Below are 72089 nucleotides of genomic sequence, written 5' to 3' on the forward strand. Positions count from 1 at the left end.
GAGTGGAAACACACACATACACACACACACACACACACAGTGATGGCTATGCTATCTTCAGCTTCATATTATCAGTTGCAAGTACTACCTTTTCACTACCTAAATTGTAAAGAAAAGTGTATAGTATTTTCTGTGCCATCATTTTCCTAGTTGATGATAAGCTATATCATTCTATTTTCTCCTCACTTTAAAATTCCAGTCCTGTGTTTTCCAACTAAACTACAAATTCTTATGCTAGTTTATGTGGATTATATATTGAAACATATTTCCAAAAGTAGATGTATCAGGTGCCATACAGTTTCCTTGCTGGAACAACCCAATTATGCAAGTGTAGCTCATGACAGATATAATACACATTTTACTATTAGATTTCTTTCTCTAAATTCACCGGCAACTAGACTTTGAAACATATTAGAAGAGTCTATTTGGGGAGCCAAGTTTACTTGTATTCCGTTCATTGAAGAATGTATATTCTTTATGTGAGACGATTCTTCCTTTCTATTTACTGTGTAGGTGATAACCTATAAGACCAGCCACACTAATATTATTGGTCAGTGGGGTGACAAGAGTGGAGGTGGATTTTCCTTGCATCAGTATCTGATAAAGTCCTAATGATAAACTTGATGGTTTGGTCTTTTCACAGTTCTAAGAAGGAACTAGGATTCAAAGAGGTTAATTTGCCCAAGTACATACCACTAGGAAGGTGGAGTGCTATTTCAAAGTTAAGATAAGCCCTGAGAACTGACCATTGGATTTGATAACAGGGTGGTGACAAGTGATTTGTTAGAACCATTTTTTAAAAGATTTTATTTATTTCTTCAGAGAGACATAGGGAGAAAGAGGCAGAGACACAGGCAGAGGGAGAAACAGGCTCAATGCAGGGAGCCCAATGTGGGACTTGATCCAGGACTCTGGGATCACAACCTGAGCCAAAGGCAGATGCTCAACCACTGAACCACCCAGGAATCCCATAGCAAGATCATTCTGACTCTGAATCCCATGCATGTTGTTTCCACAAACCATGTTAGTAGGTCACTGATGCTTGAAAGGATGAGCCAAACTCTACAGAGAGGAGGAAACTCTTCACAGTTCAAGCCCACATCAAACTGGGGTTTTCTGGCTAAAGATTCCTGGCCCCGAGTGTCAGTGAGGAAGGGCCACTTCTGGTGAAAAATATAGCATCTATGTGGCATATTCAAAGATCTACACAACAATTCATTCTCTTGGTGAAATACACATATTTAGTTTATCTAAAGTAGGGTTCCTGAACCTCTGCACTGTTGACCTTTCAGACTGGATGATTATTTGTTGTGGTGCTTCATCTTGTCCTGTACATGGGAGGATGTTTCATAAGATCCATGGCCTTGATCCACTATATGCTAGGAGCACTACCACAAGAGTGCCAAAAGTTGATGGATATTCATTTTTTTTGATATTCATTTATGATAGGAATGCAACTTGGTTTTTGGTCTTTGACAGCATGTAGGTGTTTAGTAACTTTAATAAGAGCTGTTTTAATGGAGTGGAAAAGACAGAATCTAGTTTGCTTTGGGCTACTCAGAAGCCCAGAGAATCTAAAGCATGAAGGGAGTGAAGCAATTCAACCTTTGAGCTCACAATAACATATTACTATGGGAAACTCAAGCTGTTCCTGGTATTTTGGATGTGAGATATAAATGGACCCCAACAACGGGCATGACATATTAGGGTCCAGAGGTAATTCATCCACCACACTGTTAATAGGACCCATGTAAGAACATTTTGTTCATGTTTGTTTAGATCACTTTCAAAAGGACTTGTAGCCACTTGTTAAAAATGATCAAAGGTGCAAAATATAACTCCTATGGAGGAAGGCTAAGTTTTGAAGGTATTTTTAGCCTAGAAATGGAAAACCTGTACTGTGACTTAATTACCATTTTCAAAAATATGAATGTTTGTATGAACAAGGTGTGTGTCAGATGTTTCCATGCTCACATAAGAGCAATGGGCTTAAATAAGAAAGATGTTCTGGATGGGCGTCTGGGTGGCTCAGTCAGTTAAGCATCCAACTCTTGATTTCGGCTCAGGTCATTATCTCAGGGTCATGAGATTGAGCCCCACATGGGGCTCTGTGCTGGGCATGGAGCCTGCCTAAGATTCTCTCTCTCCCTTTGCCTCTCCTTGCCCATGCTCACGTATTCTCTCTCTCTCTCTCTCTCAAAAAAAAAAAAAAAAAAAAAAGATGTTCTGGAAATGGCTATAAAAGGAGATTTTGAGATGCATATTTTTCAGAAGATAGTGCCCATTATGTAATGTAGGAACTATTCTATTAAAAGAGAAATTTACCAAGTAAAATGCATTTCCTTGATTTATTAATATTAACTTTCAGAATTCTGATTTACATGCATTAACTTCCAAGAATCAGGTGCAGTGCTTTGATTTATATATCATGCATATAAAAGTTCTTATTAATGAATCCTAAATTTTAAAGTTGTGATTTAGTATGTTAGTTTATAAATCTTAACTTTAAACTTCCAATTTAGTGCTGTGATTTATGGGTGCCAAGTTTCATGATATTTATGAATCATAATGTTAAAGTTCTGATTTAATATGATAGTTACAGTAAGAAGCATTAGTACAATAAAATGTGCAATTCTTGAGACCAATATAAAACTGATCAATATTCCATATGCCCAACACTGTACATAGGCTCAGTTACAGAGCCATCCTTGGGTGGTGTATTTTGAGAAAATGCTAAGATAAGGCTAGGAGAGACTACAACAGAGTTTTAATACACCATTTTGAAGAACCATCCTCCCATTTCATTAGCAGTTTCAAGGTGTTATAGCTCTTAAAATTTATTAAGTAGACAACAAAAGATATTCTCAATTCTTATAGCTGATTAATGTTAATATGGTCAAGTTATCTAGTACACATACCTACATCTTTGGATAATGTGGCTTATTACAGCCCTGAAGATGATTCTCTGATCTCATTCATCTTGCAAACAAAGCATTAGGTCACACAATTTACATGAACATCACTGGACAGTGTCATAATCTTCCCCTCCCAATGCTTCCTCATCTTCCCCATCCTCACACCTTCCCAGTTCATTATGTAGCTGTTAACTATATATGGTTAATGAGTACTTTGCAATGTGACTGGCTGGTCAGAATTGAGATATACTCTAAGTAGAAAATATGTATCAGATTTTGGAGAGAGAAAATGCAAAATATCTCAACAACTTTTATGAGTTAGATGAGTTACAACATTTTAGATAAATCAGATTGAATAAAATAAAATAAACTTCAACTGTATTTACTTCATTAACATGGCTACTAAAACATTTAAAATATAGTGTGAGCCTATGTGGCTCACATAGTAGTTCTGTCGAACAGCATGGCTCTAGTCCTTTCTCTTTCTCAGAACAGAAGCACCTAAGAGGTACAATTCCTCCCAAATAGTTGACTCATGTTGTCATGAACATCATATTTGAAAGGAGAAGGAGGATCATCAACAAAGAGGATAATTTGCTGGTGTCCTTTAACCTGACCAATTTGATCCTCATTAAGCGAAATCTATAACTAGAGACAAACATTTTTGTTACTTTAGTGTGTTTTGTTTTTCCTTTCTGGATGACTTATAGTTTCACTGAACAATCTTTCTAGATTATTATGTATTGACTGCTTACTTTGACTTGAATGCTTTGTGAAATGCTTTCTCTATATATCCCTTCATCAAATCCTCATCATAGCTCTATCATGTGGGTACTATGTAGACATTGCTTCTATTAACATGAGTTCTGAGGCACAGATAAGTAATATGACAGAGATCACACATTGGCAGAGTTAAGAGTCAAACTTAGAATCCGTTTTCTGTACCCCATACATTAAACAGCCATTTTATACAGACATTTGGATTCTGCAGCTGTGAGCCATGCCCTAACTTGTTTGCTAAAAAGGGATATGTAGAGTGGAAATGTCAGGATCTCAGCCCAAACCCCTTTCTTTATACTTTACAGTCTTGCCTTTCTCTGACTAAAAATACGTTAGGAAAATCATCCTAGGCAGTCTGAGCAAGGGGTAGGTTTGTCAGGCAAGCTATCTGGCCATGCCAAGCTTTAAAATTGTGGGGTACTAAATAAATTTAGTTGAACACAAAGGCCATAGTCTGAAGATAGGACAGAGCTTTTCTGTTCCTGTTTGCCTAACACAAGTGGCCATTTGTGGCCATGTGGGGCTTCTGCCTTAATTAGAAGAATCCACTCAGGTGATGGTAGCTTATCTAATCCTGTTGCACATGTTTCTGAAAGGAGAACAGGAGGTTGGCAACTTCATACTTTTAATTTGGTGGCAATCCATGTATCTTTAAAAACCATAGTTACTCTGCTTTGCTTTAATACAAATCCAAGAGCAAACTCTAACTTTGCTTTGCATGTTTTGTTCTCAAGAGACAATATATAAAGTTCTGAGAAATTGACTGAAATATTTAATAAGAACATAGTTGGAACTGGAAGATAGATGGAGTTTTGAATTTAAATCTGAGCCAGGAAGTATCTTTCAAGCTTGCCAACATAAAAAGTGGCACCCTAGCATGGAGTGGCTGTACTGACATCAAACGAAAACCTTGAAAAACCTCCACAAAACACAACAAAAAACCCTCCTCCCAAACCCAACCAAAACAATAAATGAAAACTTCAGTTACTGAAAACTAAATGCTGTATGATGACAAAAAGTTAGATTAAACAAGAAGATGTTGTTAAAGTAAAAAAAAAAAACAAAACTTAAAATTCCAACAAAATAGAAATCATGCACAGTGTTGTTTCTTTTCCACAGATGTAAAAATTATAATGAAGCAAAAGATGTAGTAGTCTGAATTAAAAAAACAAAAGATAAATTGTCAGAAAACTAGGGCTCTACAGATATTCTAGTATCTTATGAGTTAAATTCCTTGAGGCAATTATCAAATAAAAATTTAGTTGTCTTGTGCAATGTAATAGCTATTCTTCTTGTGCTAAGCTAGTTCAAAAGCACTATATAACAATAAGTGTTTTTTTTAAGACATTGTCAAGGATCATTCCAGGACCAATAATTTCACCATCAATGAAAGCTTTAATTAAAGCAGGAAAAAAAATAAAAAAGGCAATAAACAGCATACTGAACTTCAGCTCTGTATGCATGTCCTATCAACTGACACTTCGGAGCAAGATGCCTGCGATGAGAAGAAACATGAGAAAGTGCTGAGTATGTGCCATTTTTATTTACAATTCAGGTTTAAAGATATATTTGGGTTATTCCCCATGATTTATTAGATACTATTGATATATTGAGTGGTGATAAGAGATCAAAATACCAAAAGGGGACTAGCTTTTAGTGATTTTCACATATGCTGATCGTTTCGATTTTTAACATTTGTGTAATCTCACCAAAGCTAATGAAGCTTCTCAAACCTTCTCATTTTAATTTGTTGAAAAGTATCCTTTCAAATCTGCCAGTGGTCTGTGGTTCTCAGTCCTTGCCTAAAAACTTGGCAGCATATTCAGTTTCTGGAGAATCTTGGGCAGAAAATGTGTAACATATGACAGTATTTTTGAGAAAATCTTCATTCCTCTCCTTCATCTCATCATAAGAGGAGTATACTTCCCCACTCCATTGATGATGTGCATACAATGTCACTTACTTGGACTAATGGACTGTGGGGGAGAGTGGCAATGTGCCAGTTTTAAATTGGAGCAGTCTCGAAAGGAAACTTTAAGAGGTACCATGAGTTTCTGTAAGCCCTGTAAATTCCCACCTCTCCACAACAATACTCCATTATAAATAGGAGATGTTCCTTCACCCTGGGTCCCAGAATGAGAAGTGACTTGAACTTCTACCAGAGACTGGGTCATTGCAGCTGACCTCTGGATCCACGGTCAGGAAATGCTTTTAGTGAACTGCTGAGATTTTGGAGTTGAATATTATATAGCAATATAATAGAAGCTTCTACAGAATATAAGGAAAGTAAGGGGTGTCAGTCTAAGGACAATCCTGTAATTCTTACAGTTGAACCAGTAACTGCATAATATGGTTAGAGTTAGAACTTGGACATCACATAAGTGATATTTCTTCATAAGCTGAGAAAAGTAAAAGTAGTTCTGTGTAGTAAAAGTTAGGACAGGGACTTTGTTATGTCCTGTTCTTGTGGTTTTGTTCAAGTATTTGAAACCTAGATCTCTTGATAAACCTATCATTTATCTAGTTTTGAAGCTCATAAAACCAAATCACAGAGGAAACAAAATTGTTAGAGAGCTCTGTGGTAACTTTCCCAATGTAATGGTGGATGTAGTAGATGGAATCTGGAATAGCTTTCTGGATGTGAAAATAACTCCATGCTGGAGACACAACAGTGCCTGTGATTCTTACACAACTGTATCTGCTCTTGACTCACAGGTTTCATGTTCTTCACAGAGCAACGTGTGCATTGGGTCATGTTAAAATGCATTTGGACAAGTAACTCGCATGATATTACATGCCCTTGAATTTTAACCGAGGGTATTTGTCAAGTTTTAAGGAAGCTGTTATAATTTAGATTCAATTTCACAGGCCTAGAAGTTGCATTCTGGGGAGTTCTCTTGGTTCAGCAACAATCTTGATTAAAAACCCGAGTTAAGGACACTTGTCTGTGCTTGAGTTTCCTTGTATGAAATTACTTATTTGAGAGTATATTAACCCGCATGACAAGGATTATCTTCTAAGTTTTGGTTAAGGGGTTTGAACATATGAAGTAATGTAAAAAATTTATTCTGATATCCTAATATTACAAAGTAAATGGTGTTTTCTTCTAAAAATCCAATGACGGGATCCCTGGGTGGCGCAGCGGTTTGGCGCCTGCCTTTGGCCCAGGGCGCGATCCTGGAGACCTGGGATCGAATCCCACGTCGGGCTCCCGGTGCATGGAGCCTGCTTCTCCTTCTGCCTGTGTCTCTGCCTCTCTCTCTCTCTCTCTCTCTCTCTCTCTCTCTCTGTGACTATCATGAATAAATAAATAAAATATTTAAAAAAAAAAAGAATTGTAAAAATCCAATGATAAATTATTTGAAATGAATTTTGATTGGCTCTGCAGAAATAATTGATTACTTTTATAAGTAGATGTGTCAACCCCCAAAGAGAACCTAGGCAAAATGTTTGATATTCTTGGAAATGCTTGCAATTTAGTGACATGTGCTAGAGTTTATACATTTCCTTGAACCAAACCGCACTGTTTGGTATCTTTGTCACTGTATAATTTGAAATTACACAGTCCAGTTTTGCCACCAAATATTCTTAGCATCAATGATACAGAGTGAATTGAATTCTGACTCTCTCGGTTGAAAGTGACTCTGGCTAGCAATACCAGTAAGAAATATTTCATCAGCACGATGCAGGAAGAGCTTAGAGCAAAACCAAGGAGGCCAGAAGACCTCTACAGAAATAGAGTTCAAGGAACTAATCAATACGAGCAGCTCAATTAGCATAACTCAACTAACTCTTAGCTGCTTTCTTTCTTGAAACTACCAGTATCTGATTGGCCTTGTTTTGGTCCTGATTCCACCCCGAGTTCATTCAGATATAACTAAAGATCTGAGGTCACGAAATACAGGTGAGCTTCCCAGTACCAGACCGTTTTTAGAGAATGGGGAGTCATTGGAAGCTGGATCTGGCAACTACCCCACGAGATACCTATTTCAAATTCTTCAACGCAAGCTCTATTCTGATAGGAGGCTGTTTCTTGTTTGAAAGTGAATAAAAAATATAATTGGTCAGTAATGTCAGAAACTCATTTTAAATATAACTAATCATTTGGATTAGTAAAATATTATTTTTAATATGAAAAGGGGCATAACTGTTTTCTCCCTCCTTTGTTCCTTTCCTTTCTGACCCTCCTCATAATCTTGTCATTGTCCTTTTCTTTTTAAAATTTAAACAAAGGACCTAGTGACTGATATAGTAGATATCTAGACACACAATAGTTTTCTAAGCTCTTTTGTGCTTGCCCCTTGATAACATCGACACAATTTCAGCTCTTAATAATGAGCCAGTATTTGCACACAGGTCATTTTCCTTAGTCCCACTGTTTTATTTAGCCTGAAACCTGCTCTTTCCCAAATAGTCACATTGCTGTAATCTCAGTGTGCATTGTTTATTACAAATACCTCTATTGCTATACTGTTTTAAAATTTAGAAAGCTTTGGAGAGAGGATTTACTTGGCATGTATCTTCTTTTTAAGCTGTCATAGAAAGTTTGGACTAACGCCCTATGCTCTCAATAAATATATTTCTAGTAAGCTGATTCATCCAAATCCATTCCATTGACCTTAGTGGTCCATCCATGATGGTTGGGGCAATATATGCTGCTTGCTGTTCATGATGATGGTTTAGCATTTCTCTGTCTGAACAGCATTAAAAATAAGAGCCAATACAACTTTTATTCCTTCTTACAGCTTTGGTCAAGGATACAGTTGCTTAGGAAGAATATGAAATGGGTTGCAGAAGGAAACAAATTAGTGTGGATCACTTTTTATTCTGTTGACATTGTTGTGGAGAGGTGATACATTGTATAGAACTATCCAAGTCCTTCTCACCTTCTTGGAAATTGGTAAAAATAATGATCGACCCCTAGCCTAATTCTTTTACATACAAGTTTTTATTGAATTATAACTGACATACAATATCATAATTTCAGATTACAAGTCATTGGGTGTTTTTATACTCTATTAATGTTCATTTTATAGGTCTAGTTACCATCTGTTGCTATACAAAATTATTACAATATTATTGACAAGTTCCCTGTGTTGTACATCACATCCCTTGACTTCCATATTTTATAACTGGAAATTTGTACTTCTGAGTCCCTTCCACCTATTTAGCCTGCTCCCTGCCCCCCCTTTCTCCTATCTGGCAACTACCAATTTGTTCTAACTCTGTTCCTGCTTCTGTATATTTGTTCGTTTGTTGTTTAGATTCCACATGTAAGTGAAATCGTATAGATTTGTCCTTCTCTCACTTATTTCACTTAGCATAAAATCCTCTAGATCTACCCATGGTCATAAATGGCGACATTTCATTCTTTTTTGTAACTGAGTAATATCAGCAACTGAGTAGGTATACACACCAAATCTTCTTTATCACCTGTTGATGGACACTTGTGATGTTTCCATGTCTTGACTGTTATAAATAATGTTGCAGTGACATATGGGTACATATATCTTTTTGAATTAGTGTTTTGAGGGGTTTTCTTTTGATAAATACCCAGAAGTGATAAATACTCATGTAATTCTAGTTTTCATTTTTTGAGGAACCTCCATATTGTTTTCTGTAGAAAACACACCAAACAGGGTAGAAGGGCTCCCATTTTTTAGCATCCTCTCCAATGCTTGTTATTTCTTGTCTTTTTGATTTTAGCTAGTCTGACATATGTGAAGTCATATCTCATTGTGGTTTTGATGTATATTTTCCTAATGATGAGTGATGTTACACATCTTTTCATGTACCTGTTGGCCATCTGTATGTCTTCTTTGAAAAAATATCTATTCAGGGGGAGCCCGGGTGGCTCAGCGGTTTAGCTCTGCCTTCAGCCCAGGGTGTGATCCTGGAGACCCGGGATCGAATCCCATGTCAGGCTCCCTGCATGGAGCCTGCTTCTCCCTCTGCCTGTGTCTCTGCCTCTGTGTGTGTGTGTGTGTGTGTCTCATTCATTCATTCATTCATGAATAAATAAATAAATAAATAAGTAAACAATATCTATTCAGGTCCTCTGCCCATTTTTTAATTGGGTTGTTTTTGTTGTTGTTGTTGTTGTATATACTGAATTATAGGAGTTCTTCATATATTTTGGATTTCAACCCCTTAAAGCATCTGTCCTTTGCAAGTAGCTTCTCCTATTCAGTAGGTTTCTATTTCATTTTATTGATTGCTTCTTTTTCTATGCAAAAGCTTTTTATTTTTTTAAATTTTTTTATAAATTTATTTTTTATTGGTGTTCAATTTTCCAACATATAGAATAACACCCAGTGCTCATCCCATCAAGTGCCCCCCTCAGTGCCCATCACCCAGTCATCCCCCCCCCACCTCCCCTTCTACCACCCCTAGTTCCTTTCCCAGAGTTAGGAGTCTCTCATGGTCTGTCTCCCTTTCTGATATTTCCCACTCATTTTTTTCTCCTTTCCCTTTTATTCCCTTTCACTATTTTTTATATTCCCCAGCAAAAGCTTTTTAGTTTGATATAGCCCTATTTGTTTATTTTTGCTTTCGTCATGCTTCCCTGAGGAGTTAGATCCAAAAAATGTACTGCTGGGAAAATGTCACACAGCATTACTGCCTATGTAGTGGTTTTACATTTTCAGGTCTTACATTTATGTTTTTAGTTCATTTGAGTTTTTTATATATAGTATAATAAATTGGTCCAGTTTCATTCTTTAACATGTGTTATGCAGTTCTCTCCACACTGTTTATTAAAAAGACTGCCTTATCCCCAGTGTGTGCATTTGCCTTGCCTCTTTTATGGTAGATAACTGACCATATAAGGGTGGATTTATTTCTGGGTTTTCTGTTCTATTCCATTGACCTATGTGTCTGTTTTTATGCCAGTGTCATACTGTTTGATTATTATGACTTTATTATAGTTGGAAGTCGGAAACCGTGATACTTCTAGCTTTGTTCTTTCTCAAGATTGCTTCGGGTATTTTGGGTCTTTTGTGGTTCTGTACATATTTTAGGATCAATTGTTGAAGTTCTGTGAAAAATACCACTGGTATTTTGATAGGGATTACATTGAATCTGTATGCTGCTTTGCATAGTATGGATATTTTAATTATATTAATTCTTCTAAACCATGAGCACTGTATATCTTTCTATTTATTTCTTTTGTCTTCAATTTCTTATATCAGTGTTTTATATTTTTCAGAGTATAGATTTTTTACCCCATGGTTAAATTTATCCTTAGATACTTTATTCAATACTTTATGCAATTGTAAATGGGATGGTTTTAATTTCTCTTTCTGCTGCATTGTTATTAGCGTATATAATTGCAACAGATTTGTCTATAGTAATTTTGTATCCTGCCAAATTACTGAATTTATTTATTACTTCTAATAGGTTTTTGATGAAGTCTTTAGGGTTTTCTGTGTATCATGTCATCTGCAAATAGTGACAGATACTTATCAATTTGGATGTCTTTTAGTTCTTACTCGATTACAATGGCTAGGACTTCTAATACTCTGTTGAGGAAACGTGGGGAGAATGGGTACCTTTGTGTTATTTCTGATCTCTCAGGTTTTCACCATTGAGTATGATGTTAGCTGTATGTTTATCATATATGGCCTTTATTATGATGAGGTATATTCTCTCTGTACCCCTTTTGTTGAAAGTTTTTAACATGGGTAGACGTTGAATTTGGTCACATGGTTTTTCTGTACCTATTGAGATGATCATATGATTTTTGTTCTATGTTTTGTTAACATGGTGTATCTTGTTGATTGATTTGTGGCTGTTAGCCATCCTTGCATCCCTGAAATGAATCACACTTGGTTGTAGAGTATGATCCTTTTAATGTATTGTTGAATTTGGTTTGCTTATATTTTGTTGAACATTTTCACGTCTATGTTTATCAAGGTTATTGGTTTAGTGTGTATCTGTGTGTGTGTAGTGTAGTGTTTTTGTCTGGTTATAGTATCAGGGTAATGCTGGTGTCATAGAATGACTTTGGAAGCATTTATTCCTCTTGTATTTTTCTTTGAACAGGAGAAAGACAGGTTTTAACTCTTCTTTAAATGTTTGGTAGAATTCACCTTTGAAACCATCTGGTCCTGGACTTTTGTTTGTGAGTTTTTGGTTACCAATTCTATTTCATTACTAGCAATCAGTCTATTCAGATTTTCTATTTATTCATGACTTAGTCTTGGGAGATTGTTATGTCTCTAGGACTTTATTCTAGATTGTCTAATTTGTTGGCATATACTTATAGTATTAACTTATGAACATTTATATTTTTGTGGTATTGGTTGGACTTTTTCCTCTTTGATGTCTGATTTTACTTATTGGGTCACTTCCTCTCTTTTTCTTGGTGAGCCTGGCTAAAGGTTTGTCTGTTTTATTTATCTTTTCAAAGAAACAGCGAATCAATTCTTAGTTTCATTGATCTTTTAAAATTTCTTTTTAGTCTCTATTTCATTTATTTCTGCTCTGATCTTTATATTTCATCCCTTCTACTAACATTGGACTTTGTTCTTTATTTTCTAGTTCTTTTAGATATAGGTTGTCTTGATAGTTTTCTTGTTTCTTCTGTGCTGCTATGAACTTTCCTCTTAGAACTACTTTTGCTTTGTCCCAAAAATGTTCTACCATTATGTTTCCATTTTCACTTGTCTCAGGTACTTTTGGATTTCCTCATTCATTTCGTCATTGACGACCAGTTGGTTGTCAAGTAGCATGTTCCTTAGTTTCCACATGCTTTTGTTTTTTCCAGTTTTCTTGTAATTGATTTCTAGTTTCATACCATTGTGGTCAGAAAAGACTTTTGATATGATTTTAGTTTTCTTGAACTTATTGAGACTTGTGGTCTAACATGTGATCTATCCTGGAGAATGTTCCGTTTGCATTTGAATAGAATGTGTATTCCACTGTTTTGGGATGGATTATTCTGTATCTATCTGTTAAGTCCATGTGGTCTAATGTGTCATTCATAGATAGTGGTCACCTCACTCAGAGAAGCACTGGTAATAACCCAGACAATGTCAGTGTCAGGCTTCTACAAGAAATGTAACTCTCACTCCACTTCATGCTCAACCATTCACTCAACCAGACATGGATACATAGGAGGAAGTTAAAGATACTGCCCCAGTGTGATAGTTACCTCTACATTTCTAAAGGTCATTACTGCTCTGGCTAAATATAGGTCTCCCAAGCTCAGAATTAATACAGCAAGAGGCAAAGTTTTGTTTGAAAGAGTTGGCAAGAAGGAGATCTTGATCCTAAGAAGGTTTAGGGAATTTCACCCAATGGTTTCTACATATGAAGTGATGAAAATTAACTGTACAACAAAGTAATAATCCATGTTAGATTACTTTTGAAATGATACTTTAGCAAAATGAAAACAAAATATGAACTTTATTCTTTCTCCTTTGTCTAATACTACAGCATTTGAATATACACACAAGATTTCTTGTAAAATCTATCTTTAATTTGAAGGATGAAGATGGATAAAAAGAAGAATGGAGCAAAGAGAAAAGAAAAAGTATAAATATTCTACAATGTTGATGATTCCAAGTAAATATTCTCCCATAAAAAAGCAAAAATGAACCATGTTATTTTAACTATGGAAAGGAATCAATCAGAAATCTAAAATTATTATTTTCAAAGTAATCGACAAAGCTGCAGTCACAGTGAGATTTTAACGTATCTCTTTTAGCCTTTAGAGATCAGTAGACATGCTGATCAAATTTAAAAATGCAACAGACAGTAAACAACAAACTCCATACTGCAAAAGTTCATATAATTAATTTAAAAGACTGACCTGAGACATTTTCTCAGAAGTCAGAGGAAAAAGTTAATGAAATCAAGGTGATGAGCAAAAAGATAAGAGAGCTGGAGGACAGATCCAGGAAATTCAATATATATAATAAGAATTTTATAAAGAGAACAAAGAGAACCAAAGATAAGCAAAAAAGTGGCAAAAAGTTCCACAAACATAAGAAAGAATTGAGGTTCAAGTGGAACAGGTCTGAGAATAGGAAAAAATAAAATAGCAGCAGTTTATTTAGTTCTTACTTAGGATAATGGAACTGTATTGTTTTAAGCCACTGAATTTGTGGTGATTTGTTAGAGCAGCAATGGGAAACTAATACAGAAATAGAAGGTAAAATGAAGAAAACCACAGTCATGGCAGAATATTTAAAACATAGCAATAAATTTTGAAAGAACAAGTAATATAGAAATGCAGGAAATAGCTTGATAAATAGTTTATGTAACAGGATATTAAGTTGAACTATTTAAGCTCTGTGCCAATTTTGCTCAGGGTAAGTCACAAAATGACCATACAGGGTTTAGAAAGAAGGAACTTAAAAATGATGAGTTATATTACTTATAATTTCTGATGCACATGTACAAAGCAAAAAATATATTGAGTACTCGAGAAGACTTTTTTTAAAAGAGGTTACTGTTCTGCTTTTTACCAATGTGCAAATGTGCATTATCAGAGGAACCAATATGGGCAACATAAGGGAAAGAGAATTTCTGGATTTACTTTACAGAGCCTTATGGACAAGCAAGAAAAGCTCAGCAGAAATATGGTGTGGGGCAATGGGAAGGATATTGAATCAGCAATTGTGAAGAAGCCCTCACCAACTTCAGGGGAATTGTTAGTGAGTAATTTTCTTATAACTACAAAAAAATACCTTCCAGATGGACTCAGACTTCAGTACTTGGCACAGCCATAGGAAGCCAGTGACACATGGATAGCAGTCAAGTAAAGCCTTTCTGGACCCCTGATTCCTTTTGCTCCCTCCTGCCTTGTTACTAGAGAAGCCAGATACAGCCTAGAAATCGGGAAGGATGACACAAATGCCAGAAGGAATTTGGTATAAAATAAAAGAAGTGAAAATAATGTTTTGATAACTGGGTGGTTATAGAGGAAGAAAAAACTCTGTGTCATACCACATGCCAATCTCCAGAGGAAAAAAAAGACTTAAATATACAAAAGAGAACAAGAAACTAAATTGACAAACACTTGGGAGAATTCTTGTCCAATCAGATTATCTTACTTTGGCAAAAACTTTAGAAGCCACATGTGAAAGACTGATAATTCAAGTATTTGTTATTTAAAAATCTGCCTAGCAAAAAATACCATAAGCAATGTCAAAAGACAGCAGACTATGAAAAAATATTTGCAATTCATATCACAAGTAAAAGAATAAATACTCTCCCTAATATAATACTCCCCCTCAATACAAACCACCTCCCAAAAGTGGTTAATGGACATAGATGATTTACAGAAGAGGAAATACAAATGAATCTTAAATGTATAGAGGCATTCTTTTTTTTTTTAATTTTTATTTATTTATGATAGTCAGAGAGAGAGAGAGAGAGAGAGGCAGAGACATAGGCAGAGGGAGAAGCAGGCTCCATGCACCGGGAGCCTGACGTGGGATTTGATCCTGGGTCTCCAGGATCGCGCCCTGGGCCAAAGGCAGGCGCCAAACCGCTGCGCCACCCAGGGATCCCGAGGCATTCTTTTTTACTGCTAAATGGAGATGCAAATTAGAACACCGAGATATGTTTCACCTATTGGTTTAAATATTTTTTTAATTGCCAATAAACACAGTGCTGGCAAGGCTATAGGGAAATATGTACTTATTTGGTTCTGGTTGGAATTCTAATTTCTACAACTACCTGGAGTGAATTTGGCAATATCAATCAGAATTATACCCTCTGGTCTAGCAATTTCACTTTCTGGAATTTATTACATAGGTATATTCACTATATGAAAAGACCTTATTTATCCATTGCTTATAAAAAATGCTAAAACCAAAAATAAAAACCATGAATATCCATCAATAAAATACCGGTTAAATTTATCTAGGAGGGAATGGGTGACGGGCACTGGGGGTTATTCTGTATGTTAGTAAATTGAACACCAATAAAAAATAAATTAAAAAAAATTTATCTAGGTAAACCGTAAGTAAAATAAAGCTGTAAAAGAATACAGAAGCTTTTTATAAATTGTTAGAGAAAGATGTCCAAGAAATATTAGGTAAAAGTGAACCAAAAAACAGTATATTGAAGTTATTCTATTTGAATAGAGAGAAGTTAATGTATCTTCATATTTGCTAGCAGTTGCTTTTAAATCTTTGGAAGGATACACAAGAATTATTAATAGTCACTACTCAGGGAGGAGGAAGTGGGTTGTTACCCAGATGGGAAGGAAGGAGATTTTTCACTGTACAACTTGTTCTATATATAAATTTTAATTTTTAACCCATGTAAAAAATATTAATTCCAAAAATGTTAAAAATAGAATAAAATATACATTACTAAGAATAGTAAAAATTTTATAAAGAGCAGAAGATGAAATGATACAGTTAAAATAAATTAGAAAACAGTACATTAATAGAACTTAGAACTTGAAAAGAACAACGAATTACATAAAACTCAGCCAGTGCTGACCTAGAATAAAGAACTAAAGATGAAGCATGTAAGATTATGAGTGAGAAAAAAACATAACTACATATACAGAGGAGTCTGTAAATATAAAAAGCCATTGTAGGGCAAACAGTCTCTATGCTTTTTCCTGCCAATAATTTTATCAGTTGTATTCCCACATTGAGTAAACATCCAAACATTTTCATACCATTGTAGCTCCCTTTACAAACATTATATTTATGACAGCATCTTTGCTAGAAACTTGTATTTATAGAAGATAACTGCCCTAGGAAATAGATTACAAGAGGAATGCCAAGAAACACAGGCTTTCTTCATACATTGCCTCCTTTAAAATGAGTTTTTTTTTTTTTCCTGAGCACACAGATTAACAGTGACATTATATTCTCCTTGTCTCCATAAAAGCCTTGAGTTTCATTTGGAAACTAGGTTTTTATGTTTTAATTACAGAGTGGAATAGTTGAGACATATATACTTTTAATTAATCCAAATGAACAAAGTGCAAAACAAAGTTTACTTATATAATGCTTGAAAACTATTAGTATATCTATTATCCTCCAGGTTTACCTAAAAACATTTCTAATTTATAAGTTATAACTGTAAAAACATAAATATCATTTCATTCAATTAAAAATGTAATAGGGAAAATAATATGGTTTTTTTATACTAAGGATGGACAAAGAAGAAATAAATATAATCTTATGATACTTTATGTGCAGAAGTACTTAAAATTGAACTTATACAAATTAAGATGTATATATTACAAAGGTGTGATTTCTGACAAATTATTTTTTAATGATGAATAAACATAGAATACATGAAAGAAATAATACAATTCTGTCAGTAATTAGTTGGAGCTTTGCTTTTTTAAAATTTTTTTTTAAATTTATGATAGTCACAGAGAGAGAGAGAGAGAGAGAGAGAGAGAGAGAGGCAGAGACATAGGCAGAGGGAGAAGCAGGCTCCATGCACCAGGAGCTGGACGTGGGATTCGATCCCGGGTCTCCAGGATCACGCCCTGGGTCAAAGGCAGGCACCAAACCGCTGCGCCACCCAGGGATCCCTGGAGCTTTGCTTTTTGGCATTATCTAATTTGTAATATGGAGTAAGATTGTAGATTCTTTTTGGTAAGCTGAAAGATAAAGATTTTCATACATTATGGTTTCAAGAAGTAATCAATGTAATTGGTCACCAATATTTTGCAGTTTTAAAAATCCAGAAAAACAGCAATAAACAAGTGGAATCACAATACCCATTTATATTACCACCCAAAAAAGTGAAATATTAAGATATAAATATTAACATAATATGCGCAAGATCTATATGAAGAAACTACAAAACTGATGAAAAAATCAAAGAACCAGAGAGTATGCTCTATGTTCATGGATAGGAAGGCTCATTATTTTCAAGACTCAGTACTTCCCAATTTGATCTATAGATTCCAATCAAAATGCTAATCCAATTGCAATCCCAGTCAAAACTCCAAAAAGTTATCTTATGCATACCAATCACCTGTTTCTAAAGTTTATGTGGAGAGGTGAAAGACTGAGAATAGTTACAACAATATTGAAAGAGAAGAATCAAGTGGGAGAACTGACACTATTTAACTTAATGTTTTACTATAAAGTTACTGTAATCATGACAGTGTGGTATTGGTAAGAGAATAGAAAAATATGTCAGTGGAACAGAATAGATAGCTCAGAAATAGATCCACATAAATATAGTCAACTGGGCTGAACCATGTTTTCCCAAAATTTATATCATGAAGGCCTAACACCCAATGTGACTAAATTTGAAAATAGGGTCTTTAGAATTATAATTAAGGTTAAAAGTGGTCATAAGGGTGGGATCCTGATCTGATGGAACAAGTGATCTTACAAGATGAGGAACAGATATGAGAGATCTCTCACTTCAAATGCACATGGAGAAGTAGTCATGTAAGCACATGACAAGATGCCAGCTGCCTACAAGCTAAGAGAAGAGGCCTCACAAGTGAAACCTATCTTGGTAGCTTGATTTGGACTGCCCAGTCATCAGAACTCTGAGAAATAAGTTTATGTTAAGTTATGGCAGCCCTACCAGACTAATACAACTGAGAACTTGCTAGAAATTCAGATTCTTGGGCTCCATCCCAAACCAGAAATTCTGGAGTTGAAACTAAGGAATCTGTGTTGTAACAAGACCTCTAGGGGATTCTGATGCAACCAGAAGGTTGAGAACTACTGACCTAACATTAGTATATTAGTGTGTATTGAGGAATGTATTTGATATTTTGACTAGAAATACATGTATTTCCCATATAGGTTTGAATTTTTCAAGGATTTGATATTATACATTCCTAAGCCAATTTTACAAGGCAAGAGGCTTACATTTTAACAACTATACCCTAGATACCTAGTTTTGAACACTCTTGAATTTTGCCATTAAATCCTCATTCAGATGTCTAAAACGATCTCCTTCAAACTGGGCTTCAGTTTTGTCACTGCTCATTTGTCCCTCCCGTTGTTATTCTTCATTTCTCTTCTATATTTTTATAGTGTAAAAATGGCTGCAAGAGATTAGGATAATTCATTTCCCAAATAAATAGCTTCTGGCTTTAGTCTTCACATCCAATATTTAAAAAGCTTGAAGACTTTTTAGTGAGTCCATGTAAGTATGAAGAAAAGGTTTCAATGGAAATCAAAATGAGTTAGTGAGAAAATCTGCACCCTATTGATAGTGGCACTTTTGTTCTGAGGGCTTGGTAATATGAGAAATTGAAGAATGCCATTAGAGTTACTGACTTGAAACATATCCAGCATTACTTTGTTAAAGTGTTCTGTACTGCAGAAAGAATATATTTTTAATAGACACTTTGCCATCTTCACTGCATAAATATGATTTTAAATGTTGGAAAAGACCACATGTAAACATGTACCATTATGTACACTTGAAAGAATTTGCCATTTGGCCTTCTTTAGCAATATCTTCTCTTAATTATAGAATACGAAAGTTGTATTTCAAAATTTGTCATTGTGTGAAAGGAACTCAAGTAAAATTCAGTCCTCCCAAACATTTAAAGATTTATAATTAAAGAGCTGTCTGCTGAACAATTGAGTTTATTCATGATGCAAGTCATTCACCTTCAAATGCCTTTTACCATGATATATTGGGGGGAAAGTAGGAATCAAGTATTTTTCTGCAATTCAGATTACAAAATATACTAAATAGTTGCACTAACTCACACTTTGAAAGCCTGTGAATATCTTGCTTAAAAGCCAAATTGTGACACGATGTTCATGAAATCCAAAAGATTTCCAAGAGCGAAAGTTTCCTTTTATGCTTTAAAATCCGCTTGAACCATTTTCTAGTGCAGTGTCACCTCAATTCCAATTAAGATGAATTCACTAGATTTCAGTGGATCATGACTCCTTGTTGGCAGCACCCATACCTTCTTTTTCTTTGTATCCCTCAATAGATAGCATGAGGCTTGAAAGATAGCCGTTTCTAAATATTATTGAATGTATTTGAGTTAACAGAGATACAAAGAAAGTTGAGTATAGAATCCCTATAAATTGATTGAGAAAAGCTTGTTTCCTAGACTTATATAAACTAGTGCATTTACTGAAGAACTACACATAATTAAACTGAAAGAATGAATTGTAGAGGGGTTTCGTTATCACAAATCATGACATGGTTCATTGAATTTTCAAAGCAGTCAATCATATATTATACTCACTACTGCTATCAATGATGGATCAAAATTTCAAAGCTACCTACTAGTGTGTGTGTGCCTGTGCATGCATGTGTGTATATGCATATACCTTAAGTAGGCCATTGTGTTTAATTTAGAACAGGTGACTCAGACTATTCATCACTAATAATTATTTTGTCTTATAAGTTGAAAGGTAGGAGTCAATTTGAATGATTCTGCTCATGATTTTCCTGTGGATTACGATGCATTTGAAGCTATTTTCTGTATTTGGCTTTTTTCTGACTGATAAATTTTTAAAAATGTGTTTGAGGGAACACTGCCTTTTCTGACTTTGGATATGAACTTTTTCTCTTGTCTGTAAAGCTTTTCATTTGAATCTTTTAAGTCTGCATTTATTTTTTTTTAATTTTTATTTATTTATGATAGTCACAGAGAGAGAGAGAGAGAGAGGCAGAGACACAGGCAGAGGGAGAAGCAGGCTCCATGCACCCGGAGCCTGATGTGGGATTCGATCCCGGGTCTCCAGGATCGCGCCCTGGGCCAAAGGCAGGCGCCAAACCGCTGCGCCACCCAGGGATCCCAAGTCTGCATTTATCTATTGTAAACTCATGTTGGCAATACCATATTTTTTCTCTCATGACTACTTTGAAGCTTTGGGTTGTTTTGTAATAATTTAAAAATGTAAACTTTCTTGTAAACAACTTTATTTTAAAATATTTTAAATGTTTAAATGTAAAAAATTATGACACATTATTAAGACTTGACAGTAATTTCTTCCTCCATGAAACTAATTGGGTAAAAGGAGTCCCAAGGCTGAGTGTGTAAATTCAGAGAGGTAGTAGGAATACAGAAACACCTTCAGATATTCTCTATTATTCAAGTGTATTTTTCCAAAGAGGTAAAGATTGTGCAAAATTACAATGGAAAATTGAGGGTGGGACAGAGAGAGATGCACTAGGGTTACAATACGTGGTTGGAAGACTGAGAGAAACATGACCATCAAATTAGTTGCAATCCACTAGTCTAATTTGGTGCTGGACTTAAAAAAAAATCTCCCTTATTTATCTTTGCCAACCATTAAGACTTTCAGTGCAAAGAGTCATAAAGCCACAGCCCCCTGCCTAAGCAACTTTTATAGTCAGTATTTTTCTCTCCCCCCGCCCCTTGTCTACCATTCTGTTACATCCCAAGATAAAATAATATTTGGATAAACAATCTCTTACTGGAAAAGTTTGCAAATTCTTTATCTGAAGTAAAGTAGCACAATTATACTGGGAAAGATGTTGTTATTAAGGAAGGTCTCCAGATAGATTAAGAGAAGAAATAAACCTACAATCTTCATCATATATTATTTACATGTTGGATTTATGGCCCCCAAAAGGTATGTGTTATGGGGTAGGAGAAGTCGAATCTGAGTTCAAACAAGCTTGAAGACACTAGATTAAAGCAGAGTAAAGAGATTCCATGACAACAGGGTTTTCCAGGGCTAAATTGCACAGAGAAGCATCAAGAAAAAAAAAAGAAGCATCAAGAGAGGGTTGGATGCTTCTAATAGGTCAAAGAACATTCTAGCAAGCGAGGAGTATATTTTTTGTGTGTGTGTGGGTTTTTTCTCTAGAGCATCTTTCCATATACAAATTAAAAAATCTGACACATCAGGAAAGTCTGGTAGAGTGGAAAAATGCAAAAATCACTTTCAAATGCATTACAGTATTGTGGCTTACAGAAAAGAACATAGGCTTTGAACTAAGATCTTAGTATTGAAACTACATTGTTTGAGATGATAATCTCATGTAACTTTGGAAAAATTTAACCTCTTTGAGCCTTATTTATGAAACAGCGTAATAAAATCACTGTCTATAATAATTGTACCCCATTTTCTTTTCCTTGTATGACTATCAGATTTTTATTTTTATTTAATTTATTTATTTTATAATACATTTATTTTTTATTGGTGTTCAATTTACCAACATACAGAATAACACCCAGTGCTCATCCCGTCAAGTGCCCCCCGCCAGTGCCCGTCACCCATTCACCCCCACCCCCCGCCCTCCTCCCCTTCCACCACCTCTAGTTCGTTTCCCAGAGTTAGGAGTCTTTATGTTCTGTCTCCCTTTCTGATATTTCCCACACATTTCTTCTCTCTTCCCTTATATTCCCTTTCACTATTATTTATATTCCCCAAATGAATGAGAACATATAATGTTTGTCCTTCTCCGATTGACTTGTCCCTTAAGCCTCCTGTTCTTTCCCATATTTACATGAGTTCTTCACTGTGTTTCCATCTGAAATATGATTTATCTTCCTGTTCACCTCTATTTTCTTCTGTTTATTCCGTGGCTAAACCCACCTATTAATTCCTTAACTTTAATTAAAGTATATTTCTGTTCTAAAATTGCTGTTTGATTCATTTTTATATATATTTTGGCTCTTTAGAAAAAATTCTCTACATTTTCCTTTGTTTTATTGGATATACTCATCCTAGTTACCTTAAAATCTGTGTTTGCTAAAACTAGTATGAATTTTATCTTTTCCATTTGTATGTACTTTTTTTCTTTGCATTTGGTCATTTTTGGCTTATTTCCTGAGAATGAGCTATAATTTTCTGTGAAATGCCTGCCACTAAATGAATTTAATTTGTTTCCAACATATAATTAGTTCAAAGCAGATCATTGTGATTTCGTCATACATGGATATGACTTGAGGCTGTGGACTTTTTATTGAGCTATAATTGACATATTGCATTGTAAATTTCAACTGATACGATGATTTGATATGTGTATACAGTGTGAAATCGTCACCCTGTCTAGTTACCAATCATTACCATACAAAGTTGAATTTTTTTTCTTAATATGAGAATTTTTAGGATTTACTCTCCTTGTGACTTTCAAGTATGCACTACAATATTTTTCAATATAGTCACCATGCTTCCCCGTAACTTACTTTATAATGAAAAGTTTGTACATCTTGACCCCCTTCACCCCTTTTACCTACCCACCAACTACCCTCCCCCCAGCAACCTTAATTCTCTTCTCTCTCTCTATATATATATGTGTTTTGTTTCTCCACTTGGTTTGTTTTTTAGATTCCACATACCAGTGGAATCATATGATATTTATTTTTCTCTGGGTTCCCTCAAGGTCCATTCGTGTTGTTGCAAGTGGAAAGATTTCATTTTTTTATAGATGAGTAGGATTCCATTGTACCTATACATATCTTCACCTTTAAAACACTTTCCAATTGATGTATAGTTGACATACAGTATTATATCAGTTTGAAGTGTACAACATAGTGACTCAACATATATATACACTGCAAAATGCTCACCATAAGTGTAGTTAACACCTGTCCCCAGGCAAAGTTACTACAATGTTATTGACTATTTTCCCTATGCTGGTTTTTTAATCCCTGTGACTCGTTTACCTAATAACTGAAAGTTTGTACCTCCTTTTTTTTAAAGTTTGTACCTCTTAATCCCCTTCTCCCATTTTGCCCATCCCCCCACCAGTTCTCTGTATGTATGAAACTATTTCTGTTTTGTATGTTTGTTTTGTTTTTCCCATTCTACATATGAAATTATTGGTATTTGTCTTTCTCTTATCTGGCTTATTTCATTTAGAATAGTATCCTCTTGGTCCATGCATGTTGTCATGACGGCAAGATTTCATTCTTTGTTATGGCTAATATTTCATTAGCTCTAATATTTCATTCTGCCTTCTTTATCCATTTATATATCAGTGGACACTTAGATTGCTTCCATATCTTAGCTATTTTAAATAACACTGCCATAAACATAGGTGCATCTATCTTTACAAATTAGTGTGTTCATTTTCTTTGGGTAAAAACTCAGCAATGGAATTACTGGATCATACACTATTTCTATTTTTAATAATTTGAGGAATATTCATATTGTTCTCCACATTGGCTGCACCAACTTTTAATTCATGTCAACAGGGTATCAGTGTTCCTTTTTCTTCACACAGACACTTGTATCTTGTCTTTTTGTTAATAGTCTTTCTGACGAGTGTGAGATAATATTTCATTGTGGTTTTGTTTTTTATTAAAAGATTTTATTTATTGAAGAGAGAGAGAGAGAGAGAGAGAGAGAGAGAGAATAAGGATGAGCAGGGGGAAGGGCAGAAGGAGAGAGAGAAGCAGACTCTTTGCTGAGCAGGGATCCTGATGAGGGATTTGATTCCTGAATCCTGGGATCATGACTTGAGCTGAACAGTCACTTCATTGACTGAGCCACCCAGGCGCCCCCTCACCGTGGTTTTGATTTCCCTGATGATTAGTGATGTTGAGCATCTTTTTACTTGTATGTTAGTCATCTACATATATTCTTTGGAAAAATGTTTATTCAGGTCCTCTGTCCATTTTTAAATCAGATTATTTGGGAGTTTTTTGGTGTTGAGTTGTATGTGTTCTTTATTTTGGCTATTAACTCACATCAGATACATCCTTAGCAAGTATCTTTTCCTATTCAGCAAGTTGCCTTTTCATTTTGTCGATGGATTCCTTGGCTGCGTAAAAGCTTTTCACTTCACTGTAGTCCCATTTGTTTATTTTTGCTTTTATTGTTCTTCCTTGAAAAGACAGACTCCCCCAAATATTGGTATAACAATATCAAACAGCTTACTGCCTATTTTCTTCTAGGAGCTTTATGGTTTCATGTCTTAAATTTAGGTCTTTCATCCATTTTAAGTTTATTTTTGTATATGATTTAAGAAAGTGGTCCAGCATTATTCTTCTGCATATAGCCGTCCAGTTTTTCCAACACTATTTATTGAAGAGACTTTTCCCCCATTGTATATTGTTTCTTCCTTTGTCATAGATTAATTGAATATTTAAACATGGCTTTATTTCTGGGCTTTCTTTTTTGGTTTCATTGATCTCTATGTTCATTTCTCTGCCAGTACATAGAGTTTATATTACTGTAGCTTTGCAGTATAATTTGAAATCTAGGATTGTGATACCTCCAGCTTTGTTCTTTTTTAAGATTACTTTGACTATTCATGAGTTCTTTGTGTTTCCATACACATATTATGATTATTTGTTAAAGTTTTGTGAAAAATGTTGTTTGTATTTTGATAGGGAGTGCATTGAATTTGTAGATTGCCTTGGGTTGTATGGACATTATAATGATTTTAATTCTTACAATCTATAAGAATAATATATCATTTTATTTGTGCCATCTTCATTTTCTTTTGTCAATATCTTAAAGTTTTCAAATTACAGGTCTTTCACCTCAGTTAAATTTATACATAGGTATTTTACTTTTATCAATGCAATCATATAATGGATTGTTTCCGTAATATATTTTTTGCTACTTCATTATTGTGTATAGAAATGCAATAGATTTCTGCATATCATTTTTGTGTCCTGCAACTTTATTGAATTGACTTATTCTAATTAGGTAATCTAATAGATTCTATATATAGTGTCATTTTGTCTGAAAATAGTGGCAGTTTTATTTTTTTCTTTCCAGTTGTATGCCTTTTATGTTTTGTTTGATTGTTGTGGCTAGGACTTCCAGTAGTATGTTGAATAAAAGTGGGAGGCAAGAGCCTCCTTCTCTTGTTCCTGATTTTAGAGGAAAAAATTTCAGCTTTTCACCATTTAGTATGAGGTTAGCTGTGTGACTGTCATATAAGGCCTTTATTATGTTGAGGTGTATTCACTCTCACTGTCACACTCTCTACCCCCTTTGTTGGATGCTGCATTTTGTCAAATGTTTTTTCAGCATCTGTTGAGATAAATATATATTTTTTATACTTCATTTGTTTAATGTGGTATATTGCATTGATTTGTGAATATCAAACCTTCCTTGCATCCTTAGAATAAATTCCACTTGGTTCCACTTTTAATGTAGTGTTGAATTTGGATTTCAATATTTTGTGGAATATTTTCACATCTATGTTAATCGGGGATATTGCCCTTTATTTTTCTTGTATTGTAGTGTCTTTGTCTGATTTTGGAATCAGGGTAATCCTGGCCTCATAGAATGGATTTGGAAATATCTATTCCTCTTCAATTGTTTGGAATAGTTGAGAAAGACAGGTATTAACTCTTCTTTAAATACTTGGTAGAATTCATCTGTGACTCCATTTAGTCCTTGACTTTTCTTTTTTTGAAGTTTTTTGATAACTGACTCAATTCCATGCCTAGTAATCAGTCTGGTCAAAATTTCTAGTTCCTCCTGATTCAGTCTTGGAAGATTGTAGTTTCTAGGAATTTGTACATTTGTTCTAAGTTGTCCAATTTGTTGGCATATAATTTTTCCTAGTAAGCTTTTATAATCCTTTGTATTTCTGTGGTGTCAGATGTAATTCCTCTCTTATTTCTCATTTTTGAGCCCTCTTTTTTTCTTGATGACTTTGTCAAAAGGTTTATCAAGTTTTCTTTTTTATCTTATCGAAGAACTATCTTTTAGTTTCTTTTTTTGTTTGTTTGTTTTTGGTCTCTATTTCATTTATTTCTACTCTGATCTTTATTTCCTTTCTTGTATGAACTCTGCTTTGTTCTCCTTTTTCTAGTTTATTTAGGTATGATATTAGATTGTTGGAGATTTTTCTTGTTTTTTTTTTTTTTTTGAGGTAGTCCTGTCAGTATAAACTTCCCTCTTAGAACAGCTTTTACTGTGTCCCAAAGATTTGCGAATAATAGTGTTTCCATTTTCATTTGTCTCTAGATATTTTTTCTTCTTTCCTTTTTTGTTGACTCATTGGTTGTTTAGTAGTATTTATTTAGACTGCGTGTATTTGTGTTTTTATTACCAGTTTTTTTTTAAATCTATTTATTCATGAGAGACACAGAGGGAGAGAGGCAGAGACATAGGCAGAGGGAGAAGCAGGCTCCCTGCAGGGAATCCAACGGGATTCGATCCCAGTACCCCGGGATCATGCCCTAAGCCGAAGGCAGATGCTCAACTACTGAGCCACCCAGGCATATCACCAGTTTTTTTTTTCTTGTAATTGATTTTTAGTTTCATACCTTTGTGGTTGGAAATGATGCTTGATACTATTTTAATCTTTAAATTTATTGAGACTTGTTTTGTGGCCTAGCATGTGATCTATCCGGGATAATGTTCCAGGATATGGAACTTTAAAATAATATGTTTTTCAAAGAATACTGCCTTTGGATGGAATGTTCTGTATATATCTATTAAGTCCATCTGACCTAATGTGTCATTCAAAACCATTGGTTCCTTGCTGACTTTCTGTGTGGATTATCTGTCATAGATAAAAGTGAGATGTTAAAATCCCCTACTACCATTGTATTACTGTCGATTTCTCCCTTTAGGCTGCTAATATTTGCCTTATATATTTAGGTACTCCTATATTGGGTTTATAGGTATTTACAATAATTAAATTCTCTTGTTGGCTTGATGCCTTATTGTTATATAATGCTCTTCTTTGTCTCTCTTATTGCAGTCTATGTAATAAAGACTATTAGAGCCTTTTATTTATTTTTAAAAGATTTTATTTATTATTTATTCATGAGAGACAGAGAGAGAAAGAGAGGCGCAGAGACACAGGTAGAGGGAGAAGCAGGCTCCATGCAGGGAGCCTGATGTGGGACTCGATCCTGGGACTCCAGGATCATGCCCTGGGCTGAAGGCAGGTGCTGAACTGCTTAGCCACCCAGGGATCCCCATACTACAGCTTTTTAAAATCTATTTTGTCTATTATAAGTATTGCTACCCTAGCTTTATCTTTTGCTTCTATTTGTATATAATCTCTTTTTTTTATCGTTTCACTTTTAGTCTTTGTCTTTAAGATTGAAGTGAGTTTCTTATAGGCAGCATATAGATTGGTCTTTTTTTTTTTAACCATTCACTCACCCTAGGGTTTTTGATTGGAGCATTTAGACAATTTACATTTAAAATAATTATTGATAGTCATGAACTTACTGTTGTTTTGTAGTTTTCTGTTCCTACTTTTCCTCTCTTTGCTTGTATGCTTAGATTTTTTCTCTTTATTTTTTTGTGTATATATTATAGTTTTTTGGTTTTGATTACCATTAGGTTCATATATAACAGCCCAAGTATATAGTCATGTATATTAAGTTGATGGTTGCTTAAGTTCATACACATTCTAAAAGACTTTCATTTATGTTCTCCCCATGTTTTATGTATGCTCTTATATTTTACATATTTTTCTTTTGTGAGTCCTTTTTAACTAATTTTTAAAATATTTTATTTATTTATTTGAGAGAGAGAGCACAGAGGGAGAGGGAGAAGCAAACTCCCCATTGAGCAAGAAGCCCAATGCTGGCTCTATCCCAGGACCCCAAGATCATGACCTGAGCCTAAGGCAGTTGCTTAAGCAATTGAGCCACCCAGGTGCCCCTTAAGAGTGGTATCTCAGTTCCCTATGGCTTGTGGGTCTCCTTATGTAAATCCCATTGTTTTTTCAAAGCCAGATGTTTTTGGGGCCCATCTTTCTGGTACAGGTCCAAGGGGTTGGGGGTCTGCTGTGGCACATGAACATGAACCCTTCATTTCTCAGGGAGAAGCTTCTGCTTTGTGAGATCCCTCCAAATTCAGGGTCACCATGCTGGGGGTCAGGTTTTGGGCTAGATTGCAGCTCTGTGTCTCCTACCTATCTTGATGTAGCCCTTTTATCCTTTCTTGTGGGGGAGCTGTTCAGCTAGTTTTTAGGCAAAATTTTTCTATATGTACTTGTAGACTTGATGCCTTCATGGGAGGAGGTAAGTTCAGGATCTTCCTATGCTGCCGTTTTGGACTGCCCTCATAAAGCTGTGTTTTTAGCTTTGGAAAATTTGATTTTTATTTTTTTTTTCTTTATTCAGAGGGCAGGGACCTTCGGAAGCCCTGGAATCTAATATTTGTCTCACTAGAACTCTGAGACTGTCCAAACAACTTCTTGGCAGTATAGCTTCCCAGCAGTTGCTTATTTTTCTTAGTTTCTTGGCCTCTCACTCCATTCATTTTTCTAAGAAAAATTGAATGCTGATCAACAGCTGTGCAGATAAGTGTCTTTGATATTCTCAGATTCTGGGTTCTTGACGCCTGAAGCATTGACTGTCTTTGTGGCTCTGAACTCTAATGCTTCCCTCTCTATCCTTGTGAGACTCCTGAAAATACTAGGCCGCTGTATTTGGTTAGGTTCCTACATCCAATGAAGATAAGCAAATGCCTCTAGAGGAAAAATGCTAGCTGATATATGTTCACTGTCATTTCATGTCCCTTCTTTCCTGGATCTTGGTTCTTTTTTACTCTGTGTGTCTTGATTGCTCTTTGATTCTTTGATAAAGTTGTTTCCCATGTTTTATTCTGCCTGTATAGTTTGTATTTGCAGGAAGGTTAGTTTGATAAAGGGTGGGGTTTTTTTCACAGCCAGTAGCAGAAATCTGTCATTAGAATGTTCTAAAGTCCTACGTATTCTACAATTAATTTATTTTCTCAAGTCCTTAGTGAGTACTAGATTTATCCTCCCAAAGATTGTGGTCTTGAAAAAGGATTTCTGGGTTGTCAACTGTTTTCTCAATTGTTCATTAGGCCTGCCTTTTAGATTAAAAAAATAATATTAGAAATCTAGTTGATCATATTCCAAATCAAAATGTACTTGTTATATTTTCCATTTTAAATTACATATGGAAAGTAAATATGACTTAGGTTATATTACAATTCTTGGGAGGGGATCCCTGGGTGGCTCAGCAGCTTAGTGCCTACCTTCGGCCTAGGGCATGATCCTGGAGTCCCAGGATCAAGTACCATATCGGGCTCCCTGCGTGGAGCCTGCTTCTCCCTCTGCCTGTGTCTCTGCCTCTCTCTATCTCTCTCTAACAAATAAATAAATAAAATCTTTTAAAAAATTCTTGGGAGTTTATCTGGTGTTCTGAAAGTGTATCATGGATTTGAAGAAGTAAATACAATTCTTATCCACTCTTTAAACTGGAATTGAATGCATAAAATTTCTTTGAAATACTAAAATAACAGGTAGTTGCAATCACTTCTGGGAAGAGAGACTGAGGCACTGAAGGCCAGATGTGGAAAGGTATCCCACTTCAGGTGAGCATTCAACAGTTTGTAGCAGCAGCTGACTGTGGTGCCTTAGCCACATCTGAAATATGTTTCCTTGGTTTCACAAAACAAGGGATCAATGAATAGGCAAGCAACAAGGGATCAATGAATAGGCAAGCAAGAACCAATGCATGTTCTCAAGAAACTGAGATTCTTTATCCCCCCCCCCGCCCCAGTTCTGCATCTCTTCATGTGCAGTTTTAGTCTTTGTTATTACAAAGATGGCTACTTTACCTCTAAGAATTCAGTTTACATTTTAGGCAGCAAGAAAATAAGTAAAGTTTAAGGTAAATTTGCCTGCTATCTGAGATTCTTCCCTTTTATCAGGAAAGCAATTTCGTGGAAACCTGCCTGTAAATTCTACTTTGGTTTTATTTGTGGTATTAATTCACAAGACCACATTGAACTACAAAGAGTCTGGGAAGTATGCATTCTTAAAGAATATATATATATACTGAATAAAGAATATATTCTTCAAGAATATATATATATATATATATATATATATATATATATATATACACACACACACACACACACACACACACTGAATAAAAGAGTTGGTCTTCATAAGAAAAGCCTAAGAGTGAATATAAACAACTAGCATTATCCATCTACTTATTTTTTACAATATGCACTTACATAATGTTTGATTTTTTTTAAAAGAAAAATGTCACATCATTTCAAGTAATGAAATCATACATTTCAAAAATAGGTATAAATAAAATGAAAAATTACTCTAGATACTCCATATGTATGTATATATCTGCATGTATTAAAGTTCTAGTTTTTTAAAGATTTGTTTATTCATGAGAGACACAGAGAGGCAGAGACATAGGCAGAGGGAGAAGCAGGCTTCCTGTAGGGAGCCTGATGTGGGACTTGATCCCAGGACCCTTGGATCATGACCTTAGCCAAAGGCAGGTGCTCAATCACTGAGCCACCCAGGTGCCCCTAAGGTTCTAGTTTTATGAAAGAAAATTAGCGTTGGGGGTTATACACAACTGATAAATTATTGAATGCTAAAAAAATTAAGTTCTATTCGATTTTTTACATATCTGCCTTATTTTTCAGCTTTAAAATGTTTCTATAGATATCAAATAATATTTATAACTATAAATTTTGAAAAAAACTAAGTCTAACTTATGCAGTCGGTGAAAAGCTAGGTGGGGCATATGGTTAAATCCAGAAGTATGGATAGAGTTCTAAAAAGTCCTAATTTCCGTACAGAATCACTCAAGTTTTACCATATAACAAGTTATTACAGTGATATATACCCAAATATTTAAGAAGTATTCAATATTTTGTAATACTGTTCCATTGGTCTTATACCAGTCCCCTTTTTCCCTCTTCAAATTTCTGCCCATTAAAAAAAAATTTTATACTGCCTACGTAGGCTGGCTGGATGATTTTAAGGACAAGAGAGAAAAGTTAATCAGGACAAGAATATGTATTTTATGTGTTATGGTAACTTCAAAAAATAGGGAAGAGAAAGAACATCTATGAGAACCTCATAGTTGACATCATACTTAATCATTAAATATGAAATTTCCTCTCCCTAAAATCAGATACAAGACAAGGATGTTTGCTCTTATCACTTCTATTTATTTAACATTACACTGTAGGTTCTAGCTTGTGTAATAAGGTAAGATGAAATTAAAAAGAATCCAGATAGGAAAGTAAGTACAGTTGTGTTGATTAATAAATAATGTAATTGTCAATGTAGAAAATATTTTCTATCTATAAAGTTCAAAAGAATCAACAAAAACACCTCTAGAAATAAGAAATAAGAATAGCGTGATAGCACAGTCTAAGATTAAATAATCAACTGGATTTCTATATACTAGCAAAAAAAAAACCAGTCAAAATAAAATTAAGAAAATGTTTCTATTCATAATGTCAAAATGAATAAAATATATAGAAATGAACTTTTAAAAAGTATATGCAAGCCTTGTACGCTGAAAACTATAAAACATTACTGAGAAAATTAAAGAATGTCTGAATAAATTGAGAGATTGATTATTCAGTTTCAAGTATAAGAATACTCACTGTTGTAAAGATGGCAATTCTCCACAAATTGATTTATAAATTCACTGGAATCCTTAGCTCTGTCCAGCAAGAATCATTGTGGAGATAGGACTTTTGGAGGATGGCAGCATAGGAGGATCCTAAGCTCACCTTGTCCCAGGGACACCCCGAAAACAGCTTCATCGCTACAACCAACCCAGAAAACAACCTGAAGATTGGCAAAACAGACTTTCCACCATTAAATTGTAGTGAGAAGGCCCCACAAAGAAGGGTAGGAGGGGTGGAAACACAATTAGAGACCACGCTCTCAGTAAGACAAACCACAAATAGGAGAAACACCACAAGCATGGATAAGGGAGAGCAGAACCCCTAGGTACCCCACACAAGGGAGGACAGGAGACAAGCCCTAGAAACACGAATCCCCATAACATTTGGTTTTGAAAACCAGTGCGGCTTAACTTCCTTGCTAGTTTTTACTATGAGGGGGCCTTAACTCTTGATACTTTAAATATCAACAAGTTTAACTCGGGAGATCCAAAGAGCAACAGGGAATAGCCCCTGCCCTTAAAGAGCCAGCATAAGAAACAACCCCACCAAGCCAAAGCATAGAAGCACCAATTTGAAAAGCACCTGGGGTATGCCTAAAATAGATTTATTTACTAATCTCAGAATGTGTGCTGGAGGGGCAAGTATATTTAGGAGACTTCTCAAAGAACAAAAGAGCTGGTAAGTAGCAATTTCTCTCCCCCACCCTCAGCCTAGATAGCCCCACACCTGTGGGAATCAGCAAGAACACTCTCTACCTACTTTACTAACACCATCAGCCCTTCCCCATTGTTCTTCTATGGATCTATTGAGTGAAACCCACTCCACTCAGCAGAAGTCCCTCCAAAGCAGCTCCTGCCATGACATAATCTCCAGGCAGCCCTGGTAGGGACTAGCTGCCACTACAAAGTGACTCCTGCTCTGGAGAGAAAGAAAGACGGCCACACACACAAGTTCAACTGCAGACCCAGCAGCCAAACCTTATAGCTGGGAATGCAGAGAGTGCCCTACTGATAAGTGCATTTGCTCCGCCAGAGAAGCACTGGAGGCAGACATCTGATCTGACTGCCAGCCCCACCCACCAACAAAAGCCTCTCAGGGGACAAGGCAAGGACAGCAACCTACAGTTTGGAGTGACCACAGCCACAGCAAATAAGCTAAAGGCTGGCATTTGGTCTGAATGCTGATACTGCCCAACTGCAAGTCCATGGTGGCCCCAGAATGTCCTCTTAACAGCACAGGGACTAAACCCAGTGCACAACAGCCAAAGTGGGCCATTACAGCTGACTAGACTGAAGGCAAATGCAGCTCAGTCATAGCACTAGGGTGCACGTAACCCCCATAGGAGGAAGTAAAACTTCCAAACTAATTCTATGAGGCCAGAATTACCCTGATCCCAAAACTGAATAAACATGCCATTTAAAAATGGAACTACAGACCGATACATCTGATGAACATGGATGCAAAAATCCTCAACAAAATAGTACCAAATTGAATGCAACAATCAGAAAAAAATCATTCAAGATCAAGTAGAATTTATTGGGTTGCAAGGGTGATTCAGTATTTGCAAATCAACATGGTACATCACATTAATAAAAAAAGGCATAAGAACCTCATGATCTTTCAATAGATGCAGAAAAAGCATTTGACAAAGTATGACATCCATTCATGATGAAAAAACCCCCAACAAAGTAGATAGAATATACCTCAACATAATATTGGCCATTTATGAAAATCCCACAGCTAGTATCATCCTAATTCGGGAAAAACTGAGAGCTTTTCCTCAATGGTCAGGAACAAAATAGGGATGTCCTTTCTTACCACTGTTATTCAACATAGTACTGGAAGTCCTAGCCTCAGCAATCATACAACAAAAAGAAATAAAAGGCGTGCACATTGGCATGGAAGAAGTCAAACTTTCACTGTTTTCAGATGACATGATACTCTATACCTAAAACCCAAAAGACTCCACAAAAAAAAAAAAAAAAAAAAAAAACTGATAAATTCGGTAAAGCCAGGATACAAAATCAACATACAGAACTCTGTTGAACTTCTATACACCTATAATGAAGCAGCAGAAATAGAAATTAAGAAAACAATTTCATTTACAATTGCACCAAAAATAATAAGATACCTAGGGATAAACTTAACCAAAGAGGTGAAAGACCTATAATCCAAACACTTATAAAACACTGATGAAAGAAATTGAAGAGGACGCAAAGCAATGGAAAGACACTCCATGGTTGGAAGAACAAATATTGTTAAAATGTCTATACTATCCAAAGTAATCTACACAATTAATGCAATCCATATCAAAATACCACCAGCATTTTTCACAGAGGTAGAATAATCAATCCTAAAATTTGTATGGAACCACAAAAGACCCTTAATGGTTAAAGTGATCTTGTAAAAGAAAAGCAAATCTGGAGGTATCACATTTCCAGACTTCAAGTTATATTAGGAGAGCTGTAGTAATTGAAACAGTATGGTAGTGCCACAAAAATAGACTCATAGATCAATAGAACAAAATAGAAACCCAGAAATGAACTCATAATTATATGATCAATTAATCTTCAATAAAGCAGGAAAGAATATCCACTGGGAAAAATACTGTTTCAACAGATGGTGTTGGGGAATCTAGACGGCAACATGCAAAGGAGTGAAAGTGCACCATTCTCTCACCATACACAATAATAACTCAATATTCATTAAAGACCTAAATGTATGACCCAAAGCCATAAAAGTCCTTGAGGAAACTATCAGCATTAATTTCTCTGCCATCAGCCATAACAACTTTTTTCTTCATAGGTCTCTTCAGGCAAGGGAAACAAAAGCAAAAATAAACTATTAGGACTACATCAAATAAAAAGCACAGTGAAGGAAAAAAATCAACAGAACTAAAATGCAATTTATAGAATAGGAGAAGGTATTTGCAAATTGCATGTCCAATAAAGGGTTAGTGTCCAAAATATATAAAGAACTTATACTACTCAAAAAAATCGCATTTAAAAACGAGCAGAACACATGAATAGACATTTTTCCAAAGAAGCCATACAGATTCACAACAGACACTTCAAAGATGCTCAATATCAGTGGTCATCAGGGAATGCAAAAACTACAGTGAGATATCTCCCCACACCTGTCTAATGGTGGCTAAGATCAACAACACAAGAAATAACAGGTTTTGGTGAGGATGTGGAGAAAGGAGAACCCTCTTGTGCTATTGGTGGAAATGCAAACTGGTATAGTCACTCTTAAAACCAGTATGGAGTTTCCTCAAAAATTAAAAATAAAGCCACTCTGCAATCCAGCCATAGCACTACTCAGTATTTATCCAAAGAATACAAAAATACAAATTCAGATGTATACATGCACCTTGATATTTATAGCACAGCATTATCTATAATTGCCAAATTATGGAAACAACCCAAATGATGAATAAAGAAGTGGTATATATACAGTGGAATAGTACTCACCCATTGAAAAGAATGAATTCTTGCCATTTGCAACTTTATGGATGGAGCTAGAGAGTATTATGCTAAGTGAAATATGTCAACCAGAGAAAGAGAAATACTGTATGATTTCACTTGTTTGGAATTTAAAATACAAAACAAATGAGCAAAAAGGAAAAACCACATGAGAGAGAGGCAAACCACAAAACAGATTTTTACCTAGAGAACAGATTTTTAACTAATAGAGAACAAAGTGATGGTTACAAGTGGGTTTTGAGATTGGTTAAATAGGTGATGGAGTTTAAGGAGTATACTTTTTGTGATAAGCACAGGGTCATGTAGGGAAGTGTTGAATCATTTTATTGTATACCTGAAACTAATAACATACTGTATGTTAACAAACTGAAATTTAAATAAAAACTTGAAGAAAATTAAAAGTAGAATCAAGAAAGAAAATAAAAATTATCTTTTAGAATTGAAGGAAAGAGTTTCCGAGATAAACATAAGTTGAAGAATTTATTATCACTAAACCAGTTCTTAAATGTTATAGGGACATAACATTTAAGTGAAAACAAAGTCCATAATTAGACATAAAAATATTATGAATAAAAAGATGTAGAAGATGACAGTATACATAAAACATGGAGAAGGGAGTAAAAAAAGTAGGTGTTTTTTAATGTGTTAGAATTTAAATGACCAACTTCATAGGGACTGCTAAATACTTAGGATATTATACATGAAAGTCCTGTTAACCCACATTACAAAAATGTGTAATAGATACACAAAAAATAGGGAAAGGAACTCAAGCATAAAACTACAGTAACTCACTAGACAAAAAGAGAGTAAGATAAGAGGAAAGGAACAAAGAACTATAAAACCCGAGAAAATAATTAGTGAAATGGCAATATGTACATATCAATATTTACTTTAAATGTGAATAGTCTAAATGATCCCTTCAAAATATGTAAAGTGGTAAAATCATTTTAAAAAAAGACCCATCTAGGGATCCCTGGGTGGCGCAGCGGTTTGGCGCCTGCTTTTGGCCCAGGGCGTGATCCGGGAGACACGTCGGGCCCCCGGTGCATGGAGCCTGCTTCTCCCTCTGCCTGTGTCTCTGCCTCTCTCTCTCTCTCTCTCTCTCTCTCTCTCTCGTGTGTGTGTGTGACTATCATAAATAAATTAAAAAAAAATTAAAAAAAGACCCATCTATATAATGCCTACGAAAGACTCACCTCCAGTCCAAAGACACATACAGAATGAAAGTGAAGGGTTGATAAAATATTTACCATATATATGGTAGCAAAAACAACAACAACAAAAGAAAAATCCAGGGTAGCAATACTGAGTCAGCAAAGACGGTTAAACAAAAGGCAAACAAGGGCATTAAGCAATGATAAAGGGATTAATCCAACAGGATGATATAACAATTATAAACATACACACACACACACACCCCAAACATGGGAGAACCTAAGTAGAATTAACCAATACAGAGGAAGAAATTGACAATAATACAGTAATAGTGGGGGAATTTAACACAGTACTTACATCAATGCATAGATCATTAAAACAGAAAATCAGCAAGGAAACAGTGGCTCTGAATGACACATTAGACCTGATGAACTAAAAAACCCAGAACATTCCATCCACAGTGAATTATACATTCCTTTCTTTTCTTTTTTTTTTAAGGATTTTATTTGTTAATGAGACACAGAGAGCGAGGCAGAGACATAGGCAAACAGAGAAGCAGGCTCCTCACAGGAAGCCGGATGTGGGACTCGATCCCCAGACAAGGATCACAACCTGAGCCAAAGGCAGATGCTCAACCACTTAGCCATCCAGGCATCCCTACATGGTCCTTTCAACTGGACATGGGATATTCTCCAGAATAGATTACATATTAGACCACAAAACTAGTCTCATTAAATTCATAAAGAATGAAATCATAGCATGCATCTTTTAGGACCACAATGTTATGAAATTAGAAATTAATCACAGGAGAAAATATAAAAAGAACACAAATACATAGAGACTAAATAACATGCCACTGAACAATGAATGGGTAAACAAATCAAAGAATACATGAAAAAATGCATGGAGGCAAATTAAATTGAAAACACAATGGTTCAAAATTTGGGAGATTTATTAAAAGCAGTTTCAAGGGATGCCTGGGTGGCACAGTGGTTGAGCGTCTTGCCTTCCGCTCAGAATGTGATCCTGGAGTTCCCGGGTTGCGTCCTGCATGGGGCTCCTGCATAGAGCCTGTTTCTTCTCCCTCTGCCTGTGTCTCTGCTTCTGTCTGTGTCTCTCATGAAATAAATAAAATCTTTTAAAAAAACGTAAAAGCGGTTTTAAGAGGAAAATATATAGAAACACAGGTCTACCTCAAGAAACAAACAAACAAAAAAAGCTCAATCTAACCTTACACTTAATGGAACTAGAAAAAGAGGAACAAAGTCCAAGGTGAGTAGAAGGAAGGAAACAATAAAGATCAGAAGAGAAAGAAGTGAAACAGAGACAAAAAAAAAAAAAAAAAAAAAAAAAAGGAAAAAAAAAAAGAAAAAACGAACCCAAGAGCTGTTTTTTGGAAAAGATAAATAAAATTGATAAACCTTTAGCCAGATTCCTCAAAAAAAATAAAAAAGAGGGAGAGAAAGGATAAAAATAATTAAAATAAGAAAGTACTTCCTCTCAGGTCATGATCCCAGGGTCCTGGGATGGAGCCCTGCATAAGGCTCCTTGCTCAGCCAGGAGTCTGCTTCTTCCTCTCCTTCTCCCTTTCTCCCCACTGCTCATGCTTGCTTGCTCTCTCAATTAAGTGAATAAAATCTTAAATAAAATCAGAAACAAAAGAGAAGTAACAGAAACACAAAGGATTTTAGGAGAGTACTATGAAAAAATAACAAAATGGACAATCTATAAGAAACAGATAAATTCCTAGAAACCTACAGTCTTCAAAAATTGAATCAGGAAAAATTAGAAAATCTGAGCAAACCATTTACTAATAATGAAACCAAATAGGTAATCAAAAAGCTATCAAAAATTTTTAAAGTCCATGACCAAATGGATTCATAGATGAATTCTACCAAACATTTTAAGAAGAATTTATGCTTATTCTCCTCAAACTATTTCAAAAAATAGAAGAAGAAGGAAGGCTTTTATGTACATTTTATGAGGCCAGCATTACCCTGACACTAAAACTAGACAACTACAAAAAAAAAAAAACACAAAAAGACAAAAAACAAACCCACAAGTCAGTATCCCAGATGAATATAGATAGAAAAATATTCAACAAAATATTAGTAAACCACATTTAACAATACATGAAGAGGATCATTAACCACAATCAAGAGGGATTTATTCTGGATATGCAGGGATGGTTCAATATTAACAAATCAATGAATGAAATACACTGCATCAACAAAACAAAGGATAAAAATAATATCCTCTTAATGCAGAAAAAGCATTTGACAAAATTCAGTATGTGTTTATTATAAAACTCCCAGCAAAGTAGGTTTAGAGGGACCATAGCTCAACATAATAAAACACAATAATACTCCCAGCTAACATCATATTCAACAGTGAAAAACTAAAGAGCTTTCCTCCTATCATTCAGAAACAAAACAGGAGTGTCCACTCTCACCACTTTTATTCAACACAGTACTAGAAGTTCTAGCCACAGCAATCAAACAAAACAAAGAAATCAGAGCCATCCATATTGGTAAAAAAGTTAAACTATCACTCTATGAAGATGACATGATACTATATGTAGGAAACCCTAAGGACTCCAACAAAAAAAAAAAAACTATTATAACTAATAAATGAGTTCATTAAAGGAACAGGATACAAAATTTATATCCAGAAACCAGTAGCATTTCTATACACTAATAATGAAGTAAAAGAAAGATTAAGAAATCAATTTACATTTGCACCAAAAATAACAAAATACCTAGGAATAAACTTAACCAAGGGAGTGAAAGACCTGTTCTCTGAAAATTAAAAAATATTGACCAAAAAAATGAATACACACAAATGGAAAGATATTCCATGCTCATGGATTTTAAGAATTAGTCTTGTTAAAAGGTTCATAGTACCCAAAGTGATCTACAGATTCAGTGCAATACCTATCAAAATACCAATAGAATTTTTCACAAAATTAACAAAACCCTAAAATTTGTATGGAATGATCCCAAACAGACAAAACAATCTCCAGAAAGAACGAAGCTGGAGGTATCGCAATTTCAGATTTCAAGATAGACTACAAAGATGTAGCAATCAAACCAATGTGGTATTGGCACAAAAATAGACATGTAGATCAATGGAGCAGAATAGAGAATCCAGAAATAAATCCACACTAATATGATTAACCTATGACAAAGGAGGTAAGAATACATAATGGGAAAAAGTCTCTTTAACAAATGGTGTTAGGAAAACTGGACAGGTACCTATAAAAGAATGAAACAGGACCACTTTCTTAACACCATACACAAAAATAAACTCCAAATAGATTGAAGACTTAAATGTGAGACCTGAAACCATTGAAATCCCTGAAGAGAACACAGGCAATAATTTCTTTGTCATTGGCCATAGCAATATTTTTCTAGGTATATTTCCTAAGGCAAGAGAAACCAAAACAAGAATAAACTATTGGGACTATATCAAAATAAAAAACTTTGGTACAAGGAAGGAAACCGTCAACAAAACAAAAAGACAACCTCCTGAGAGGAGATTTTTGCAAATGAGATGTCTGATTAGGAGTTAATATCCAAAATATATAAATAACTTAAATAATTAAATAAAAAAAGCAATCTGATTTAAAAATGGGCAGAGGACCTGAACATTTATGGAATGAATAAGTCACTGGAATAAAAAGCACAGTACAGGGAGTATAGTCAATAACATTGTAATAACATCGTATGGTGACAGATGGTAGCTACACTTGTGATGAGCACAGTATAACTTATAGAGAAGTTGAATCACTGTGGTTTACGCCCAAAATGAAGGTAACACTGTTTTCAACTATTCCTTAAAAATTAAAAAAAAAAGTGATGAAGGATTCACAAATGCAAGCCATTTTTAGTAAATGTTCTAAGAGAAGTAGGTCAGTGGCCTATCTTTAGGAGTTGGCTAGGATGAACAGTAAATTCTTTTGACAGCCCTGAGTTTTCTGAGATAGGAACTCCAAAGTTCTGATTGATAATGGGAAACAAGAGTTCAATTATTGATTTCTGAAGTAAAGAATGAGAATTTTGGGGGCTCTGTGTTTGGCTCATAGATAAACAGGGAAGGGTGTCTGTGAGTTTTTACTAAGACATAGGGGGAAGAATGTTTCTTTGCATTAAGCCATTTTCCAGGATACAAAAGATTGGGGAACTTTTCAAACGTGGCTGTTTTCCTATGATTATAGGGTTCACGTAAAAACATGGTACATAACCAAATAAGTTTTTCCCTCTTATTTTGAGAAAAAAATATATGATTCACATTCATCTACTCTCTTCCCCATCAGGGACTTGATGCTCCCAGTACTGGAATGTTATTCCTCTAAATAACCATACAAATGCTCTCCAATTCCTATATTTAAAAGTTGCTACTTTGGAAACATAATTTTTCCCATTATATATGAAATAGTGACATTTTCCCACCAATTAAATCCCTTGCTCATTAAAAAGGAACACTTCTGCATTGTTTGTAATAATAAAAATCAATACAACCACTGTAGAAAATATACAAAAGTACCCCCTCTTCCCTAATGTAAAATCGTAGGTCACCTGGTTGGCTCAGTTGGTAGAGCATGTGAGTCTTGATTTTGGGTTGTGTGTTTGAGTCCCGTGTTGGGTTTAGAAAATTACTTAAATAATAAAAAAAACAGAAAAAATTGAAATAGAATTACCATAGGATTCAGTAATTCCTCTACTGGGTATCTACCCCCCCTCCCCCCAAAAAATGAAAACACTAATTCAAAAAGATAGAGGCAGCCCTTTGTCTACTGCAGCACTATTTATAATAGCCAAGCTGTGGAAGCAGCCCACATGTCCACTGATAGATGAATGGATAAAGAAAATGTGGTAAACATACTGAATGGAATATTATGCAGCCATATAAAAGAGTGTGATCATGCCATTTGTGACAATATGGATGGACCTAGAAGGTACTATGCTAAGTGAAATAAGTCAGACAGAGAAAGACAGACACCATATGATTTCACTCATATGTGGAATCTAAAAAAACAAATAAACAATAGGCAAAAATAGACCTGTAATACAAAGAACAAACTGATAGTCGCAAAAGGGAAAGAGGGTAGAGGGACGGACAAAAGGGGTAAGGAGAGTGAGAGATAGAGGCTTCCAGTTATAGAATGAATAAGTCACTGGAATAAAAGGCACAGCATAAGGAATGTAGTCAATGATATTGTCACAGTATTGCATAGTGACAGATGGTAGCTACACTTGTGAGGACAGCGTAATGTATAAACTTGTTGAATCACTATGCTGTACATTTGAAAGTAATGTAACATTGTTTGTCAACTGTATCCAAAAAATAATTTTTAAAAATCCCTTTCTCCTTTACCCTTTTTTATCTAATACACAGTAGGCACTAAAATGAATGTTTGTTGCAAGACTACATCTTTGACGGGCACTGGGGGTTATTCTGTATGTTAGTAAATTGAACACCAATAAAAAATAAATTTAAAAAAAAAGAAACTCCCAAGAAAAAAAAAAGACTACATCTTTTGTACTTACCATCTGTTTCTTTATCTGTAACAAATCTTGTGTGAGTCAAATAATATTGGGATGATTATACATTTAAATTAGAGTAGTATTTCCTTACCCCATAAGTCCAATTAAAAGTAAAACTCTAAAAACTAAAAATGATATATAGTGAGGATCTATACTTAATGATGATTTAAAGCTTACAGCCAAAATCTAATTTTAACCATATAAAACTTTTATAAAATGACAGGAAAATCTGTGTTTGTAGGAGAGTATCCAGATAGCCAAGAATGTGATAGAGGATTCTATTTAATCTGTCTTTCTCTATTCAACATACTTACTTTTCCCTTCTGAAATTGATATTTTAAGATCATCTTTTTATAAACTTAGAAAAAAATCATAGTGAATGAAAATTTTTTTTCAAAGAGAAGAGAAAGTAAGCAACTTATTTGTTTTTCTTCAAAGAATGACAGACTGGTCACTCCTATTAAGCATAATGCATTTCTTTTTTTTAATGCATTTCTTTTTTTAAAGATTTATTGTTTGTTTTAGAGAGAGAGTGAGTGGGTAGAGGAGAGGGGCAGTGGGGCAGGGAGAGAGAGAATCTGCAGCAGACTAAACTCCCTGCTGAGTATGGAGCCCGATGATGTGGGGCTTCATCCCACCACCCTGAGATCATGACCTGAGCCAAAATCAAGAGTTGGCTGCTTAACTGATTGAGCTAACTGGGCGCCCCAAGCACAATGCATTTCTAATTAGAACTTTTCTTGAAGTAGAGTATTTCTACCTGCAAATTTGAAAATTTCTTTGACTTCTTGATTAATTTTATGTGTTTTATGAATAGTAAATATGTCATTAAAAAGATTTACAAATATAACACTTGCCAAACTAAAATTGTTGATTAACACCTTATCACATCTATGTTGATATCAGTATTAACTCCTGAAATCTAAGAAGTGGCAACATTTTGAAATAACTATGCATCTGTTCTTTTTTTTTAATAATAAATTTATTTTTTATTGGTGTTCAATTTGCCAACATACAGAATAACACCCAGTGCTCATCCCATCAAGTGCCCCCCTCAGTGCCCGCCACCCAGTCACCCCTACCCCCCGCCCTCCTCCCCTTCCACCACCCCTAGTTCGTTTCCCAGAGTTAGGAGTCTTCATGTTCTGTCTCCCTTTCTGATATTTCCTACTCATTTCTTCTCCCTTCCCTTCTATTCCCTTTCACTATTATTTATATTCCCCAAATGAATGAGACCATATAATGTTTGTCCTTCCCAGATTGACTTATTTCACTCAGCATAATACCCTCCAGTTCCATCCACGTTGAAGCAAATGGTGGGTATTTGTCGTTTCTAATGGCTGAGGAATATTCCATTGTATACATAGACCACATCTTCTTTATCCATTCATCTTTCGATGGACACCGAGGCTCCTTCCACAGTTTGGCTATTGTGGACATTGCTGCTATAAACATCGGGGTGCAGGTGTCCTGGCATTTCATTGCATCTGCACCTTTGGGGTAAATTCCTAGCAGTGCAATTGCTGGGTCGTAGGGCAGGTCTATTTTTAACTCTTTGAGGAACCTCCACGCAGTTTTCCAGAGTGGCTGCACCAGTTCACATTCCCACCAACAGTGCAAGAGGGTTCCCTTTTCTCCGCATCCTCTCCAACATTTCTGGTTTCCTGCCTTGTTAATTTTCCCCATTCTCACTGGTGTGAGGTGGTATCTCATTGTGGTTTTGATTTGCATTTCCCTGATGGCAAGTGATGCAGAGCATTTTCTCATGTGCATGTTGGCCATGTCTATGTCTTCCTCTGTGAGATTTCTCTTCATGTCTTTTGCATCTGTTCTTAAAGGCATACTTTATTTTCCTCTGAACAAGCCTGTTGTAAGATTTAATGAAGGCATTTGTAATGCAATTTGTTCTTCCTCAGAGAAGATATTATCTCTTGAAGGAGCAAGAATGAGATGTAACTCTATGCCTTAGTTCCAATTCTCACAAAAGTTGTGAGAACTGTCCAGACAAGGGCTTACCGAAAGAACATTAAATGGATAAAAGATTTTATATCCCAAAGTGATCGAGGATAAAATACAGGCTATGATTATTATCCTTTAATAGGACTTTCCAGTCAGGAATATAAATTCTATACAAATATGAACTAACTGAAACCCTCAAACAACTCTTAGGAAATCCTCAAGTGCTTTGGCCGTTGTTTAAAGCTATGCAAACTAATGAACTTAAGGCAACAGAGGAATCCTTGGCTGCTTAAAGTACTGCTGCCAAAAATTGGTTTCCATTATGTTTTAATAGCTTAAAGGAGGTGTGTTTACATACTACAAAATTCACCGACTCAAATGATATGATTCAAATTTTTTTAGTAAATTAACAGTGCTGTATAACCATCCTACAAATAGAAACCATCCAACAAATAGAAAACTCCACCACTCCAAAAGTTTTCCTCTTTCCCATTTGCAGTTAATCTGCACTCTCAAGCCCAGTCTTAGGTTACCATTAATCTCTTTTCCGTCTCTATAAATTTTCTTTTCTAAGCATTTTCTTCAAGTGGAATAATACTATATGTATTATCTTTCCTCATTTACTGAGTGTGATGTGTTTTATCATGTATCGGTAGTTTACTTTTGATTGCTGTGTAAGATTTCATTACATGAAGGCACTGCATTTTCTTTTTCCATTCAAGAGTTGATGCAGAGTTGGATTATTTCCAGTTTTTGGTATTGTGAATAATGCTGCTATGAACACCTATTTACTTGTCCTTTTATAGACATATGTTTTCATTTTTCTTGGGTAGATTCTAAGGAGTGCAATTATTGGAATGTACAGGACATTTTTGTTTAACCTTTTAAGAAACTCATTTGCTTTCTAAAAAGTAGAAACCACCCTTGCACAAGGATTTCAATTTTCATATACCCTTACAATGAATATGTCTTTGGCCCTCTCAGCATTCTAGGAGGTATAAAATCATATTTCATTGTGGTTTTAATTTTTGTTTCTCTAATAAGTAACGATGATAAGTATTTTTACAGTTGCCTATTAGCTGTTCCTATATCTCTGGTGAAATATCTATACAATTCTTTGCCCATTTTAATGTGGGCTATTGGTCTAATTACTGAGCTGCAAGACTAGATACCTGGATTTAAGTTTTTTATAATATACAGAATTTGAAAATATTTTTCCGAGCCTTTAGCTTGTCTTTTAGTCTGATTTGAAGCATGAATGTTTAGAGTATTATTAAATACAGTTTATGAATTTTTTTCTTGTATGTATCATAATTTTGGTATCATAACTAAGAACTCAGCCTAACTGAAGGCCACAAAATTTTTCTCTTGTTTTCTTCTAAAAGTTTAATAATTTTAGCTCTGAAATTTAGATCTATGTTTCACCTTGAACGCATTTTTTATGCATGGTATGAAGTAAGAGTCTCCGTTCATTTTATACATGTGGATATTCAATTCTATAAGCCCCATTTGTTGAAATTATTATTCTTTCCCCAGTGAATTGACTTGATATAGTCATTGAAATTCAGTTGACCATAAATGTAAGGGTTTATTTCTGGACTTTCAATAATATTCCAAAGATCTACATAACTACACTTATGCCAATACTATAGTCTTGATTATTGCAACTTCATAGTTGTGATATGGAGGAAAAAGAAGTGTGAGTCCAACTTTGCTCATACTTTTTAATATTGCTATGGCTACTGAGGGTGACTTACATTTACAAATTGATTATAGGACCAGCTTGTCAATTTCTAAAATTATTCTTTTTTTTTCTTCCAGAACATGTAAGGATGTATTTTTCTTTTTATTCAAGTATACTTAATATAGTGTTTCATTACTTTCAGGTCTACAAATAATAATTCCACACTTTGACACATTTATCAGTGCTTATGAAGATAATTATACCCTTAATCCCCTTTATTTCACCCATCCCCTCACCTACGTCCCCTCCGGCAAACCAGTTTGTTCTCTGTATTTAAGTCTGTTTTTTTTTTTTTGTCTCTTTTTAACTTTGTTTCGTTTCTTATTCACACATGACTGAAACCATATGGTATTTGCCTTTTTCTGACTATTTCACTTAGAGGTATATTCCCTAGATCCATCCATGCTGTTGCAAATGGCACAATCTCTTCCTCTATTATGGCTGTGTAATATTCCATTGTGTGAGTGTGTGTGTGTGTGTGTGAGTATGTGTGTGTGTGCCCCACATCTTTATTCATTCATGTACTGATGGACACTTGGGTTGCTTTCATATCTTGGCTATTGTAAATAGTGCTGTCATAAACATATATCTATATGCATATATCTGCACATATCTTTTTGAATTAGTTTTTTCTGGTTTTTGTTTCGTTTTTATATTATTATTATTATTATTATTATTATTTTGGTAAATACCCAGTAGTGGGATTACTCAATCCTCTGGTATCTTTATTTTTAATTGTTTGAGGAACTTCCATACTGCTTTTCATATTGGCTGAACCAGTTTGCATTCCCACTAAGAGTGTATGTACGACTATTCCTTTTTCTCCACATCTTCACCAACACTTGCTGTTTGTGTTTTTGAGTTTAGTTATCCTGATAGGTGTGAGGTGATAGCTCATTGTAGTTTTGATTTGCATTTCCCTGCTGATTCATGATGTTGAGCATCTTTTCATGTGTCTGTTGACCATCTGTATATCTTCTTTGCAGAAATGTCTGTTTCTGTCTTTGGCCCATTTTTAAATTGAATTGTTTGGTGTTTTGGTGTTGTGTCATTTAAGTTCTTCATATATTTTGGACGCTACTCTATTTGATATGTTATTTGCAAGTATCTTCTCTTAGTAGGCTTTTAGTTTTATTGATTATTTGCTTCACTATGCAGAAGCTTTTTATTTTGATATAGTTCCCATAGTTTATTTTTGCTTTTGTTTCTCTTGCCTCAGGAGACTTATCTAGGAAGAAGTCACTATGGCTAATGTTAAAGAAGTAATTGCCTGTGTTCTTTTCTAGGATTTTTATGGTATCTTGTCTCTTATTTAGGACTTTCATCCATTTTAGGTTTTTTTTTCCTTTTCAAGTTTTCATTTAAATTCTAGTTGGGATCCCTGGGTGGTGCAGCGGTTTGGCGCCTGCCTTTGGCCCAGGGCGTGATTCTGGAGACCTGGGATCGAATCGCACGTCGGGCTCCCGGTGCATGGAGCCTGCTTCTCCCTCTGCCTATGTCTCTGCCTCTCTCTCTCTCACTGTGTGCCTATCATAAATAAATAAAAATTTAAAAAAATAAATTCTAGTTAGTTTCAGGAGTAGAATTTAGTGATTCATTACTTACAATGCACAGTGCTCATCACAACTGCCCTACTTAATACCTACCACCCATTTAACCCATCCCTCAACCCACCTCCCCTCCAGCAACCCTCAGTTTGTTCTCTGTAGTTAAGAGTCTATTTTGTGGTTTGTCTCTCTCCCCTGCCCTGCCCCCATTTTCATCTGTTTTGTTTCTTAAATTCCACATATGAGTGAAATAATATGGTATTTGTCTTTGTCTGCCTGACTTATTTTGCTTAGCATATAATTTCCAGCTCCATCCCTGTCATTGCAAATGGCAAGATTTCATTATTTTTTATGGCTGGGTAATATTCTAGTGTACATACATACCATGTCTTTATCCATTCATCAGTTGATAGACATTTGGGCGCTTTCCATAATTTGGCTCTTGTTGATATGCTGTTATAAACATGAGGATGCATGTATCCCTTTGAATCATTTTTTTGGTAACCTTTGGGTAAATACCTTGTAATGTAACTCCCAGGTTATAGACTAGTTATATTTTTAACTTTTTGAGGACCCTCCACACTAGTTTCCAGAGTGGCTTCACCAGTCTGTATTCCCAACAACAGTATAAGAGCATTCCCCTTTCTCCACATCCTTGCCAACACCTCTTATTTCCTGTGTTGTTAATTTTAGGCAGTCTGACAGGTGTGAGGTGGTATCTTGGTTCTGATTTGTCTTTTGCTGATGATGAGTGGTGTTGAGTATCTTTTCATCTGTCTGTTAGCTACCCGGATGTCTTGTTTGGAAAAATGTCTACTCATGTCTTCTGCTCATTTCTTAACTGGATTATTTGTTTTTTGGGGTGTTAAATTTGATAAGTTCTTCACAGATTTTGCATACTAGCCTTTGTCAGGTATGTCATTTGCAAATATCTTCTCCCATTCTATAGGTTGCCTTTTAGTTTTGTTGATTGTTTTCTTCTCTGTGCAGACACTTTCTATCTTGATGAAGTTCCCATAGTTCAGTTTTGCTTTTGTTTCCCTTGCCTCTGGAGATATATCCTAGTAAGAAGTTGCTACAGCTGATGTCAAAGAGGTTACTGCCTGTGTTCTCCTCTATTTTAATGGTTTCCTGTCTCAAGTTTTGCTCTTTCACCCATTTTGAATTTATTTTTGTATATGGTATAAGAAAGTAGTCTAGTTTCATTCTTTTGCATATTGCTGCCCAGTTTTCCTGACACAATTTGTTGAAGAGACTTTTCCCCATTTTATATTCTCTCCTGCTTTATTGAAGATTCATTGACCATATACTTGTGGGACAATTTCTAGGTTCTCTATTCTGTTCCATTTATCTATGTATCTATTTTTGTGCCGGCGCCATACTGTCTTGATGACTACAACGTAATAGACCTTGAAATCTGAAATTGTGATGCCTCCAGTTTTGTTTTTCTTTTTCAAGATTGCTTTGGCTCCATACAAATTTTAGGATCGTTTATTCCAGCCCTGTACATCATACAGGCCATATATGAAAAATCCACAGCTAATATTATACTCAATGGGAAAAAACTGAGAGCTTTTCCTCTACAGTCAGGAACAAGATAGGGGTGTCCACTCTCACCACTGTTATTTAACATAGTACTAGGAGTCCTAGTCTAGTCTCAGCAATCAGACAACAAAAATAAATAAAAGATATCCAAATAAGCAAGGAAGAAGTCAAACTTTATTTGCAGATGACATGATATGCTATGTAGAAAACCCCAAATACTCAACCAAAAAGTGCTAGAACTAATAAACACAGTAAAGTTACAGGATACAAAATCAATGTACAGAAATCTGTTGCATTTTTTGGTTTTGAAGCATGAGTGTGTGTGTGTGTGTGTGTGTGTGTATAAAAGACTTATTTATTTACTTATTTTAGAGGGAGAGAGAGAGAATGCAGGAGCAGGAGGAGAGGCTGAAGGGGGAGAAGAGGGAAAGAATCTGAAGCAGACTCCTCACTGAGTGCAGAGCCAGACATGGGTCTCAATCTCATAACCCTGAGATCATGACCTGAGCCAAAATCAAGAGACACTTAACTGACTGAGCCACCCTGGTGCCCCTGTTGCATTTCTGTATACCAGTAATGAAACAGCAGAAAGAGAAATCAAGGAATCAATCCCATTTACAATTGCACCAAAACCTATAAGATACTAAGGAATAAGCCTAACCAAAAAGATAAAAGATCTATACTCCAGAAACTATAGAACACTTATGATAAAAATTAAAGAGGACACAAATAAATGGAAAAGCATTCCATGCTCATGGATTGGAAGAACAAACATTGTTAAACGTCTACACTACCCAAAACAATCTACACATTTAGCGCAATTCCTATGAAAAATATCACCAGCATTTTCACACAGGTATTTCATCCAATTTGAATTTATTTTTGTATATGGTGTAAGAAAACTTCCAGTTTTCTATCACCATTGTTGAAAAGACCATCTTTTTCCCATTGTATATTCTTTATTCCTTTGTCAGAAACTAATTGACCATATAGTTGTTGGTTCAATTTTGGGTTTTCTTTTCTGTTCCTTTTTTGTTCTAATTTTTCAAGGTTGTTCTAGCTATTCTGGTTCTTTTTAGTTCTAGACAAATTTTAGGGGTATTTGTTGCAGTTCTGTGAAAAATGTTTGCATTGTGATAGGGATTACATTAAATTTGTACATTGCTTTAGGTAGTGTAGATGTTTTAACAATATTTTTTCTTTCATTCCATAAGTATGGAATATCTTTCCATTTGTGTCATCTTCAGTATCTTTCAGCAATGCCTTATAGTTTTCAGAATACCGCTCTTTCACCTCCTTGGTTAAGTTTATTTTTAAATATTTTATTCTTAGAGGGCAATTGTATATGGGATTTTTTCTTAATCTCTCTTTATGCTATTTCACTATTTTGTATAGAAATAGAACAGAATTCTGTATGGTGATTTTGTGCCCTAAAAGTTTACTGAATTCATTTATCAGTTCTAGCAGTTTTTTGGTGGAGTCTTCAAGGTTTTCTATGTATAGCATTGTGTTATCTGTAAATAGTCAAAATTTTACTCCTTCCTCACGAGTATGGATGCTTTTTGTTTCTTTGTCTTGTGTGATTGCTGCGGCTAGTGCTTTCAGTTTTATGTTTAATAAAAGTGATGAGAGTGTACATCCTTGTATTATTCGTGATCTTAGAGGAAAAGCTCTCAGTTTTTTACCACTGAGAATGATGTTACCTATGGGTTTTTCATATATGGACTTTATAATGTTAAGGTTTGTTCCCTCTAAACCTAATTTGTTGAGTTTTTATCATGAATAGATGTTGTACTTTCTCAAATGCTTTATCTACATCTATAAAGATGATCATACAGTTTTTATCCTTTCCCTTTTTAATATGATGTATTACATTGATTTGCAAATACTGAACCGTCCTTATATCCCAGGAATAAATCCCATTTGGTCATAGTGAATGTTTTTTTTTTTAATGTATTGTTGCATTTAGTTTGCTAATATTTTGTTGAATATTTTTGTATCTATATTCATCAGAGATACTGGCTGTAGTTTTCTTTTTCTGTAGTATGTTTATTTAGTTTTGGTACCAGGATAACGCTGGCTTCAGAACGAATTTGGAAATTTATCTTTTCTTCTATTTTTTTGTTCTTTCTCTTGGAGCATATTCTTCTGTCTCCCTAATTTTGCTTGACTTTCTGCTGTTTGTATGCATTTAGCAGAACAGCTATTTCTGCTAAATTTGAAGTAATATGGTCATACCCTAGGTACACTGTGTGTGCTCAGTGACTTTTTGCTGGCTGGTTGTGGCTTTCACTGGTGTGAGCAAGGGGTCCTGGGGTTCTCCATGCAGCATGTGTCCTGGCAAGACAGCTAAATTTGCAGTGCAGGCAGGTCTGCTGGGTCTCTGGGCTCTACATGCAGAGTGTATCGGCAGCATAGCTGAAGCTAAAGTGAATGTTTCTGGGATGTCCTGGGGCTTTCTGCATAGAGGTTGTATTGGTATTGTGTCTGGAGCTGAGGTGGGGTGTGGGCCAGAAGGTGTCAGGGCTTTCTGTGTAGCAGGAACCCTTAGCAAGATAGCTGAAACTGAATTGGGTGCAGGCTGTGGTGTTGGGGGTGTTGGGGTTCTGTGTGCGAAGGACACCCTGGTAGGATAGCTGAAGCCGAAGTGTTTGCAGTCTGGGGAGGTTCTGGGGCTCTCTGGGTAGAGGGTGTCCTGGAGGGGCAGATAGAGCCAAGGAGGGTACAGGCGGTCCTGGGGTGCTCAGCACAGGGGACACTCTGGCAGGACAGCTAAAGCTAGAGTAGTATCAGTCCAGTGTGGTCCTTGGATCCTTCATGCAACATGTGCCCTGGCAGGACAGCTGGAGCTGAAGAAGGCACCAGCTGTGGTGTCTGGGGTGGCTCAATATCTGGGGTGACTTGCTGTTCAGGGTGGCCCAGTGCCCTGGCTGGACAGCTGGAGGTGACATTGGCATGGGCAGGTCTACTCCAGGCCCTCTGCACAGGGGGTGTCCTGGCCAAGTGGCTCAAAGGCAGGCATGAGCCAAGGATTCATAGGGCAATTTGTGCAGGGGGGCAGCCTTGTTGGGTGGCTGAATTGGAAGCAGACATCAGGCAGGAGGTCCTGGGGTGCTCTGCAATTGGGTCGCTCTAGCAAGCCTTCTGAAGCCCGAGTGGTGTGAGATTGGGTGTTCTGGTATGCTTTGCTTCTGTGTCTAGAAAGCTTGACGAGAAAGCTAGAGCTGTGGTGAGCACTCACCAGGGTGGCCCCAGTATGCGCTGCCCTGTGGCTGCCTTGGTGGGATGCCTGGGGCTGGTGTGAGCCAGGAGCCTTGGGCTCACTGAGGTGTCAGGCCTGTTGGGGTATTCAGACCAGTCACTGGTCTGGGTTTTCAAGGTGAAGGGGGAAGCGTTGACTCTGTCAGCAACTTCAACAGGGAGGGATTTCTTGTAGCACCCTCCTTGTTTGGCAGAGTTCCAGGGGTGGCTCTTTTATAGGCTAGTTGTTCTTTTAAACTGAGGCTTTTTTTTTTCTGGGTCCTAGGGCATCTGGGGCTGATGCAGCCTAGGGGACTTTGGTCTCACTGGACAGCAAGAGGGTTAGGGCATGTGGGCTCTGCTCCCATTCCTGTTATTAAAATGTAAGGCCTCTCTCCAGCCCTTCTGACCCCGAGAGAGTTCCATGGCATGTCCTCCACCATTGGTGGAGTTCTGGGGATGGCTCTTTTATACAGTAGCTGCTCTTTTAAATCGTGACTTGGTTTTGTGCCCAAGGATAGAAGACTGTGTACCCAGTACTCCCTTACTGTCAGTAGTTCCTAAATAGGTTTTTACAGCTTTAACAAATATCTGGCTTCGTTGAACTTTGACAGGTTTACTTGTCTATGTCAGGGGTCTACACTACTCTCCAACTGAAAGGAGTGTACCCTAACAAGGCATTTGACCAAGTTTCACAACAATGAACTGAGTCTAATAAATTTTTACAAAAGCATGTCACTGTCTATGCTGAACTCTTCCTCTGCGTCTGTGATCTCGAGTTATGGAAGAAGTGAGCTGGTGAGGGGTCAAGCAGAGAGGGAAAGCAGTATGTCACCTGTTTTCAAACTGTAGCTCAGAGTGAAACACACGTGTCTCTGGTATGGTAAGAATGGAGTTAAATACTCATCTACGCCATACCTGAAAAAAACTGATCTAGAGGGTCCTACAGCACCAACATGATGAGAAGAAATAGCATGGTGACTATTGAAAAAAGAAGGAAAGAAAAGAAAGGGAGAAAGGCAGGAAGTGGGGGAAGGTAATAGAAAATATAAATTGCTCAGCTTAGAATAAAGCATAACCCAAGGAAGAGAAGATAATCCCCCTGCAATGTCCTTTGCACTACAACACAATGTATGTACTCAGTAAGACTAGAGCTCAAAGGTGAGGTGATTAGCATGAGATTAAAATGAGGATTACAGATCATAAGAAATAACATAATAAGGACAAAACAAATACCACTGAGAACAAATAAATTAAGAATAAATAACCTGAAGGAACAGAATAAAAATGATGGAAAATGGAATTACTACCCTGGAGAGACAGCTAGTACAAGCATGGTCAATGCAGATCAAACTAAAAACAAAGAGATTAAAACCATTAGAAAAAGCCTATTAGATATAGAATGTGGATAACTATGATTCAAAGTAAAAATAATTTAATAGAGAATCCCAACTAACAAGGATTGAAACATATACAAATTTCTCTGAAATCAAAGAACAATCTAAAGTTATTGGGAAAGGCACTATATTCCAAGAAACACTGAGACATATTGTGGTTCAATTACTGAAGTGGAAGCATGAAAAAATATTCTTCAGTCATCCAGACAGAAAAATTAAATCACTTTGAAGAGGAAAAATCCAGACTGCTGGCCAGATATTTATGAAGGAAAATTTAAGTGAAAAAAAAATACTGCCAGGCATGGTACTTTGTAGTATCAAGCAAATTATAAAAGAACTGAGGGAGAGTACCCATAAGCCTTTGAGTTTTGTTTTGTGTTTCGGGGGGAGATTAATTTACATTTCATGACATTAGTGAAATCTAGACAATTGAAAAACTTAAAATGAAAATTCCTGAAAGGAATAAATAAAACAGATAAAAATGATTGTATCTCTTTATAATAGAATTAATACCAAACAGTTGTTGGAGTTATAGATTAGAATGCAAAATTTACAGATCTTGGGCAGATGATGTTAACATGATCACAGAATGTATAGAAAAAAAAGCACTAGTATTATCTTTCAAAGCAGGGAGTTGATCAATATCTTAACCGAAGCATGATTAAAACATAAATAATGACTTCAGCCTCTTACTATTTTCTACAATATATTAAGTTTAAAGGACTCTTTCAGGGTATGATAACTCTTAGTAGAATCATTTATTAGATGTAATACAGATTTTCTTTTTTATTCAATTTGTTTTTCCTCAAAGTAAATAAATAAATTTTATTTAGAAATAACAATAGAAAAGACATAGTCTGATGTTAATACAATTAGGATATTACTAAGCTGTTGCTCTCAACTGTTTTCACTGTTGGCATATTTTTTCTTCTTTTTACTTTACTTTTTAGTAGTGGTGACTGGTTAAAACTACACATGGAATTCATGTGCAAGTTTTAAGAATCAATAAGAAATGTTGAGTAGAGGGGGAAAATAACAATATATGTTTTATGAGAGATTTAAATAATTGGTATGTTGATATGTGAGTAATGAATATGTTGGTGGAAAGTAAGAAGCGCTGGAAAGCCAACTGAAAACAAGATGAAAGGTTTCTTTACTCCTCAATTTGAGGTGTTTGATATGGAATGTATGTTATTCATGTGTGCATGTCACTTTACAAAATGTAACACATAAATAAATTTCACATTCACCTACTCTTGAAAAACCAACTCCATTATATTTCAAACTGAAACCTTGCTCTCTTTTATTACCAACAGTAGCATAGGTCATTTAAGTACTCAGTAATAATGCAGGTATAATAGAGTTAAGTGTAAGTTAATACGATGATTCCTAACAAGTATATTTGACAGCATCCCTCCACCTTATTTGATTAAGAAATGCGTGAGAAACTTGAAGGCAAATCTTTAAAAAAAAATCCTTACAGATACCAGTGTTCTCATGCTTCTCTTGTCAGTAGTAATGTTTATTATTTGGTTAATTAAATTATTTTATAAGCAATGAGTTAATACAAGTGACTAGACATTTAAAAAGAAATTCTAATGTAGAAATATTTTTCGAAATTTTCTGTGTGTAATTCTAAATTATGCTTCAATAAGAACACAAAATTATGAGTATTTTTAAAAATAGGAAAACATTTATAATACTGTACGTTTTATGACATCTACTTTCAATCTAGCAAGTAAATAAATAAATATTGACTACGTGCTCTGGCAGATGTTTTATTAAGGGGGAGATAAATATGACCATCCCTGCCCTAAAGGAGCATAGTATGATTATGCTCAATGCTAAAGCAAAGATGTTCTAAGCATTTTCCCGAAGTTACATAATAATGCTTTACTTTTATATAGCCCTTTGCAGTGGAAAATAACATTTACAGATATTATCCCATTTATTATACCAATCACACAGACTCAATGAATTTACCTACAATCTACTATTGTACCATGGAGACATGGAAACACCAAGTTAAAAAAAAAATCAGTACTTACTTCTACTATCAAACCTACTTCTCTTTATCTTCATCTTATTCCTAAATTAGTTCCTATACCTGCTTTCTCCTAATCCCTACGACCATCTCAAATGCGATATGATCCCTGTTTTAGAAATGAGGTAAGAAAAGCTCAGTAGCTTGTCTTAAGTAACAAAGCTTAGTCTATAAAGAAATCCTGAATGTAAATCAATCCCCCATTTTTTCCAATGTTAATGTGTGTTAAATTTGGAAAAACATAAATTCACTAATTTGTAGATGAAATTGTCAAGTCTCTACTTGACATACTTAAATAATTCAATTATGTATTTAAATATGTGTTGTATAGATATTATTTATTGAGATATGTTCGTGTTTTTTCCTTCTTCATATTTTTAAAGATTTTATTTTATTCATGAGAGACACAGAGAAAGAGGCAGAGACATAGGCAGAGGGAGAAGCAGACTCCCTGTGGGGAACCTGATATGGGACTTGATCACAGGACCTGGGATCACAATCTGAGCCAAAAGCAGATGCTCAACCTCTGAGCCACCCAGACGCTCCTCCTTATTCATATTTAATGAAAGAAGTTTATTTCAACTCTTCACATAAATCTTAGATGTCATTAGTAGTGGTAGACTGTTAAATCTCTGACCCCTGATATACCATGCCACCTGCTCTTCTGTAGTATCATTTTCCTCTGGGCTCAGTCTTGTGACTTGCTTTAACTAATGGAGTTTTAGCAAATGTGATGCAAGTGAAGGCTTGATAAACACTTGAATACTCAGATTTATCCTATTGGACTGCTCACTCTCTGAAGCCAGAAGCCATGCTAGAATAACGCTTACGTCAGTTGAGAGATTATTTTGGATGTAAGAGCTCTAACCAAGCTTCCAAATGCTTGGCAACCCCAAGAAATGCCACATGGAGCAGAGACAAGCCATCTCCAACAAAATGGCGCAAACTGCAGAATACTGGGCAAATAAAAAAAGTTGTGTTTCAACCTCCTCAATTTAGGGGTGGTTTGTTCTTTAGTAGGCAACTGAAATGCTATCTATAACTTTACTGCAACCATTTTTTTGAGTCATCCATTTTCCATTTCAAAACCATCTTGGCTTACTTCTAAGATTTTGAATGACTTATATTGTCACCAGAATTTTTATTGCTTGGCCTAAGTATCCATTCCCACCACATTAATAGAGTTTCAATTTATTTATCCTGTAAGTCTACCCTTGTGATCTTCACAACACAAGCACTTTTGTAGGGCTTTAAAAAGTGAGTTATAAAATGTTTATTTACAAAGATGCCCAACAACTGCCCTTGTGAGGTTATACCGTAATAATTCCTAAATCTGTATAAAATTTTTAGTGTCCAGAAGGAGTTGTGACCAAGATAGTTTCAGGCTAATTTGTCTTCTTCCATCATGACTGTGTTGTATAAAAGAAAGCTATTGAGACGGTGCCCCCAAATACTAAAGGCTTTCTAAAGTGTAGCTTTGCTACTCAAATAGCACTCTTGCAGACTAGCAGTGTCTAGCATGAGCTAGGGCCAGAATTTGGAACCTCAAGCCACATTTGTTGAATCAGAATATGCATTGTAGGGACATCTGGGTGGCTCAGCGGTTGAGCCTTCAGCTCAGGGCATGATCCTGGGTCCAGGGATTAAGTCCCACATCGGGCTCCCTGAGAGGAGCCTGCTTCTCCCTCGGTCCATGTAGGTCTCTGCCTCTTTCTGTGTCTCTCATGAATAAATAAATAAAATCTTTAAAAAAAGAATATGCATTATAACAAGATCCCTGAGATTAGCATACATATTAAAAATTGAGAATCAAGGGATCCAAAACAGAAGTAGACAAACTGCTGGCCTACATGTCATATTTGGTCCACTATTTTTGTAAATAAAGTTTTATTTGTACACAGCCATGTCCATTAATATACATGCCATGTATGGTTACTTTCACACCACAATGGTAGAGGTGAACAGTTTTGACAGAGATCATATGGACCACAAAGCCTAAAGTATTTACTGTCTAGCCCTTTATAGGAAAAAATTACTGATTCCTGATTTAAGTATAAGACTCTCCCATATTTTTAAGAGGTAATTTTGAGAAAAAATTGCCACATTTTTAAATCCAATATTAGCTGTGGCCTTGGACTATCCTTTAGTCTGAGACTGTTTTCCTTGTCTGCAGAATGGTGGCAGCAGTGGCCACCAGGGGTGTGTGTGTGTGTATGTGTGTGTGTGTGTGTTTGTGTGTGTGTGTGTGTGGTGTCACATGGAAGAAACCATTAGATATTTGGATACCATACCCAGTACTATTTTGAATGCTCTTTTATTCACAATATGAAGATGAAAGAAAATATATAGAATCTTGTTTTAAAACACATGGAGTCCCTTACTAGCATGTAATCATTCATGGAAGTGGAAGTCTACAATAGGAAGTAAAGTGCATTAACCTAGTGAATCTATACATACTTGATTTTGAGCTCTCTAAAAAATAAACATGCCTAAATTGAATAGGTATGACTCTATTAATTTGCTTCTTCACGAGGCTATTTGTCCTCAATTTCACACTCATAAATTGCTACTATGATCAAATCATTCCGGGAAAAGTAAAATCAATGCCTGTACAATGTTATAGCTGGTAATTCAATGAAAATATGTGGGACTCTCAGAATGCAGCACATTGTAGGCTGAAATCAAGAAGCAAAACCTGATAAAAGGAATTTACTGCTTGGAGCTGAAGTGGGCAGCCTGGCAGAGGTTCAGAAAGTGGTTCACTTCAGACCTACTGTTGGGCTATTAGGAATACGGCAATAAGTAAGATAAAAGTAACCTTTTCAATGCAATGCAGTTCTGAGCTATTTCTCATAGAAAAATGGCCAGTAATAAGTAGACAATAGGGAGGAAGAGCAGACTGATCCACTGTGTGCATATGCCATTTATTTAGGCACATGAAGGAATGTACGACATACGGATAATATCAAGGTTCTAGAAGGAAAATTTGAGACTGATTCTTGGAGTTATAAAAACTAACTAAAAAATACTGGTAATTAAGGATACGGATGGTATCTACTGAGAAAACTCTGAAACATAATAAACTATAATAAAAATCTAACTAGTCAGGAAACCTCAAGTTGAATGCAGATTGCAGATTTGTAACAGCTCTTCAGAGTTAAATAAACTTGGAAGTCAAGACAACAGACCACAACTAATTCAGTTGTCTAATATCAGAGGTCCTTACACTTGAAGGCATATCAGAATCCCCTGGAGGGCTTATTAAAATACAGGTTGCTGGGCTCCATCCCTCAGAGTTTCTAATTCAGTAAGTTTGAGACAGGGTCAGAGGATTTCCATTTCTAACAAGTTTCCAGGAAATGCTGATGATGCTGTCTGGGGACCACACTTTGAAAACCCCCGGCTTAGATCATACTGTGCTGGGAAGAACTGAGGAAGCCCGACTTTACATCTCTCGTTCTTATAATGCTTTCAACTCTCACAGGGAGCTCAGAATGGCTACAGTCCTTTAAAATAAGGCAAGAAGTTGTACATACGCTTTGGTCTAGGTACACACTGTAAGATAATTCTTTAAAATAGTATTTGGATCTTGAGCATAGCATTTCAAATAGCTGATATAACCTTATTTTATACTAGTTGTGTTAACAAGATTCACTTTGGGAGAATTAGGCCAAGTATTATTTTTGTCAAAGTTTCAAAAACAGACAATGGTTCGAAGGTTGCTTTTTTCAGAACTGCCATCTACTAAGGGTTTAAGTTATCTGTGCACATTTTTCTTCACAAATAACTTCATACCAGTTTTCAGTGGTTTTTGAATGCTTAGTATGAAAAAATATTTTATTTACTTATAAGGTGTTAGTAGTAGGTAGGTGGTGTTAATTTTGCTTTAAAAGTTAGGCAATTATCTGGCATGACATTGCTATTTGCATAATAAGCCACATACTTCTACTTTGTTTGCCAAATGTAGAAAATTATATGTTTATAAGATGCCATGAAAATTTAGAGAAAAAAAATTCTCTTTCCCCAACCAAAATCCTTATTTGAAAGATAGGTCTGCCAACATTTCATATGTTTATGAAGAAACCTGAAGAAGTTAGTGACCCATAAAAAGTATGCAAATTTTTAAAACCCTTCAGTTAAATGTGTGGTGAGTTTCTCTTGCTAACTAGGATTGTGCAATGAAGAATCTCTACACCAAACTGTGTGTCACTGAGTGAGACTGCAATCTATAACAAAACCCAGCCAGATAATGTCAGCCAAGAAATCAAAATAAAATAAAAATTTAAAAGGCATTAAAACTTGATATGATCTTAGATGAGTTTCTCATTTTTCCAGATCTGCTAGTAAATGATAAAACATTATAAAATCTTATGGTGTTGCAAAGAATAATATTAGAGGAAAATGATAATATTGAAAGTTAAATGTGCACGTAGCATTATTATAGAGAGTGGAGCACAGATTGAGAACGGAATGGAAGTAGACAGCATGGTGTCCATAGTAAGTGACGGACACTCTTCAATGCCATGAAATATTCATACAAACTATTAATACCCCACAAAACTGAGGCATGAAAAAAAGAACCCAAATTATTCTTCTCAGTAACCCTGGCTAGATATCTAAACCACATGTATATTTTCAGTTCTGCAAAGATGATGATGAGGAGAGGCAAGGAAGTATGACCAAGGAAATGAAGGAAGAGTAATTTTCTTCAGCTGCATGTGATAAATACCTTGCATCAAATGCAAATAAAGGCAGGCATTGAGCAAATTTATGATCTCACATAATGTGAAGCTCCTAGGTAGGAGCAGACTAAAGTCTTACTATGCCAGGGCTCCAGATCAGTGGCTCAGAGATTCTCTTGGCTTGTTTTTTGTAACACTCTCAGAACACACTAATACTGAAGTGTAGTGTATGAGAATAACTTCCTCTATATAATACCGTCTTGGTGCCTATGTTTGCATCCTGCCTCTGACAGTAATTGTGTGACCCTGGGCAAATTACTTCTCTGCAATTCAGCTATCCCTTTTAAAACTGCCTATGTGTTCTTTGCAGCTTTAGGATAGATCTACATACATATAAAGTACTTAAAACAGTTCATGTCACATGAGTCTAGCAAAAAGATTAGCAATGATGATGTTAGTTATGGTGGTGATGATTTATTTATCACTCAGAGGATTTAGATAGATTTCTGTCCTGTGGGAGATATAGACGTGAACAGAGAAATAGTATACAATATGTGTCAATGCTGGAAAGTTGCATATTTACTTCTGAAGCTTAATTAGTACCTACTACAGTGACCCCTAAATTCAAAATTCATAGTCCTATCCAAGCACTCTGTTAGTGATGTTAGGTGCTTGGTGTCTGGGATTTAAGAGTTGCAGCTTCTCCCTCTGTTGTCCACAGTAGTAGGCGTTGAAGCTCTAAGCAGTAACCAGGCAGGAATGGTATTAGCATTTGTTGTTTCCTGTAGAGTCCATGTTCCTTTCTTCTGTCCATTATCTCCTCGTGCTTCACCCAGGTGACTCATATGTGGTTTCCCAGGCCTTTAAAAAAATCCACTTTATCATTTCCTTAGATGGTTTTACATTTTCTTTTCTGAGCAGTCTTTACCACTGCTCTCTGTGAGAGACTCTTTCCCTCTACCTAGCAAGGACTTTTTCCGTCAAACATGCTTTAAAAATACATTGGCATTAAATTAGATTTTTTTTCTTGGCCAAGTGGATAATATTTAAACTATATGTGATGGGTAAGAGAATGTTTTCAAAGCTAGCAATAATAATAAAATGTAATATTACTAAACTAATAATAATTTTAAAATTCTGAATACATGAAACACTGCAGAATTAAAAGCAAATTCATTTTGGGGTTAGCAATCTGATGCAAGGAAGAAAATACTGTAATAAAGCATATATTCTCACATTAATCAGCTTGAAAAAAATTGAGATTTCCAGAAATCTTTCAAATGATTCAAATATAGGTCATAACTGTGGAAATTGAGTTGAGGGACAATATTTAGGCCAAAGCAATTGTTTGAGTTAGTTTCACTGGAAGAATATTTCAAATACTGAAAATGTAATTAAAAACATAATGAAAAATGATTCACTTCGACAAATGGCTTGCCCAGTTCACTGACACCATAAGGGCTAAGGTCTCATAACATGTAAGTTTTAGAAAGGTTGGAATTTTTAATTTTTTCCACGGTTAAATTTCTAACTCTAAGTAGATGTGGCACAGGGTATATACTAAATACATTTTGTTGGAAAACTTAATTTAAAAATAATCACTATCTTTTAGTGCTAGAAGAGAATATATCTTGGCTACTCCTAATTTTCCATGTTATATTATCCTATGTATTTTTATAATCCACTAATATATCTAAAACTTTACCTTAGAAGTATTTTGACATAGATTCAGACATATGAACTAGTTGCAAGAATACTACAAAGAATTCTTATATATTCTTCAAACAAATTCTCCAAATATTGGCATATACTCTCTGAATTCATGTAATACATAGATATACTGAAATATTTAGATGTTAAGGGCACTCATGACTGTAGTGCAATTATCAAAAAATAAATTGCCATTTATACAATAACATTAGCTCATCTGAAGACCTTACTCAAATTTCATCAACTATTTATATAATGTCCTTTATGGGAAAAGAAACCCTTGGATCATGTGTTGTACAATGTTATCAGAGTTTTTTTTTTAAATCTCTTTTAATCTAGATGCTTCAGTCTTTTGTTGTCTTTTAGAACCTTGGTTTTTTTTAAATTAAAAAAAAATTTTGATGAGCACAGATCAACTTTTTTTATGGAAAGTCCCTCAATTTGAGTTTGTCCTTTGTTTTCTTGTGATGAGATTCAGGTTATGCCTTTTATGTAAGGAATACAATAGATGTGATACTATCATATTAGGGTTCATATGATGTTGATTTTCTACAATATTACTTTTGTTAACTTTGGTCACTTGGTTATTGCATTAGTTTCCTCTTGCTGCTTTAACAAATTATCACAAACTCGGTGACTTGAAACAGCTTAAATTTATTATAGTACAGCACTGTATGTCAGAAGTCAGACACAGGTTTGACAAAAGCCAGAGTGTTGGTGGAGCTGTGTTCCTTCTGGACACTCTAGGGAAGAATTCATTTCCTGGCCTTTTCTAGTTTCTAGAGGCTGGTAAACGTCCTTTGGCTAGTGGAAGAGGGCTTCCATCTTCAAAGCTGGCAGCAGTGCATCTCTCTCACCTTTTATTTGTGGTCAGTATTTCCCTTTGACCACAGCTGGGAAAGATTCTCCACTTTATTTAATCCACAAATATATTTTTATTATAAATGAACATTTATGAAGACCATAAATACAATTATATTTTGTGAATTTTAAGACATTTTTTATTTAAATTCAGTTAGCCAACATATAATACATCATTAATTTCAGATGTAGTGTTCAATAATTTATCAGTTCAATAATTTGCCAGTGTTCATCACATCATGGGCCCTCCTTAATGCCCATCACTCAGTTGTCCCATCCCCCACCCCCTTCTCCTCCAGCCATTCTCAGTTTGTTTTCTAGACTTAAGAGTCTCTCATGGTTCTTCTCCCTCTCTGATGACTTCCCATTCAGTTTTCCCTCCCTTACCCTATGATCTTCTGCACCATTCCACATATGAGTGAAACCATATGATAATTCTCCACTTTTAATGATTCATATTGGATATTCATATTCATATTGGATATACCTGGATAATCCAAGATAATCTCCAATCTCTAGTTCCTTAACCTTAATCACATCTTTAAATCCCTTTTGTCATGTAGGGAACAGATACAGGTTTTGGAGATTAGAACATGGACATTGCTGGTGAGGGGGCATTACTGTGCCTATGATTGGTAAGGTGGTGTTTGCCCTGGTTCCTCACTGTAAAGTTACTATTTTCCCTCTGTGTTTGGTAATTGTATTAGGGGAGACAGTTTGAGACTATGTAAATATTTTGTTACTCATCAAATGTTCACATACTAGTTTTAGAAACCACTGATGATTCTTGCCTTGAATCTAAAACATTACTTTTTTTCAACATTATACACCTTTATGGAATTCAGGGCTTCCCTTCAAACTATGTATCTTAGATGGGGTTGTTTCCAGAGCACATTCTGAGACGAAGATCAGTTCAATGGCTTCATTTAGGATGTGATCCCAAGAAATGCAGAGAGGGAGTAGGGAAAGGAGAACAGCAAAGGAGGAAATCCAATGAAGACTGTATCATTGAGCAGTGTACTCTTGTGGGACAGTAATGCTTAATTAAACTCCCTGGGAACTAAGTGCCTGTATAAAACACATTTCAGAGTTGTCTGACCAATGAGTGAATACGTTCGCATATCCATCCTCTGTCTTTATGTGTCTGGAAGTGTGAACTCTCCATCACCTCTTATTGACATGCTTCAATGTCTGGAGCAAGTCCTTGGTCAGAGAGACCCAAGTGCTTGGGGTAGGGAGCCCTAAGCATGGACAGGAACTGTCAACAAAAGATGCAGGCAGTCTCTGGGTTGGTGGAGAAGATGTGGGTGGAGGAACTGAGTTTCTTTTATACTTTGTTTTTACCTTTAATGATTAAAATAAAACTTTAATGATATCATCCTTAGCCTTCCAGAATCATCATCAACTGATTCTAACCTCAAGTAAAAATGATTTGATCTTCAAGATTATTTCAGTGACTCTCTTACAGGAGCTAGAATCATTGATCTTTAGAGATGGACAGAATCCAAGAAGTATCAAGATAAACTTGTGTTTAAAAAGGGGAAACTTGAAGTCTAGGAATTCCCACATATGCCTGACATCCCACAGTTGTTTAGTGGGAGTGTTACATATGAATGTGTGGGCTCCTAACTTGCTTATTAAATTACACACATGAACAAAAAATGCACTAAAAGATAGCTCTATAGGAATATTTTTCTAATAAGATGGGGAAGGTTTTTCTGATCATTGTTTTCTACTGTAATCAGCGTATCCTTTCTGAGTAGATGTTAGAAATGAAAAGTTAATTTATTTTTTCAAAAGCAATGGTACAATGGCCTTTAGGCTTTTTATTTTGCAAGGCCTGGATAACTTGAAAACATTTTCAGTTCTATTATTTGGACATAACAGCAAGAAATATTCCATGAATAATAGGACTCTGTGCAACAGTAGGATAATGTTTTGTTTCACATAATGACTCTAGGTACCATGTTGCCTTTTAAGCTGTAGCTATTGGTTGCGTTGGTTCCATTTTCTTGTGGCAAGTCGACAATGGTGCAGTAACCCTGATACTGCAAAGCCATTGATAGATGATAATACTTCAGCTCAGTGGAATATGATATTATTTTCTCCAGATAATTTTTTATAAGTAACCTTGAGTCATTTCAGAACTAAGATGTGCAAAACATCAAATTAGACTTAGAGAAAACATAAACAATGGACCTCTTCAAACAGTATCTATTATAATTCAGACGAGGGCAGTGGTTGAAGTACAAACTTGGAATTCAAATGACTGAGTCTTTTGTGAACTGTGTGACTGTATGAGGTTTCTAGTGTCTATAAGCAATAGTTTTTTCATCTCAAAATGGAGCTAATAACAGCACGCCTCTTAAGACTGTTAAGAAGATTAAATATGATGATCTATGTAACATGCCCAGCACATGTAATGAGTTCTTGATAAACGTTAACTGTTAGTATCATGAATATTAGAGCAGTGCCACATACGACTAAGACAAACACTTGCAGGTAATTTGGCACTTGAAGGCAGATGTGCCACAGGGCCAAAGAAAGTATGAGAGAAAACACTTCACACCCTCTGCTACTCTGTGGTAACCGTAATAATATCATGAGATCAGGATTGTGGTCATATTTTGGAAGAAGGGTTATGCCAGCCTTCATTTCACTTAGACATAATTTGAATTATTAATTTATCTAAATGCTAAAATTCCTGGCCCATGTCTTAAGGATCTCCAGCAGTTTGGGTTATAAGAGGGATAGGGAGCAATAGATCTTTCTACCAATATCCGATGAAATAGGCAGAAAAAAAAAAAGCACTGAGTTTAGAGTTAGTCAAGGGAATAAAAAAGACTATTGCTTGGAAGTAGAGTAATATGTAAGTAGTGATTTTTAAGTGCCGCCTGGATCCAGACAAGGAAGTCAAGTCAGCATTCAAGTGGATAATAAGGAATCATGGGGATGTGGTAAATGCGAGACTCCTTCCAAAAGTCCTCAAAAATTATAGAGATACTAACAAACCAAATAAAACAGTTCAATGGACCAGATGTAGCACCACAGAACAAGAGTTTGGCCCCCTTGTGAGCTTCAAAATGATTTTTTTCCCAATAGACTATAATTTCTCTAAGAGGTTTGTAACAATAAGAATAGTTCGGTAGGAGTAAAAACACCCTGGCTTTTCTGCAGTCATGGTGGATTGGAATGGACAGAACAGAATTTCTGAGACTCAGTTTCCTCATATATCAGCTGTATATCCTACATTCTACCAAATTTTTAGCAAGTTTCTTTGATACTATTCATCATATGCATGTTGTGCATAACTCTTATGTGCCCTCTCACACATTTTTTCATATAATCCCCACAACACAGAGACACATGTATTATGACTGTCACGTTATTCCTGATGAATCTGATAGTAAGAAGAACAATGCAAGTTGTTCAAACTTCTATAGTTAATCAGCAGAGGCAGGATTTAAACGAGGCTTGTTTCTTATTCAAAATCACATGTAACAAAATAGTATAATACTGTTTTCCAATGTTTGGTGAAATAATCTAATTAGATAATGTATTTAAAAGAGCTTGGAAAAAAAAGACTTGAAAACTACAAAATTTCAAGTGAAATGTAGTTAACTTTTATATCATGAAGTAATCTTAGACACCAAAAATTCCAGTAAGTTTGATTGAAACTCAGTCTAATATGAAAATAAATACATATGATTACTTTGGTAATTAAGTTGTAATCTTAAATGAGTAGTCTTAGACTTTTACAGCATTAAACAATTGGATGTCATCAGTATAAAGAAATTCCTTCTGAGTACTCTACTCATGTTATTGGGTTTTTAAAAAGATTTATTTACTTTAGATACGGTGGCGAGGGGCAGAGGAAGAGAGAGAGAAACTCAGGCAGACTCTGCACTAAGCACAGAACCTGAGGCAGGGCTTGATCTCAGGACTCTGAGATCATGATCTGAGCTGAAACCAAGAGTTGGATGCTTAGCCAACTGCACCATCCAGGTGCCCCTGTTCTGTTGTTGTTCTTGTTTAGATTCAAATTAGTTAACATATAGTGCATTACTAGTTTCAGGATAGAGTTTAGTGATTCATCAGTTGTATATAACACCCAGTGCTCATTATTGAATTTCCAGAGGGAAAAAATAGAAAATTTTATATATTGGAAGATCATAGGTAATGACAGGCTTGAGCACTTCCTTAGAAGTTTGTAAATTTCAAATTAAAAAATTCCAGTTTCAGGGACACCTGGGTGGCTCAGTGGTTGAGCATCTGCTTTTGGCTCAGGGCATGATCCCATAGTCCCGGAATCAAGTCCCACATCGGGATTTCTGCATGGAGCCTGCTTCTTCCTCTGCCTGTCTCTGACTCTCTCTGTGTGTGTGTGTGTCTCTCATGAATAAATAAATAAAATCTTTTTTAAAAAATTCCAATTTCAGGGATGCCTTTGAACGTCTTCTTTCAGCTCAGGGCATGGTCCTGGAGTCCCAGGATCAAGTTCCACATCGGGCTCCCTGCATGGAGCTTGCTTCTCCCTCTGCCTGTGTCTCTGCCTCTTTCTCTATATCTTTCATAAATAGATAAATAAAATCTTAAAAAATAAAAATTCCAATTTCATTTTTATTTTTACCCAGGTAACGCATACATATCATTATAGACAGTTATGTAATTTTTAAAAAAGATTTTATTTATTTATTCATAGAGACAGAGAGAGAAAGAGAGGCAGAGACACAGGCAGAGGGAAAAGCAGGCTTCATGCAGGGAGCCCAACGTGGGACTCGATCCCAGGTCTCTAGGATCACACCCAGGACTGAAGGCGGCGCTAAACCACTGAGCCACCCAGGCTGCCCAGTTATGTAATGTTTTTAATGAAAAGGCATTCTTGTGTTTCTCCCTCCCCCATTCCCTCATGCACCTCATTAGAGTCTTGCTTTCCAGAAACAGCACATCTTATCTCTTTCCATATTTTCTCTGGGATTTACCTCCATATTTCTAACTAATGTCCTTAAACTATGGTTTCTCAACTTACCACATTTAGACAAGTCCAGTGTTTACTTTATTAATATGTAAGCTTTCCTCACATCTTCTCCTTTACTTACTTTTTTTTTTAAAGATTTTATTTATTTATTCATGAGAGACACAGGGAGAGAGAGAGAGAGGTAGAGACACAGGCAGAGGGAGAAGCAGGCTCCATGCAGGGAGCCTGATGTGGGACTCGATCCCAGGTCTCCAGGATCACGCCCTAGGCTGAAGGTGGCGCTAAACCGCTGAGCCACCCGGGCTGCCCCTTTACTTACTTTTAAACAAATATTTTCTGGATGTCTACTATACACTATGTGTTTTCTAGGATCTGGGAATACAGAAGACCAAAACAATGTGTTCCTATGACACTTACTATTCTAGTAGGGGAGATAGATGACAAAGGACTCTAGATGATGCACGGACAGTACGCTGACTGTGGTGTGATGGCACGGGGAAGTTTCCTCTTCACAATTTCTCAGTATAATCAATCGAAAGATTTTCTACTTCATCAAGCAGTGTATTCCAACGTACTACCTTTCTCATGTCACTTTTCATTTTTCCTGACATTCATAGTGGCCTTGTTATTAATGTTCAATTGTTTTTCTGAGTGTCTATCAGTATTTTTCTCCAAATGTTCTAACAGATCTCTTAACAGGTCTATTGGTACATTTTCCCTAAATGATCAAACATAATTCTCAATGCTCTCTTAGTTAGATTTTATTTTCCCAGATTGCTTCCTCCCTCAGCTGTCAATTCTTTGTTTTCAGGCTCAACTCTTGTTCTGAAGTGCTTTGTGTGCTTTGTCATCCTTGGATGGATGTTATTTCACTATTTTCCTGAATCTCCTTTCTCCTGATGACCTGTTTCTCTCTTTGTTGCTTTACTGCTCCTTTTTGCTAAAGCACATCTTCCAGGGGCTTCCAGGGAAAGCGTCTATGGAAGGCACACTGTTCTAATCCTTGCATGTCTGGCTTTATCATGAATCTGCTCTCTCCAAACCTGTTTCCCCCTACTTCATTAAGTGACTCTTCCATACTTTTAGTTGTTGGGACATCCTGACCTCCTCTCTCTTAATGTTCCACATGCATTGCATCCATAAAAACATCCCATTGGCCTTCACTAGAGATTTAGACTCTGACCACTTCATGCTCTGTGCCCTGGTTAGCATTGTGGTGCCAGCCACTATCATCTCTCACCCTGATTATTCTAATCACCTCCCCATTGGCTTCTGCCCTTGGTCAGTTTTAGTCAATTCTCAGAAAAACAACCAGATAATCCTTTTAAAATCTAAGTCAGATGTATCTTTCTGTTTCGAGTCTTCAACAGGCCCTCAGCTTACAGTAAGGCCCAAATCCTCCCCATGGCCTCCAGTGCCCTATGTGAACCACTCTTGCTCTCACCTCCTATGACTCTCCCTCTTGCTTACTCTGTTAAAGTCACTGTGACATCCTTAATCTTGGTGGAATGTCACTGCTATGCTCCCACTTTCCAATTTACCACACTATAGCTTCCTTCAAATCCTTGCTTAAATGTAACCTCCTTAGAACAACTTTTTGGAACAGCAAATTTACAACCTGAAAATACTTTTTCAAAGCATGCAATCAATCTCAATTCCCTGATTGCTTTTTCTCCATATTACCATCCTATGACATTGTCTATCATATACTTATGTATTTTGTTTACTGTCTGTAGCCTTCCTCTGAAAATGTAACCTTTATGAGAACAGGGTTTGTTTTAAAAGATTATTTTTATTTATTTATGAGAGAGAGAGAGAGAGAGAGACAGAGAGAGACAGAGAGAGACAGAGAGAGGCAGGGACACAGGCAGAGAGAGAAGCAGGCTCCATGCAGGGAGCCCGATGTGGGACTCGATCCCAGGTCTCCAGGATCAGGCCCTGGGCTGAAGGCAGCGCTAAACCGCTGAGCCACCTGGGCTGTCCGAGAGCAGGGTTTTTAAAAATTTATTTGTTTATTGCTTTATCTTAAGTAACTAAGTACTCAGTATTTGTTAAATTGTTTGTAAAATTGATTGAATGTTTGGATTCATATAAAATTCATATTTGAAAACAAGGGTTTTTTTCCCAACATTTATGATGTTTCTTTATTAGATGGGGCTATTCAGAAGCCTGTTCCAATCTGATTACCGTTCTGCTGTTTTTCTAGTCTTAAATTTTTATTTTCCCTTTTTCTTGGTAATATGAAAAATTTTCATGTATTGTGCTAGGCACTTGAAGAATTATTTTGTTTGAAGACTATATCCTTAATTTAAGAATGTTCTCTGGTTCATTTTTAGAACTTTTCTCCCAGAGTGTCAGCATGACTCAGTTGGTTGAACGTCTTGTTCTTGATTTTGGCTCAGGTGATGATCTGGGTCCTGGGATTGAGCCCTGAGTCTGGCTCTGTGCTTAGCATGGAGCTGCTTGGGATTCTTTCCCTCTTCCTCTATCTCCCTCTCTGCTCCTCCTCCTCTCTCTGTCTCTCTGGTCCCTACCCCCATAAATAAATGAATGAATAAATGAATGAGTGAATGAATGAATGAATAAATAAATATCTTAAAATTTTTTTCTCTCCAATTTCCCCATTTCTTTGTGATACACCTACTCAACAGGTATTGGATTGCATATATTGATCCTCTGATTTTACCTCTTTTCCTCTTTTCTTTTCCATGTCATGATATTTTTCTTTTGCTTTTTAGAGATGACTTGACTTCTAGCCTGTTTCTGTCATTTAGAAATCTATATTTCCATTCTCTGACAAATAACAAGGGCATACTAACTTAAACAAAAATTATTTGTCTTTGCCTTTTCCCTCTCATGATGCAAGAAGTCTGGGTGCAAGCAGTCCAACCCTGAAACAAGTGCAATGCTATGATAGGTATAGAGGCCTTTCTCATTTTGGGGGGATACAATTCTTAAAATAAGGATCTTGATTGGGACGCCTGGGTGGCTCAATGGTTGAGCGTCTGCCTTTGGCTGAGGGCATGATCCCAGATTCCTGGGATCAAGTCCCACATCGGGCTCTTTGCATGGAGCCTGCTTCTCCTCCCTCTGCCTGTGTCTCAGCCTCTCTGTGTCTCTCATGAATAAATAAATAAAATCTTAAAAAAAAAGGATCTTTATCTATGTTGCAGCCAGGAAAAAGGCAAAAGGTAGGCAGAGAAGGGTAGGGGGTGAAGAACAAGAGGATAATAATAAAGGAGAGTTATATTCTATGGAGCCATTGCCTGTATCTCAGCCTAAATAGCAAAAGAGAGAATACAGAAAAAAGAGATTTTCAAGAAAAAACAGTTTCTAGCACAAGTTCTATTGCTTTATTTTTAGTTATCAGATTCAGAAACATCTTCTAGTTCTTTCTTATTTTCTGTTAATCCTTTTTGCTCAACTTCCTGTTCTCATTTAAGCCAAGAGATGCTTGCTACCTCTTACAGCATATAGTTATATTGATAGAATTTTCATTTTCTTCTTGTATCTCTTAAATATTTTCTTTTTCACAGCACAACTTTTTTTTCCCCCACTGGGTAGTTTGTTTTTAATCTACATCATCTGTATTAGAAAATTGTCTCCAGTATGTGGTGATCCATATTGAAGGCACTAATAAATCAATTGGTATCTTAATATACACAGGAATAGTTGATATTGGTTTTCTCTGGAGCGTGTGGCAAACTTTTTCTGAGAAGGGTCAGAAAGGGGTAGCCCCAGTGGCTCAGCGGTTTAGCACTGCTTTTGGCCCGGGGTGTGATCCTGGAGACCTGGGATCGAGTCCCGCATCGGGCTCCCTGCATGGAACCTGCTTCTCCCTCTGCCTGTGTCTCTGACTCTCTCTCTCTCTCTCTGTCTCTCTTATGAATAAATAAATAAAAATCTTTTTAAAAAAGAAGGGTCAGAAAGTAATATTTTAGGCCTCATGGGCAACATGTTCTCTGTTATAACCACTCCACTCTGGTATTGAAATGAGAGAATAACCACAGACAATTGCAAATGAATGAGTATGGCTGATTTCCAGTAAAAGTTTACATACAAAAAGAGGCTGCCAGCCAGATTTGGCTTACAGAGCATAGTTCTATGGTAGTTAGAGGAGGAATGGTATCTTCCTTATCAGTAAGCATTTTTTCTATGGATATTGTTTCTCCAGAAAAAAAAAAAACCTTCTAATTTCCTGTCTGAGGGTATTTGAGTCATATGTTG

This window comes from Canis lupus, chromosome X, assembly GCF_048164855.1.
Source record: "Canis lupus baileyi chromosome X, mCanLup2.hap1, whole genome shotgun sequence".
NCBI classification, from domain to species: Eukaryota; Metazoa; Chordata; class Mammalia; order Carnivora; family Canidae; genus Canis; species Canis lupus.